This window comes from Camellia sinensis, chromosome 1, assembly GCF_055761805.1.
Source record: "Camellia sinensis isolate YWXY chromosome 1, ASM5576180v1, whole genome shotgun sequence".
Classification (NCBI taxonomy): domain Eukaryota; kingdom Viridiplantae; phylum Streptophyta; class Magnoliopsida; order Ericales; family Theaceae; genus Camellia; species Camellia sinensis.
Genome location: NC_138961.1, coordinates 27588988 through 27661076, shown reverse-complemented (window position 1 = coordinate 27661076; position 72089 = coordinate 27588988). Strand labels below are relative to the sequence as shown.

The 72089-nt window shown below is 37.8% G+C and overlaps 1 long non-coding RNA gene and 1 other non-coding gene across 2 annotated transcripts; both read right to left on the bottom strand.

Moving 5' to 3' along the window:
• Positions 1-48598: 48598 nt before the first annotated feature.
• On the bottom strand, positions 48599-55484 carry LOC114262199 (uncharacterized). Its single transcript, XR_003629279.2, has 4 exons — positions 52750-55484; positions 52233-52265; positions 49830-52129; positions 48599-49371 (listed from the first exon to the last, which is right to left on the bottom strand). It is a non-coding gene; the product is annotated as an uncharacterized LOC114262199 (long non-coding RNA).
• On the bottom strand, positions 54029-54118 carry LOC114262215 (small nucleolar RNA snoR20a). The gene has a single exon (XR_003629291.2). It is a non-coding gene; the product is annotated as a small nucleolar RNA snoR20a (small nucleolar RNA).
• Positions 55485-72089: the final 16605 nt, after the last annotated feature.

Genomic DNA, 72089 nt, shown 5'->3' with positions numbered 1-72089 from the left:
AGTTTTTCTTTGCTAATAATATATATATATATATATATTATTGATGGTATGGTGATCAAGTCAATGAAACTTGATTTGGTTCAATTCGGTTTTGGAACCATAATTTTTTAAAAGAGGTAATGATTCACAAAATTCTCACACAATATTACTTATTACTTACTTAGATGTAAACTAATATGTTAATATTTTTTAAATAAGAATGGTATAAATGATTATCTTAAAAAATGCATAATTTTGTGGGATCTAACACTTGTAAAAAAACAATGTGCATAGTTAAAGATGAAGATTTAATAAGAGGTAAATTATATCATTGGTTCCTCTACTTTGAATGAAGTGTCACTTTAGTTTTCATAATTTCAATTTGAATACTTTAGTCCTTACACTTTCAGTTTTGTTGCAATTTTTAATCCCTCTATCATATGTTGTTAACAATTTAAAAATTATAGGGACCAAAGTGAACTTTATAAATAAAAAAAATAAAAAAAAAAGGGTTGTATGGACATCGGTGTAATGAATACATCATATCAATAGTCTCTATAATTTGTTTTAAATTTTACTTTGATTCCTCTAATTTTGCTTTTCATTCCAAATTTTAATGAAAAGTAATGAAAGGACTGAATTGTAACAAAATTGAAAGTGTAGATGCTAAATAATTCAAATTGAACTATGAAAATGAAAGTGACAGTTCACTCAAACTAGAAGGACAAATGGTATAATTTACCCTTTAATAAACTTAACATTCAATATTGTTTCTAAAATAACTAAGTGTGTTGAGAACAAATAGTAGAATCATGGCCCTACACACAGATTTTGTTAAATACCAGAAAAATTATTGGTTGGTTTAAGGGTATTATTGGACCATATCCCTCAGCAATCATAATTCATCATACTTTCTCATATTTTTCAATCATCCAATATAAATTTATAGGCCTCACCCCCTCTACCAATGACAACACTGTCACAACCTGCTCCATATACCCAAGGGGTTAAGCATCATGATGGCTAGTAACGGAAGTTACCTCCGGCCAATTCTTGAACAAATAAATAAATGCGAGCAGAAGTAATATTTAAGTGAGGGTATCAAAATAATCATCAGAGCTTCCATTTTTATTACAAAATTTATTGACCAAAAAAGTCGATATTTACATATAAACATATCATAAAAGTGTTGTGTGTCCATTCCGCAGCCCCACATCTAAGACTTTTCAAAAATTATTTCTGAATTGGCATTGTTTCCTGAAAATTGGTAAACTACTATAAACACATGGCAGAGTGAGAAATATTATACCAAGAGTATAAGGAACACAAAATAACCATGGATAGTTATGTAACTGAAATATCTAAAATAACTTAATCTGAACAAATAAACATTAACGTAGCAAAACTGAGATTATGTAAATAAATAACCATAATCACGGTACCGAACAGAACAGAACAGAGGTCACGAGAGTGACAGTCAGAACAGAGGTACGGATTCAAGAGGTGGCTCGTACAGATTATAGAGGTGGCTCCCAGAATAGTGTAGCATTTATCTCCGCACAGTACTTTGCTCCGCACAAAACAGAGGTCAATAAATCCGTGACAATAGAGAGCCACAAAGTGACCAAACAGAAGCCAATGGTTATTTAAGTCCCCCAAGGCGTGGGACTCCCGTGTTGTTACTTACAAAATATAATTGTTTATAAGATTATAGTCAAATATTCTTTAAAATATAAACAAACATATCCATGGGTTTCATTTTAACAAATAGAGTTCAAAAATTAATCCACGTAACTGAAATATTTATAAAGCATAACTTGTATTAATATAACTAATAAAATACAACTGGTATAAAATAAATTATGGTAAGTCAAAATATACGTAAAATATATTATGGTAACTCAAGGTATAATATAACTCACCTTAATTTTAATACATCACTCATTCTTTCCACTATCAAAGACCTTTTCAGCTTCTATTATTTTTTTCCTTCCTTTCTTTCTTTCTTTCTTCCTTCCTTTTCCACTGAACACCTCCTCCCTATTTATAAGAAGGTATGAGCATACATGGCCCACGTATCTTCCCTGGATTTGATTCATAAATTATATAAATTTATACTTATCTTTAATAAATATTTAAAATACTTACACTTTGGCTCAGTTTTCTAATATAACTATATAAATAAATTAATCTCTAATTAAATTACACTCTATCGTATACCAACAGTAAATTAATTATTTATTTTACTACCACATCCATTATTATTATTATTATTATTATTATTTACTCTTACTTTTATATTTCTTTATTTATTATCTTTAACTTTAATTTGACCCAACTAGTATTATAATTTCATATTTCTATTAATTTGGCCCCAAATAATAATTCCTAATTAATTCCATATTTGATAATCTAATACCAAATTAGATTCTGTGTTTATTATTATTTATTTAATAATATATTATCACATACAACCATAATACTAGTAGAAAATTTAAGGGACAACTTAAAGTTTCGAGTTGTTACAATCTTCCTTCCTTTTAAAAATTTCGTCCGCGAAATTTGTCATATGTGTAAGCTATCTGCTGCGCACTCTAATAAATATATATTAAATGATTAATCTGATAGAAAATATTACCTCAAAAAAAAATTACCAAAAACAACTCGTTGTTTATTTGCCAAAAATTGTTTTGGGCCAAAATGAGAAACAGTGAGTGACTTTAAAAACTTTTCATTAGGTTTCTTTCAAAAATAAATAAATAAATAAAATGAGAACACAATTAAACAAGCGACTGGAAGTGAAATGACAAAATCATATGCTGGAATTGAAGGAATTTGAGATAAACTCCCATTTCTTTTATCCGTGAACCTTCCACTGATGAAAAATAGTTCCAAAATTAGTATCCTTATAATTTGAACCCACTTTTAAAAAGTCGAAATAAATTTTTTTTTTTTGAATACTAAACTAAAAATTATATGCATTTAATTATATTATAATTTTGGTAGGTGCTTGAGCCCGACATCCTTTATTTCTTTTCCCTCTTTTGCTATAACAAATATAAATTATATCTATTATGCTTCACAAATTATGCATACAAAAAAAAAAAATAATATATATATATATATAAAATCATATAAAATTATAATATAATTAAATCGACTAACAAAATATAATACGTAGGTACTAATTACCTGCTATCCTACTTCTTAAATGTGTGTGTGTCCTATGCTCCAATGATGATTTATTTATTTATTTATTTTTATAAACCATTGCTCTAATACCATTTGTCACGACCCGCTCCCCGTACCCAAGGGTTAAGCATCGTGATGGCCAGTAACTGAAGTTACCTCCGGTCAATTCTTGAACAAATAAATAAATGCGAGCGGAAGTAATATTTAAGTGAGGGTACCAAAATAATCATCGAAGTTTCTATTTTTATTACAAAATTTATTGACCAAAAAGGCCGATATTTACATATAAACATATCATAAAAGTGTTGTGCGTGTCTATTCCGCAGTCCCGCGTCTAAGACTTTCCAAAAGTTATTTCTAAATTAGCATTGTTTTCTGAAAATTGGTAAACTGCTATAAGCACATGACAAAGTGAGAAATATTATACCAAGAGTATGAGGGACATAAAATAACCATAGATAGTTATGTAACTGAAATATTTAAAACAATCTAAACAAATAATAATTTAAGTAGCAAAACTGAGATTATGTAAATAAATAATCATAATCACGGTACCGAACAAAACAGAATAGAGATCATAGAAGTGACAGTCAGAACAGAGGTACGGATTTAAGAGGTGGCTCGTACGGATTATAAAGGTGGCTCCCACAATAGTGTAACACTTATCTCCGTACAGTATTTTGCTCCGCACAGAACAGAGGTCAATGGATCCATGACAGACAGAGGGCCACAAAGTAACCAAACAGAGGCTAAAGGTTATTTAAATCTCCAAATGCGTGGGACTTCTGTGGTAGTACTTACAAAATATAATTGTTTATAAGGTCATAGTCAAATATTCTTTAAAATATAAACAAACATATCCATGGGTTTCATTTTAACAAATAGGGGTCAGGAAATAATCCACGCAATCGAAATATTAATGTAATTTATAATAATTTATAAAACATAACTTGTATAAAATAAACACGGTAAGTCAAAACATACGTAAAATATATTATGGTAACTCAAGGTATAATATAACTCACCTTAACTTTAATACCTCGCTCTTTTTTTCCACTATTAAAGACCTTCTCGACTTCCATTATTTTTTTCCTTCCTTTTCTTCCTTTCTTTCCCTTCTCCGTCCTCCCTTTTTTATCCTTTCTTTCTTTCTTTCTTTCTTTTCCACAGAACACCTCCTCCTTATAAATAAGGAGGTAAGAGCATACGTGGCCCACGTATCTTTCCCAAATTTGATTCATAAATTATATAGATTTATACTTATTTTTAATAAATGTTTAAGATAATTACACTTTGGTCCAGTTTTCTCATATAAATATATAAATAAATTAATCCCTAATTAAATTACACTCTATCATACATCAACAGTAAATTAATTATTTATTTTACTATCACACCCATTATTATTATTATTATTATTATTATTATTATTATTATTATTATTATTATTATTATTATTATTATTTATTTACTCTTACTTTTATATTTATTTATTTACTATCTTTAACTTTAATTTAACCCAACTAGTATTAGAATTCCATATTCCTATTAATTTGGCCCCAAATAATAATTCTTAATTAATCTCATATTTGATAATCCATTGCCAAATTAGATTATGTGTTTATTATTATTTATTTAATAATATATTATCACATACAACCATAATACTAGTATAAAATTTAAGAAATAACTTAAATTTTCAGATTGTTACAAACGCCGTTGGAATACCACTTGATAGTGTCCCAAGACCAACTAATAATTTTATTTTTTTTTTGGTAAATAACCAACCAATAACTTCTCCTTGAACCATACGCGATACCACATACAATTATTCAACATCAACAAGTAACTAGTAAAAATTAGAAAATGTTTGAGACTCTTATAAATCTTTCATAATTCCTAATAATTTTTTTTTTTGGTGAATAACCAACCAATAACTTCTCCTTGAACCATACACGAAACCACATAGAATTATTCCCCATCAACAAGTAACTAGTAAAAAATGAAAAATGTTTAAGACTCTCATGAATCTTTCACAATTCAATCCACAATGATACAATCTGACAAGTGTCTGTTTTTTTTTTTTTTTTTTTGGATTAATTAAACACTCAATGATATGAGACCTACCACCCTTGTCACATCATTGTGGATGCATTTGTGAGTGCAAAATATGAGTCTCTAATATTGTTGGTAAAAAATAAAAAAATAAAAAAAGTGCTATAAAATAGTTTGTTCCCAAACGAGGTTATTGTCTCATTGAACAATATAAGATTGTTAGCAAATGTGTTAATATCCATAATATATTTCTTATTCATAAAGGATCCATTTAAAAAATTCAACTAGAACCCGAAAAAATTCAAGATTGGCCCTACGCCTCCCCCTCACCACTACCAAACAACCTCCTGGCCCATCCCACCCAACCCGACCCGACCCCACTTCACTTTTATGACCCTATTTGGTACATATTATAAATTACTTATAATTTCTTCTTTTTATTCTTTTTTTTTAAAATTTATACCAAAGTGTTTAGTGCCGTTTTATTTTTAATTTATAGAGCAAAAACTTTTTTTTTTAAAATATTATTGAGAAGTTGCTAAAAATGTGTTTTTAACCTATGTTTCCTATAATTATTAATTTTCTGATGTGTATAAGCTCATAAAGGCCATGAATCACTATGAACAACCCAAGCCCATCACTTGGAGCCCAATACATAACCCAGCTGGTGAGGTCCAGGACAGTTGGAATCCAACATGGCATAAAGAGCCACTGACATTCAGACACATGGCAAGTGAAGGACGAGCCACATCAGCAGACAAAGATCTGCAAAGTTATTGCCACTGCACATCACCATTAATGCAGCCCATCACAGCATTTATTACGACAACACCTCTCCGTCGAAACAGGACCCCCTTACCCTGAACAAGATAAGCTACAGCATAGACTTTCGGCGAGGAGGTTAGGTCGGAAGGGACAGCGAAATGATTACCAAAGGATATAAGCAAACGTTGAAGATAATAAGAAGGTTAAGCTTTTCTATCTCTAATCTCTCCCTCTACACTCTACTTCTCTTCCTAACTTGCTCGTCGGAGGGTTCACTGGGGGACTATCCCGTTTCCCGTTGAACTTGTTTGCAGGTTATCCGGTGGGCTTGATCATTTGGACCTGGGCTTGAGGAGTTTGGACCAGTCCAACCCATTCACTGGGACAAACTGTATCATCAGTTGGCGCCATCTGTGGGAATGCTTTGCTCCTCGCGCCAGTTGTGTTTACTGTCGCCGGAGACCCCGTTCCAACAACCTTTTCCTCCTACTCGTCAAAGTGTATGGTCACGACTAGATCCATGGCTTCTCACAATAATGCTGCCGACCATCAGGCCGACCCCCCCAATCCAAACAACCCACCGCAGTATTTTATCAAGCTTACCAACAGCATTAACCGCATGGCCGAGCAAAACCAGGCCCTGATAAATGCTTTACTCCAAAGAAACCTTCTGACGCCTCCTCCACCACCTCCAGATATTCCACCTAACCAAGAAAGAGACTCGAGCCATACTGTTCCACAACCCCATCCACCCAACTTGGAAGGTTTGCAACCTCCTCCCCCACATATAAATCTACCACCTCCACCCCCACACCCGTCAGTCGTGGCACCAGCCCCAGAAGGGGAAGCCAGCAGCGTCCAGCCCCCATTGACTGACCATGGTGACCACGTTGCCCTCTGGGACGCTGAACTCCGAGCAATAAAGCTCCAACTCCAAGAGGTCATGCAGAACATTCAGCATAAACCCTCGACCACGGCAAATTCACCATTTGTTGCCTCCATTCGTGACAAACCTTTGTCCGCCAAGTTCAAGATGCCCACCATTGACTCTTTTGGTGGTACGACGGACCCAGTTGACCATCTGGAGACCTACCGTACCCTCATGATCCTCCATGCCTTCCCTAACGAGATCATGTGTCGGGCTTTCCCCGTGACACTGAAGGGGTCAGCTCGACTGTGGTTCAGCCAGTTACCAGCAGACTCTGTCTCCACTTTCCAGCATCTCAGCGACTCCTTCCTTAGCCATTTCATTGGAGCCCAGCGCCAACGCCGCCCGGCAACCCAACTCCTCAACATCTGTTAGACCAAGGGGGAGTCGCTGCGCAGTTTCGTTACCCGCTTCAACACCGAAGCCCTGCAAGTAGCGAAAAATGATGACAAGGGCATCCTCACGGCTTTCATGGCCGGGCTACGATCATCCGATTTTCTCTTCTCCCTCTCCAAAAACCTCCCGACCTCCATGGCAGCCCTACTCTCCAAAGCCCAAAAATACATGAATGCTGAAAATTCACTATCCGCCCGGCAGGATCCAATAGCTAAAAACCCGACCCTCAGAGAAAAGAGAAAAGACTTAGAACCCAGAAACACCCAGTATAATAGCCAAACACCCCACTATACAGACCGACCCCCCCACGCTGACCGATCGGCACCAGCCCGACCGCCCGGTCGGTTCGAGCGGTACACCCCCCTTAATTCTCCCATGGAACAAGTTCTCAACCAGATCCAATGGGACTACCCCCTCAAATGGCCCCTACCTTCACAGACCCCTTCCAATCGGAAAGACCAGTCCAAATATTGTCGTTTCCACCAGGACCATGGCCATAACACTGATGACTGCATCAACCTCAAGGATCAGGTCGAGACCCTGATACGTCAAGGGCGTCTCAGCCGGTTCACGGACACCCGTCCACAGCAGAAGCAAAGAACCGAGCCCCTCAGAAACAACAGCCGGTGCACCCCACCCCGACAGCCAGCACAACCTAACCAAGGCTGTGATTACCCTCCACAATAGCCTCGGCCGCCAGGTAATCCCCCTCTGCCAGTTGGTGAAATCCGAGTCATTTCAGGTGGCCTTGCTTGTGGGGGACCATCCCGCTCGGCTCAGAGGGCAGAGCTCAGAAAGATAAGGCAAGGCTCAAATAAAGCAGTTGCCACGGTAGACCGACCCTCCAAACAGCCCAAGCAGTGAACAGAGCCCATCACCTTCAAGGACGCCGACTGTACAGGCATCCGTTATCCTCATGATGACCCTCTCGTCATCTCTGCCCTCCTATCCAACTATAAGGTCAAACGGGTTCTCATCGACAACAGCAGTTCTTCAGACATCATATTTCTCAACTGCTTCCACCAGCTCAAAATTGGAGAGGAAAGTCTGTCTCCCCTCCAAACGCCTTTGGTCGGTTTCACTGGCGACCGGATGACCTCTATCGGCTCCATTAATCTCCCCATCACCATCGGCGAATACGCACGACAGACTACCAAGTTGCTCACTTTCCTTATGGTCGACTGTCCCTCTGCCTACAACATCATCCTTGGCCGCACCGCCCTCAACGCTCTCCAGGCTATCACTTCAACCTACCACCTCGCCATAAAGTTCCCTACCGACCTGGGCGTCGGGACAGTAAGGGGAGAGCAGACCATAGCCAAGGAATGTTATGTCGCATCCCTCAAGGAAGTCAAGCTGAAAGAGGCCATGATCATTGAAGGACTTGACGTCCGAGATGAGGACAAGCTGGTCAGAGAAAAACCGGTAGAGGAGCTCGGTGAGATTCCCATCGATCCCACCAACCCGCTGAAAACTGCCAAGATCGGCAGCCAACTATCCCCCCAAGCTAAGGCCGACCTTGCCGCCCTTCTGATTGAGCACAACGATGTATTTGCCTGGACCCATTCAGACATGCCGGGCATTGACCCCTCTTTCATAACTCACTGCCTCAGCATCGAACCCATTTCTGACCTTACCGCCAGAAGCAGCGCATCTTCTATCCAGAGCGTAATACTCTTATAGCCGCCGAGGTTGACAAGCTCCTTGAGGCCCAATTCATCAAAAACGTAGATTACCCTAAATGGTTGTCGAACATGGTCCTAGTCTGCAAGAACAATGGCAAATGGCGACTCTGTGTCGATCACTCTAACCTAAACCGAGCTTGACCCAAAGACAGCTATCCTCTTCCCCGCATAGATCTGCTGGTCAACGCCACGGCCGGTCATCAAATGCTCAGCTTCATGGATGCTTTCTCTGGTTACAACCAAATCCTGATGCACCCGTCTGATCGGGAACATACATCCTTCATTACCGACCGGGGTACCTACCACTACCGTGTGATGCCATTCGGGTTGAAGAACGCTGGGGCCACCTACCAACGATTGGTTAATGCCGCCTTCCATCACCAGATAGGTCGGAATATGGAAGTACATGTCAACGACATGCTAGTCAAAAGCAAACTCTCCACTGATCATCTGATCGACCTGTGAGAGACCTTCGCCACCCTGCGCAAGTACTAAATGAAGCTCAACCCAGAGAAGTGCACCTTCGGCGTAGGATCTGGGAAGTTTCTGGGTTTTATGGTCAGTCAGCAGGGCATTGAAGCTAACCTTGAAAAGATCAAGGCCTTAATTGGGATGTAGTCACCCAGAACGGTCAAAGAGGTTCAACGGCTCACTGGCCGAGTTGCGGCCCTCAACCGCTTCATTTCCCGCGCAATAGATAAGTGCCTACCATTCTTCAAAGTTCTTCGGCAAACCTTTGAATGGACAACTGAATCTGAAGAGGCTTTTCAGCAATTGAAGCAGTGCATGGCCAATCCCCCTCTCCTTTCACAAGCAATTACGGGTGAGCCCCTCTTCCTCTATTTAGCAGTCTCAAGCACCGCAGTCAATGCAGCTCTTATCAGGGAAGACGACTCTGTCCAACGACCAGTCTACTACATCAGTCGGGCTCTAAAGGGAGCAGAGCAGAATTACCCGCTGTTAGAAAAATTGTCCTTGGCCTTGGTCACCGCCTCCAGACGGCTCTGTCCTTACTTCCAGGCGCATTCCATAGTGGTTCTCACCGACCAACCCATGAAGAAGGTCATGCAACAACCAGAACTTTCCGGCAGACTCATGCAGTGGTCAGTGGAACTCAGTCAGTTCGACATCTCCTACCGACCTTGAACAGCAATTAAGGGACAGGCTGTTACGGATTTCATACTAGAATTCACTAATCCTATACCAACCACTGCCCCCTTACCCCCACCAACCCCTACCGAGCCAAAAGACCCGCATTCTTGGACTCTCAACGTCGATGGATCATCCCGCAGGGAAGGTAGTGGGGCTGGCCTCATTCTCACCGCCCCTGAGGGTGGCTATTTCAAATATGCTCTTCATTTCTTGTTTAATGCCAGTAACATTGAGGCTGAATATGAGGCATTGATAGCAAGACTCCGCCTCGCCAAGGACATTGGAGTCAGCCACATCCGGGTGTTCAGCGACTCCCAGGTCAATGTCGGCCAGATTACGGGGGAATTCGATGCTAAGGAGGACACAATGCGAGCTTACAGGGATATGGCACTCCCCTTTGTTCGCCTCTTCAATACTTTCCACATCAAGCACATACCTCGGGCGAAAAACTCCAAGGCAGATGAGATGGCTCAGTTGGCCTCTGTAGACCAGTCAGACCTCAGCCACTGTGTCCGCCTCAAATACCTAGCCCACCCGGCCATCTCACCCGACCTACAAGAAGTGTAGTTCCTCCAAAACGAACCCATCCCTTGGGCCTCCGACATCTTCCTATTTTTGACAACGGGAGAACTCCTAGATGACCAGCAGCAGGCCGCCAAAGTCAGGGCCCAGTCGTCCAATTACATCCTGGTCAGTGGCGTCTTGTACAAACGTGGTTTTTCACGACCATACCTGCGATGCCTCAATTTGGCTCAAGCAACCTATGTAATGCAGGAAATCCATGAGGGAATTTGTGGTAATCATTTGGGCGACAGGTCTCTAGCCCACAAAATACTCCGTACTGGTTATTTCTAGCCAACTCTCAATCATGATGCGACAGATTTCGTGCTCAAATGTGATAAGTGTCAACATTTTGCCAACATCCCCCATGCTCCTCCTATAGAGTTGATCACACTTTGCAGCCCTTATCCGTTCGCCAAATGGGGGATCGACTTGGTCGGTCCGCTTCTCACCGGCAGAGGCCAGACCAAGTTCGCGATCGTCGCCATTGATTACTTCAGCAAGTGGGTAGAGGCAGAACCCCTTGCCACCATTACCGAGCGGAACACAACCAAGTTCATCTGACAGTCGATCGTTTGCAGGCTTAGCATTCCTCAGGCCATCGTCTCCGACAACGGCAAACAATTTGACAACGCCATGTACAGGAAGTTCTGTGCCGACCTCCAGATTCAACCATGTTTCTCTTCCCCCGGTCATCCCCAGGACAATGGCCAAGTTGAGGTCACCAACCATTCTCTCCTGAAGATCATCAAAACTAACCTAGAAGCTGCTAAGGGACTTTGGGCTGAGGAACTACCGAATGTACTCTGGTCTTACCGAACTACAGCTCGGACTCCCACTAGGGAAACCCCTTTCCGCTTAACATACGGCGCTGAGGCGGTTATTCCAGTAGAAGTCGATCTGTCTACTCCCAGGGTTTTACATCCAGATCCAGCACTCACCGAAAAGCTCAGCCGGGCAGACCTAGACCTAATTGAAGAACTCGGAGAGACCACCGCTATCAGACTGGCCTCATACCAACAGAAAATGAGAACACACTACAACCGCAAAGTCCGACCAAGGGAGTTCGCTGTAGGGGACCTTGTCTTGAGAGAAGCAACTCTTGCCACCAAAAATCTGACTGAGGGTAAACTAGCAGCCAAATGGGAGGGACCTTACGTTGTGAAAGCCCGACCACGCCGGGCACCTACCGACTTCAGGACATGGAAGGTCGAGACCTCCCCCACCCTTGGAATGCTGAACACTTGAAGCGCTACTTTCAATGAGTGCTTACTGTTGTATTGCTCAGTTGTTGTATTTTCTTTTTGATGCATAAATGTAAGCTTTGATCGACTGGACTACACCATCCAGGACAACAATCCTATATCTTAGCTATCTGTGTGTTGTCTCAATAACGTTCTCATTTGCAGCACTTGTTAAAAGCCTCAGCCAGACTAAGCATTAAAAGCCTCAGCCAGACTGAGCATCAGAAGCCTCGGCCAGTCCGACCGTCAACAGCCTCAGCCAGACTGAGCACCAGAAGCCTCGGCCAATTCGACCGTCAACAGCCTCAGCCTGACTGAGCACTAAAAGCCTCATCCAGACTGAGCGTGAAGCACTCGGCCAGACCAAGCCTCAGCCAGCCTAAGCATAACAAGTCTCAGCCAGACCGAGCGCCACAATTTCAGGTTCAGACTGAGTTACTTACAACGTCAGTGAATCATAACTTACCCCCAACTGACCACGCGTGCAGGGCTCGGTCAAAACCATCTATTCAAACTTCATGCTTGTGGAATTAGTAGACACACTTAGTCACAATTCCAGGTCCAAGTCTTCACACCACTCTTTGCTTAGTCAAATTCCAAAGACGTTCTTACGTGTTTTCTTTACAAGTCAGGTTATTTTCTTCTCAATCGAACTCTTACAACTTAGCCCGTTTTCTTACAAGCCAAGCCTCACTCCAATAAACCACTAATCTACTTCAGTAGTGTGGCAAACACAGACTTATAATTTCACTCAGCATTGAGGAGTTCTTAACTTTACTCTGTATTGAGTTTTTATTACAAGTTCAATTTCACTCTGCATTGAGGAGTTCTTAACTTTACTCTGCATTGAGTTTTTATTACAACTTCAATTTCACTCTACACTGAGGAGTTCTTAAATTTAGTTCTTATTACAAGTTTAACTTCACTTTGCACTTCACAATGAGTTATACACACGCTTCGCCCACGCCTCATTCATTTCAGCTGCACAAGCACAGACAATCAAACGAAAACATAATTGCAATTTTATTTATTCAAAGATTTATACATGAGTTCATTACAGCCATTCAAAACAAAAAAAAAAAAAAAAAAAAAAAAAAAAAAAACTCTCTTAAGTACAAACTTTCTTCACTCCACGCATTCCTCCTCGCTGGAGACAAGGCCTTCTTCTTCAATACCCTCATCCAGGGGGGTCTAGGCCACATCATCTTCACCAATTGTTACACTACTGAGGTCTAAGTCTAGGAACAGTTCTTCAACCCTGCGTTTGAACATTTTCCAGCTACTGTCCCAGAACTCAGCCATTTCGTGTTTATAGAAGTCTGACTGCTGGAAGCTCTCGATCACTTCCGCTTCAGTTCTACCCCCAGTGGTCATTCTCGATGGGCCTGACCCCCCAGACTCCTTCCTCGCCAAACTACTGGCGACCGCAGCATCCACGGCCATCTGAAATTCAGCAGACCCCTTGAATTGATCCACTGCTGCCACATACAGATCGGGGTAAACTGCCCTTTCAGAGGCTGCCTTCACCCTCTCTTCGTCCAGCTCCTTCTGTAGGGTCGCCGTTTCAGAGGCTGCGTTAGCCCTCTCTTCCTCCCGCTCCTTCTTCAGGGACGCCCTTTCAACAGTTGCCTTGGCCTTCTCTGCCTCCAACTCCTTCTTCAAGATCTCCCTCTCAGCAGTCGCCTTGGCTCTCTCTGCCTCCAACTCCTTCTGAAGGCTCTCTCTCTCTTCCAGTGCCTTTGCACGCTCGCCCTCCAGCTCCTTCTGTAGACTACTAATCTTCACGTCTGCCTCATCCTTCTGCCTGACCAGCTCTTCATTACTGCTCATTGCCTCTTATGTCGTTTGACCGTGACCGCATAGGCTTTTTGGGTCTCATCCAACCTCTTCTGCTCGCCAGCCAATTGGAACTCGAGCGACACAACCTAGCGGCGTGTGTTCTCCAGCTCCACCTTGACCGCTTGCAGATCAGCGTGGGCACTCTCCTAACTGGCACTCTTCTCCTTCAACTTTGTAAGCTAAGTCTTGGCCTCATCTGCCTTGAGCTTTACAGCACCCGCCTTCCTCAGCAGAACCCCTGCTAAGGTGGTTACCTCCATTTGAGCGGAGCATAACCCCCTCAGTAGTTCAACCTCATTGAATCTGGCTACTGAGCACAAGGCTGCCTCTTCTACTATCCCCACAAGGCGTTCTGCCCCTACCCTGGCTGGGCCTTCTTCTCCCTCCAGCCGCCCAGCCACTGCACGAGCGTGGTAGATCGCAGTAGTCAGACTGACTCCCCCTCCTTGGGGTGCAGGACCCCCCTGGGGCTGTTCTCCCCTCCTTGGCTCAGGGCCAGTTGCTCCACCTTCTACTTACATTTCAGGGGCGACCCTCGCGACCCCTGCGGCGATCGCCGCCACTACTGGAACGACTTCCATACCCTCTGAGGCAATGTCCACCACTTCTAGGGCAATTACTCTTCCTAGGGTCTCCTTCACTTCCCCCTCCCCCCTCTGCCTCCTTTGCCATACTGGTCTCTTCTGCCCTCACTTCCCTCTTTTTCTTCTGGGCAGGCTCTTCTTCACTCCTCCTCACTCTCCTCTTCTTCTTCACTACGCCTAACACCTGCATCTCCTTCAACGACCTCTCCATCAAAGGATCTATTGGGGGCGGTCGTGGCACAAATTCACCTAAGTCTTTTTTCCCCAAGGGTTTGGGTCGCGGTCGGACCCTCTCCCTTGCAACCGGCTTTGGTAGTCGATCTGCCTGAGACTCTTTGAATTTTTGGGCTTTTGCAAGGATGGTCTGATCCTCTACCTCTTGATCCTTCCTCCTTGCCTCCAACTCCGTTCAGTCGAGGTCCCCACCACTCGGCTGTGGACCCAACCCTGCCTCAAACAAAGCTGACGGCTGAACGAGCTCGTCCCACCTGGCCCCTTCCTTCTCCCTCCATTCCTTTACCCTTTTTACCCTCTCCTCTGCTGCTGCTCCCAGCTTTGGCTCCACAGACTTGGTGGGCACTTTCCAAATGGTACGCACTCCAACCCCTCCACTGGCAGATACATAGAACCACCGTGGTCTCCACCCCTTGATCGACAACGGCAGCCCCGCCAGCAGCCCTTTCCCTACCGTTGCCTGCAGAGTGACCCAAGTCTCTTGCTGCCCTGAGGCCTTGTAACATGCGAAGAATTCGTCTACTGTCATGGCCGCCCCTTCGTTTGCCTTCAGCCACGCACTTGCACAGGCCAGTAAGATCTTCCACGCATTGGGCATTAGTTGGCCCGGCGCTACCTCCAAACGATTCAGGACATCTACCACCACTTGCGGCAGGGGCAGCCTCAGTCTTCCTTTCAATGCTTCCTCATAAAAGGCAAACTCCCCTGGCCTGGCGTCGGATGGCCTCTCCATCAACATCGGTAACAACAACTCTATTTCAGCAGGCACCTGGTATTTTTCGTGAATGGCCTCCAAATCCGCTACAGTAACCATTGATCTATCTGCCTTTGTATGCCAGTGATCTGGTTCTGCCTGGCTGATTGGCTTTGGAGCTGCTATCATAGTGGAACCATGGGATCGTACCACCGACTCCCCCACCCTCTCCATCCTATATTGCTATGCTAACTCCACTGCATCATCATCACCAAGTGGATCCACCCTGACATTCGCAGTTTCTTCTTGGGCCATTTCTATGGTATGCCTGCGAATCGCTTCAAATGCAGGTGCAAGGAAGTTGAAAAGGTGTTACAGAGGTGTATCGCGAGAAACAAAGGAATTCACACTTTGAATATTTTGATTTTTCGTAAACAAGTAGATGAATCGAATAATGCCAAAAGCCCACGGTTTGCCCGTATTCCAAGGATCCCAATTAATTTTCGCCAGCTTGAAAACTTTTCAAATCATCCGCCAAAATTGTCTTTTCAACACCCATAATAACCTATCGTTTCACTTCTGATCTAACGCCTAATCTCCCCCCCCCCCGCGGGATGTTGCCACGTGTATGACCACGATCCACTGTCTCTTCCCCTTACCCTGTCTTTTCCACTTCAAATCACCACGTGACACGCCGCCTCTCGAGCCCCACGGCCCTCTACCTCACCCTTCGCGGTCGACCCTCCTCGTGGTCGACCCTCCCACTCGGTCACCCTTCGTGGTCGGCCCTCCTCATGGTCGACCCTCCCACTTGGCCAACCTCCGTAATCGGCCTCCCTTCGCTGTCGGCCTCCTCATGGTCGACCCTCCCACTCAGCCAACCTCTGCGGTCGGCCCCCCTTCGCGGTCGGCCCTCCTTGTGGTCGACCCTCCCACTCGGCCAACCTTTGCGGTCGACCCTCCTCGTGGTCGGCCCTTCCACTCGGTCACCCTGCACGGTCGGACCACCTCCCGGTCGGCTCCCCCTCTCGGTCACCCCTAACACCCTCATCTTCTTCATTTGTATTCCCTTCGTTGGATTAAAGCTGCACTCGGGAATGGGGGACTACTGACGTGTATAAGCCCATAAAGGCCATGAATCACTATGAACAATCCAAGCCCATCACTTGAAGCCCAATACATAACCCAGCTGGTGAGGTCCAGGACAGCTGGAATCCAACATGGCATAAAGAGCCACTGACATTCAGACACATGGCAAATGAAGGACGAGCCACATCAGCAGACAAAGATCTGCAAAATTATTGCCACTGCACATCACCATTAATACAGCCCATCACAGCATTTATTACGACAACACCTCTCCGTCGGAACAGGACCCCCTTACCTTGAACAAGGTAAGCTACAGCATAGACTTTTGGCGAGGAGGTCAGGTCGGAAGGGACAGCGAAATAATTACCAAAGGATATAAGCAAACGTTGAAGACAAAAAGAAGGTTAAGCTTTTCTATCTCTGATCTCTCCCTCTACACTCTACTTCTTTTCCTAACTTGCTCGCCGGAGAGTTCACTGGGGGACTACCCCATTCCCTGTTGAACTTGTTTGCAGGTTATCCGATGGGCTTGATCATTTGGACCTGGGCTTGAGGAGTTTGGACCAGTCCGACCCATTCACTAGGACAAACTGCATCATCATTTTCAATTTGCAAAAACTACAATCATCTGATCTTACCACAACCACAGCAATCAATACTATTAATACAATTACTAATATATTAATTTTAAAGTCACAATCAAAATCACCAAAACATTTTTTGAAAAAAACAAAAAATTCCGTGGAAACAAAAGGGAGCATTAAGTGTTCATTTCTTATTTTGAACACAAAACAATTGTTCAAAACTTTCACCACCATCATAGCACCCCCAAATGCACACCAAAATTCGATGCCATGCCATGATCTCTTTGCGAGGTCGACCCATCCAAACCAGGCTCCAAACAACCCCTAAACACAAACGGCGGCGTCGTATCGGTCCGGCAAACAGGACAAGTCGAATGGGAGTAGAGCCACATATCAATACAAGGCACGTGAAAAGAGTGCATGCACTCAGGCAACGTACGTAGCTCTTCACCCTCCTCGTACTCGCACAAACAAACCGCACAAGTCCTATCTTCTCTCACCAATTCCGTTTCCTTTTGATACTTGTGGGCCGGTATGAGGCCCGCCACCGAGGCCTCGATGCTGATCGTTAACTCTTCTTGTCGGATCACCGGTGGTGTTTGGTGGCGGCGCTGGAAGGTGCGGCGGTTGTACCAACAGACGGTGATGATGCAGTGGTAGATGATGATCACGAGAGCGGCGGTTGAGGCGGTGATTAGGAGGATGGTTAGGTGGCGGAGGAAGGAGTTTTGGTCGTCGTTGGCCATGGCGGTGGTGGAGAGATTAGGATGAGTTGAATTTGGTGGAAGAGGCCATGTCAAAAACTACATAGGGAGAGGAGAGGAGAGTGAGAGTGAACTGACGGTCATTACGAGATGAAACCATTGTCTCTTGTGAAGCTTATAGTTTTTGTTTTTTTTTTTCGTTTTTGTTGTGTGGCAGTGGGTGGGGAGGTGTAGTGTCTAGTGTGTCATTAATAGTCAAAATTACATGTTTGTTGACATATGACAATCTGGGTGGTTGCTTTAGGAATATGTACGATTAACTGTGATATAATAGATGTCAATTTTTAATTTATTATATACACAATGATATAAGATTTTACTTTCTTACCGCATCATTATTGATAAATTTATGTCTAAAATTAAGGATGTCTTGCCCTTTATTTTATACCAGATCCATACTCACTTTTGTTACATGATTTGATTTTAATATAAAGGATGATCCAGTTCACATATGTTAAGATTTCTCACCAATCGAGAATATTATGTATATAATACAACATGTTATTTTAGGAATATCTAATAATTTTTCACAATTTTAGTAAGAAGTTTCACTAAAAAAATATATGAAAAAAAAAAAGATAAATTATATATTTTACCTCTATAGTTTAATTTAGATTTTAGTCTCAATTTTTTAAATTTAAATAATTTAGCTCCTACACTCAAAGTTTAGTTTCAAATTGATCCTTTATCTCTAAATTTTTGTTAATTTATTTTTACGTATACATAAGAATGATAAGTGTCTCAAAATTAATATAATTTTAACTTTAATTTAAACTAAAATAACAAATTGAACTAATCCAGGGATTGGATTAGTAACCCTACAAGTCCCACAAAAATTGTGATTGATTGGAACGAAAGTCTTAGGACCAATAGCCCCCCCTCAAGAAGGGGATTAACAAACAATCCCATAAGGAAGGTGGGACTGTTATTCTACTCCCATAGAATTGAAGAATTGGAGGGGGAAAAATAATTATGCCCTCTATTTTACAATGATAACAAAATTATAGTTTACGTAACAAGATTTTTTATATATTTAATCCTAACTAACCAATACAATCGCTTTAGAACTCAATTTATTTTATACATTCAACATAATACCACCATACTAGTAATCCCTTCATCCAATCTAATCTGACAAACAAACAGAACCAAAGTATAAGGCTAAATTGTTTACTTAAAACCATAAGGACCAAAAACAAAATGTGAATCAAATTATAAAAATTAAATGTGTAATTTACCTCCCAAAAAAGTAAATATTTAGCAAGATGGAGTGCATTAATCAAATTTCTTGATATATAACTTATATGTAACACCAAACCAAGAAACCAATCTGACAACAACTCCGATCACCGAAACTCACCAAACCTTGAGAAATCCACGGAAGAGGAAGATCACTTGACAAGAAGTACCAAGAAGATTAAGAGCACAAACGAAACAAACGACCAAGAGATGAACAAGCAATGATCATGGAAATTGAAGTTTTGAAGGACAAGTCCAATTGTCACGACCCAAACCCGCCCCTATAGGTTTAGCATCATAACCGGCCAGTAATCCTTAGATTACCGAAGGCCTCTATATAGTATAACATATGATTAAGGGGCTAGTGAAAGCAATTATACAAAATATAATGTCCATAGAGCTGTACAGACATACATGGAACAGAAATTTAAAACTTTATATACCCACATGTGACGTCATATTTACATTAGTCTTACGTCACTCACATATACAGATAAACCAAAATGGGACTTAGCCCAATATACAGATAAGCAGAAACTCGTTCAAATTTCACAAATGAAAACAAAGTCTTAAACTTAGTTCACAAAACACGACCACATGACTTTTTCCAGAACCTCCTCAGGAGCCACAAAGGTTGGCTAACAGAACAGAATTCCAAGCAATCATCACTGAGTTTGGTCACACACCTGATCACCTACATACATAAATAATAGAATGAGCTGAAGCTCAGTGAATAATAACAGAGTAAAGGGTTTAATGAATGCTGTCCATAACAGGTACAGAAAATAGAATTCAGTTTACATTAGAAATGAATTCATATTCATAATCAGAAATGGAATCAGAATCATATTCATAATCAAAATTTATAGTTCATCGTACGTGGTACATCCATTAGCACTAACAGAAACAGTTGACCCATAAAGAACAACCATGAAGGCATACAGTTGACTCACGTGCACGGAGACGATACAGTTGGCTCATAAGACGTACAGTTAGCTCATAAGTGGGATGTATACAGAAGGATCCATAATAGTTGGTTCGTGAGACGTATAGTTGGCCCATAATTGGGACATAAGCTAGCAATGCCACGAATACATCTCAAAAACATTGGACAGCCATTCATTCATACAGAAAATAATATTTCAGAAAAACAGATCATCTTGTATCATTCAAAAAATATTCATACTTGAACATAGCTTTACTTTACATAGTTATTACTCACTGTTGGCTCCAATAGCAAACAGACAGAGCAGATAAAGCAGACAAATAGAGCATATAACCGGGTAGCCTACGACACATGACCTACACAAACACAGATACATTGAAACACACGCTCGGAATTCATTTAATTCATTTCTTTCTTGTTTGGGTGAGTTTCTAATCTTTATCCTCACTACTATGTCTTAATTAGGGCTTAAGAATGCATAAGATGTAATAAGGATGCCAAAATATGCCTTAGAACACTTAGTCAAATTTTCAAAAACAAGGCAGTCCGCTAGAGTACAACTTTTGTCGCTCAAGCAATCTACAAAGTCTACAAAAGTACTAGTTGCATTATTTTTATGCTCGACAGTCACTTGAGCCAAAGACTGAGTAAATAGGGTCTCAGCTCGAGCGCAACTTCGGTCGCTCGAACGGTCTGCAAAACTCTGTAAAACTTCTTAGAGCATGAATTTTAAACTCGAGCTTAGACTTCTTCGCTCGAGCAGAGGTACAAATATATAGGCGGACGCTCGAGCGCAGGTTCTGCTGCTCAAGCTAACCCCCAAACTCTGCAAAAGTACTGAAAGCTCGAATTCTTCGCTCGAGCGTAGACTCCACCGCTTGAACGTAGAGTGCAATTTTGGGAATTTCCATATTTGCTTCCCAGGTTCAAACTTAAGTTCAAAGCTTCAAAACACATCCTTTGGGCCAAAAACTTAAGAAACATGTTTAAACTTGTAAAACATTAAGAATTGAAGATCATTTCACAAAATCAAAGCCCAAAGGTAAGTGAATTATCCAAAAACAAACTTGAATTGTATGTCTAAATAACATGTATGTATTACTTCATGTTCTACACTTTGAAAACATGATCAATTAAAGTCAAAAGAAGTGAAATGAAAGCAATCTTCAAAACCATGCTAGAATGAACACATGCATGTAAGAATTCCTTGGCAATAACCTTAAAACATGTTGAAATGAGCATGCATGCATGAATCATGTTCAATTCTACCATCTAAACTTAATTCTCTTCGAATCATGTGTAAAATAACTTAAATTCATAGAGTGTGAGTTAATTTCTTACCTAAAGTCCACAATTCCCTTAAATTCTAGCTAGGCTTGAATAGCTATCACCATCACTAATTCTTTCCAATTCTTGATCAATCTATAGCAATTCTCCCTTTATCTTCTTGAATTAATCTCTTTTCTTGGTCTCTTTCCCTCTCTTATGTTTCCTAGCTCAAGGGATGAAGGTGAAGTAGTGTATGAGAAAGTTCTAGAGTTGTATTGGCCTTATATAGGCTACTTAGTGAACTTAATTATGCTAAGCTTAGCACTAATCAAATGGGCATTATTTTATTCTAATTATTTGACTCCGAATCGAATTTCAATTAAATCTACCATAAAATTCTAAAAATTCTAAATAACACGTAATCTCTGTCAATTTCATATTTTGTGGCTAATAAGGCTTTCAATTCGCAAAACAGAACAAAAGCACATACAGATATTTATACGGCAGACAGATACAAACACAAATAACACAATTCACATGCAGTTAACTCAGAATTTCCTCTTAATTACTTAGTAGGCATTTTTAATCAAAGATTAAGGTAAATCACAGGTCAAGGTTGTTACACCAATACACAGAAAACCCTTTCTGTGGAACCTCTCATTCCTCTATCCTTCAAGGAAGCTTTAACTAAGGTGAGAAGCAGGGACTATATTTTTGATGATGCAGCTGAAAACCTATCATCAGATGAGGAGGATGACGAGTAAAGGTGCATATCCACAACTACAATTGCCCACTTTGATCACATAGACCTCTCCAAGATCTCTTTACCAAATAAACTCCTGGAAAAGATTAGGAAACCATGGGAAAATACTCTAATTATAAGATTATTGAGGAAAAGCACAGGCTATCGAATGCTATGCATGAAGATAAGAAACATTTGGGGACTTTAAGGGGAGTTCAACGCAATCGATTTGCGAAGTAACTGCTTCCTCTTTAAATTCACAGACAAGAAAGACTATATTAAGGTCTACACAGGAGGACCATGGATCATCATGGACCATTACCTAATTGTAAGGTGCTGGGAACCAAATTTCAAACCATCAGAAGCATTGGAAACCACAATCACCGTCTGGGTTTGATTTTCAGAGCTTCTGATCAAGTACTACCAGGATAAAATGCTATTTGCAATTGCAAAATCCATTGGTAAGCCTCTCAAGATTGATTGGACAACAGCAATGGCTACTATAGGAAAGTTTGCTTAGATATGCATTGAACTTGATCTCACAAAACCATTGAAGCCCAAATTTATCTTGGAAGGTGTAGACGTGCCCTCGGGCCTCATGCTACAGTTCGGACTCAATTGGTGTCACGGTCCTGTATCTAATCTCGCAGAGTACAATGCAAGACCGATGAATCATCAAAGAGTCCAGATCTGGCAAATCATTTTTGAAAACAGATTTGTAGAAAAGAAGTGCCAAACATGGACTGCTTTGCCAAATACAGAGTCGCCACCTAAATATTTTTATGGGGAAATTTAGGAAACCCTAACTCGGTGCCAAAGGCCACGTGTCCGTCATCACCAAGGTTGCCTCGGCTCGGGAGCTTGGGTACGATTGAGGAAGGTCAGCTATGAGCACCCCCTCTCGCCCGATCCGAAGATCGGCCTCTACTAACCGTGATATCCATTTTCAAAAACGTTATGTGTTCTTATTCCGGTTATTAGCCTAGAATTACTACGTTATGCGCACAGCAAACAAGTATAGACCAAATCGCCTAAATTGGAACAAAACATATCATGTTTGTTTTGAAAATGGCTTGCTACTCGTAAGTAGGCTAAAATGCAGGTTTTGCCACCCTCAAGTGGACTTTAGAAAAGATGGTTTTGCCACTATTTAGTGGGCTTAAAACTCACAGTTTTAATACATTATTCCAATTTAGGTAATTCAACCTCCACCCACAGGCACTCAAGCAGTTATATCACATAAGCAGCTAGCCTCATGGTAATCATGTTATTATGGCAACACTCACACGCATGTGGTATGCTAAAGCATAAATGCTTACCTAGTACTCCAAGCCAAAACAAAAGCTAGTTAGTAATCAATACATGATCCTACCTCATGTTAAGATGGCTAATGCAACACATACAAGATGCAACTACGATAGGCTCGGCTATTCTAAGATGGCAAGTGATGATGCTACAACTAACATGTATTCAACTTTGGAATTGAAATACAAATGCAGTTAGTATGATGCGCCGAGCCCAGTGCATGTAAGACAAATGTATGGATGCACGCATGCTATCATACTGTATGCTAATTGAAACATGCCCTAGGCTAACCATCGAAAGCTAGTAAATAAAAGGGAAGAAAGACGTGGAGTTGGGAGACATACACACACTCACCCACACTTATTACAAGTTAGCCCTCACTCGGAGGGTCCCAATAAATATTACAATCTGAATAAATAATACTAAATTAATTATTACAGAATTTCTAATTAATTAACAAATTAAATGCAGAAAGAAGGTGGCCACAGCCCCGTCTCGGGATACGTGAATGATGCATGCTTAACTCATCTCGCCTGGAAACTCGCTGCCATAGCACTGTTGCCTCTGTTTATGCTGCCCTGCTCCTTTGAGGACTGTAAAAATCCTAGGGATGCCTCTGGATTGCTCCCTGATCCTTGTGAGATGCCACCGGCCAAGGCACAAAATCACCGGCCATTGAAATGGGATTATCGGCCAAATCTTATGCTCTCGGCCAAACATGTTTTGCCGATCGGCACCCAACACTGCTGGCCGGCCAATTCTTCCTGCTGAAACCTGCAACTGATAGCAGCAGAGGGCAAGCAGTGTATGGCATGGAATTTTCAAACAAATGTGTGCATGGCTACACTCCCTATCATGCAATGAACTCAAGGGAGCGTGGTCCTCGACCCTCGGGCCGTCAATTGTGCATCTCGATGCATGATGGCCTAAGAGGCAAAGTTAGCAACTTAATGTAAATGCATGCAAACAAAACACATGAATGCTAACACCCTATCACATTGAGGTCAAGGGGGTCGGCGACCGAGGATCGAGGCGCGTTACGTCACTTTGAGTACAAACGCATCTTAATTCTCATGTTTGGTTTGACACCCCAAACCAAACAATGCAATATATGTATGCAAATGTGGCTCAACTATGCAACATGAGGCTAAGTTACAAGGTATGCCAAATGCAAGGTAACCTAAACATGCAAATGTAATGTACTAAGCATGCGAGATGCAATGCAATGCAACCCAAAATGTAATGTAAACATGGCACAATGCAAGCATGCAACTAAAGGTAACAAGTCAAGCATGCAACCATATACAAGAGTGGACTTAGGCTGAAATGGAAGGCCCCAGCCACACCCCAAAACAGTGGCCAAAGATGCCAAAATGATGGGCAACAAGCATACCAAACAAGCAAATCAAAGGGGCCTAAAGCTAAGGCATGGAGGGCTATTCTCAAGAGCACCCAAAGGTGAGGTACATGGATACCAAACACTCATGTTAGACTCTAAAATGCATGCAAAAGATGGCACCAAAACATGCTAGGAAATGGATACAAAAGAGGAAGCATTCAAGGCCACTAAAGAAAGTATCCTACTACAACCACCCCAACCACTCATGGCATGCACTTTTCAATACAAATCAGAGTTTCAATATGTAAAATGAGCCCCCAAAATTCACTGGTATGGCAGCCTAAGTGACTTAAACAAAATGCATGCACCAAAACTCATTTCTAGGCATAAAAGGACACATCCTCAAAACATGAAAGAGGTGATGAATGCAAGAATACAAGCATGGTTTGAGGACTGAAATGACATATAAAATGACTCCAAATTACTGAAGTAGACTCAACAAAACATGCTCATGCCTCACACACTTAAAGCTCATAATGTCAAGATGCAAGGAGGTCATACCAAACATGGCAAACATGATTAAATCAGTACCCCACAGACCTTAAACATGGCAAAATATGACCAAGGACTTCACAAAGCAAGGCCAAAATATGAGAGCACGGTGGTCTAATGGTATGATGCACTTTTAGACAACATAGAGGAATGTAAAGCAAGTATAATATGCATGCAATGGGTCATTAATCCGACCAAGAGAGAGGCAACATATGACCTAAACAACACCCAAAACATCTGATATGGAACCAAAAACAAACCAAACATGCATGTTACCCTTATGAGCCAAAACATGAGGGCAAAAAAGAGATAAAGGGAGAGGGGTGTCCCTCCCCTATGCAAGACCTCAGAACCTCTTCTTTACCACTGAAAATCCACTAGATTTCAGTGGTGAGAAGGCTAATACTCAAGGGTAACCAAAGCTTAGCAAAGAGAGCACCAAAAGGGCCAAACAAGGCCTAAGAGGGGGAGATCGACCCCCAACACCAAAACAACCTTAATGAAGTATCTTAAGCATGCAAATACAAGACTTTTTCCAGTTATACACAAAGTCTAAAACAATGAGAAAGATAGGCAAAAGTCTAGTGCAAGATTGGAGAATCTAAAGTAAAAGAGTTACCCTTGAAGAACCCTTGATGAACAGCAAGTGCAGCCTTCTTCTTTTGATCAAAAGCAGTCCAAAACCTCAAGAACAAACCCTCAAAGTCTCTCAAAGTCGAAGTAAGGTGTAATGCTATGTGTTTTAGTGCAAAACTAAGAACAAACACACACTTTAGGCCTTCAAACACACACAAAATGAAGAGAGAGAGGGAGATATAGAGAAAGAGGATGATATATATCATATATATGTATATAGCTCTGGTTTTTTGCTCAACCCCCAACAATGGAGGAGGGGGACTCTATATATAGACAAAACAAAGGTTTGAAGCTTCTCAAAGAAGCTAAACAAAAAAGAGTCAAAGGGGGCAAGGCTTCCTGAGGAAGCTAGGACAGCTGGCAAGCTTCTTGAGAAAGCCTTGACAAAGGGTCAAGCTTCCTCAAGAAGCTTTGACCAAAAGGGTGCAAAAAGGGCAAAACAACCACATGTATGCCCCGGGGCAGGTTTGGTGCATTCCAGCTGGCACAGCTGGCATGCACCATGCCTGAAAAAGGTAAAAAGATGCCATTGGCCAGAAAAGGAGGTCACCGGCCAAATAGATGGCCGGCCGGCCATACTGAGTACCGACCGGCCAAATAGATGGCCGGCCGGCCATACTGAGTACCGACCGGCCAATGGTATAATTCACCAATGGCCGGTAGCCTCAAAACATGGCCGGTGGCCTCAAACCAAGGCCGGTGGGTGTCAGGAGTAGCTAACAAGCAACTTTCTACCCTCAGAAGCAAAAAACACAAGTTTTTGGTGCAAAACCAAACACAGAGCAGTCGAGTTAAGAGATCCTGAGGCAAGGCGCGTAGCCGAGACCTCTGGGAACTCAAAATGAAACACAAACATGAGTAATCACCGAGTGTTCGAGCGGTGACGTCCAAGTCTTGAGGACGGTCAAAAATGGGGTGTCTACAGTTGCCCCTCTTTGACAGAACTCGAAAGTCATAACAATGACGGGAGTGAATGTCAAAGCCCAGAGACGACCCATTTTTGACAAGACCGAAGACTTAGACAAAGCATACAAGCTACAGACAAAGATATGCGCCCAAGGGCAGGGGCGAAATGCAAGAACAATGCACAGAGCCGAGCATAACTTATGATCATGCAAACAAAGCTGTAACGAATCATAACAATGCAACAGTTTTAAGCAAGTAGAAACCAAGCTACATTACAATGTAGAAAAGGTGTAAGAGAATTACTGCAATTCTCACTGCGAATACAGTGTGCATGTGTAATAGATACACAAAGCGGATATAGTGTGATGGATACACAAAGCGAGCATGTGTGGTAGATACACAGAGCGGATGTAGTATGATGGATACACAAACAAGGTGAACACAAAGTGTGACAGATGCACTAAGTGAACAAGGTATGATAGATACACAAAGCGAGAGTGTGTGATTGATACACAAAGCGAATGTGGTGAGCATAGTGTGATGGACACAAAAAGCGAATGTGTAATAGATACACAAAGTGAGCGTGTGATAGATACACTATATGAAGCAAAATGTGATAGATACAGTAGCTGAGCGCGTGATAGATACACTAAGCGAGTGTGGTGAGCACAGTGTGATGGACACAAAAAGTGAATGTGTAATAGATACACAAAGTGGGCATGTGATAGATACACTAAGTGAACAAAGTGTGATGGATACACAAAAGGTGAACACAGAGTGTGATAGATGCACTTAGTGAACCAGGTGTGGTGGATACACAAAGGTGAACACAAAGTGTGATAGATGCACTAAGTGAACAAGTGTGATGGATACACTAAAAGTGAACACAAAGTGTGATAGATGCACTTAGTGAACAAAGTATGATTGATATACTAAAGGTGAACACAAAGTGTGATAGATGCACTTAGTGAACGAGTATGATGGATATACTAAAAGTGAACACAAAGTGTGATAGATGCACTTAGTGAACAAAGTATGATTGATATACTAAAGGTGAACACAAAGTGTGATAGATGCACTTAGTGAACAAGTATGATGGATATGCTAAAAGTGAACACAAAGTGTGATAGATGCACTTAGTGAACAAAGTATGATTGATATACTAAAGGTGAATACGAAGTGTGATAGATGCACTTAGTGAACAAGTATGATTGATATACTAAAGGTGAACACAAAGTGTGATAGATGCACTTAGTGAACAAAGTATGATTGATATACTAAAGGTGAACACGAAGTGTGATAGATGCACTTAGTGAACAAGTATGACTGATATACTAAAGGTGAACACAAAGTGTGATAGATGAACTTAGTGAACAAAGTATGATTGATATACTAAAGGTGAACACGAATTATGATAGATGCACTTAGTGAACAGAGTATGATGGGTATACAAAATAAATAAAGTGTGATTGATACACTAAATGAATGAAGTGTGATTGATACACTAAATGAGTGAGAGTGTAATAGATACACAAAGGTGAAGTAAGAAAGTGTGATAGATACACTAAGGGTGAATGAGGTGTGATTGATACACTAAATAAATGAAGTGTGATTGATACACTAACTGAATGGAGTGTGACTGATACACTAAATAAATGATCTCAAACGGAACTTCTTTGAATGAACCGTATGTACAATATCGTGCATGAATGAGAAAGAAACTTGATAGGTACAATGCATGATGCTTAAGGAAAGCAATAAATGGACAAAGCAGCGCTTTAGAAAGCACCTCATGAGGTGAGTGGCGGTGAACCGCTCTTCTCCGATAGGGATCTCCCCTTGTGCTCTTCGAACACTTTACCTTCAAATCACAGTACAAAGGTTCTGAAATGCTAACAAGGGTTCTTCACGTAGAACACTTTGGATGCTGCCTTTCTTCCTGATCATATTCACAACTTTCCCTATTCTCCAACGGAATGACAGACTAGGTTGGTTCAGTATCCAGAATTGAGGTGCATACACGCTATCTCAACCTATGGGGCTTCCATATAGATTTCAAGCCAGGGATACACCCCTGGGTATTTTAAACCAGACTTTAGTCCCGGAAATCCCGAACCTCTACGTTCTAGGCATCAGCCATTCGAACTCTAGTTTCCACCATCGCAGTTGGTCTCCTAGGAACTCATTGCAGACACGGCCAAGATGTCCCTGGCACGAAACGGTACTCGAGGAGAGCACTTTTGATTGCCATTCTGGCTTGAAGCAGACTTGATCTTGAGCTTGAGGTAGAGGCACACTCATACTTCGGAGCACTGGCAGGACTTGAAGAGGTACACACGGAATGTAGTCTCGGAACTTACTGAAGTTGAAACAAACTCAAATACCCGACATTTTCCCTCTTTTCTTTTGCTTTGTAGTCTGGAACCCATATAGCTTCAAATAGGTCCTGGTTTTACTGTTCTGACATGACCTAGGTTGAACCCTGCGGTTTTATGAAAGAACAAATACTATTTTGCACAAATGTAGAGAATGGCACAGCATTCTGAGCACAAAACGATTTTATTTTGAAATCGAAATTGAAAATGAATTCTTAACTGGGTATTGAGTCTACAAATGGATACAGCGCATCACGACTCAACAAAGGAAAACAAAAGTAAACACCCTAAACACATCGAGACACGCTCGGAACGACTCAAAGCAAGAATCGAGACGAACAAAACAAAAGACATGACACACAGACGTATTACAAAGACGAGAGACCTCTCAGTGCACGAGGAGCCAGTTTCTCTGGGTATTATTTCCTACCCTTTCTAATTTGTGATTCTCACATCACTCGGCCCTCAGGTTCTGTTTTTCTGAAAAAGCTATTTTCTCACTTTTTCTCTCAACTCACATCTCTCTATTCTTCAATCTCTCATTTTTTCATCCCTCCGCTAGGTGGTTGATGGATAAGTTGGAAATTGTGGGCTCTTGCCCCTGGTATTCTACTAGATTCTCAATCTTGTTCACAACAGTGAGTTTCTCCCACAGAGGGGCTGCGCTACAACTAGGTGTGTAGCAAATCTACAGCTAGCATCAGTTGACGATGCTTTGCTGGGGAGTTTGGACGTGATCAGATCTGTCCAGATGAGGGAGTGGAATATCTTGGTCCATTCTAGTTCGTGCTTCACACTTGACTTGATACCTCGTTGCTTGGAGGATGAGAGAGCTTTCAGCCCTTTGTTCCCTCTTCTGGCAGGTAGAGTGCCCTTCTTGGCGAGTATGTTGAAAATGGGGGAAAGACAGGAAGCCTGACTCAACTGTGCCCCTAGTTCATCATTTTGACCAATTTTTTTGTTTTGGTTTTCTACTAAAACAATTTTGACCGACATGAGAGTTAGATGAACATGCTTGTTCAATTTTCTGATTTAAAATCATGCAAGTTAGGTTATGAGCACTGAAAATTTTCCTGTTTTAGGTCCAAGAAATGGTTCAGTTTTGGAAAAATGGAATAATTTTTTAAAGAATTAGTCAACCTCAGTAAAAAATTCTCAAAAACTATTTTCGCAAACGACCACTGCTCAACGAGCATGGAACCTACTCTTGAGATGCACAACCTTAGATCTGAAGGAAAATTGCCCCTTGTTTGGAGGACACTGCATGGCAACGGAAAGTTGCCCCTTGTTTGGACGGCACCATAGCGCATTGAATGGCAACGGAAAGTTGCCCCTTGTTTGAATGGCACCACAGCACATTGTAGTCAGTCCTCAAAGTGACGAACACAACCAAATTCTCGGATACAGAGAAGATAATGATAGTCAAAACCATTACATGGACATGGTCGAATTCGAAGTGTTTGTGGCTGGACTTCAAGATGAAGTTGCCTACGTATCCCAATCATGGGAATCAAGCCTTACGTAGTTCGGGTTAAGGTACACTCGGGTATTTTAACCTTCACCTTTTAGGCTCTAACTTTTGCCAAGGCGCCCGATGCGGGTTTTGGACCTTGCGAGCTTTTCTTTCCTTTTTCTTTCTTTCCTTTCTTTTTTTTGTATATTTTTCTTCTTCTTTTTTTTTGTATATATTTTCTTTTGCTCTAACTTTTGTCTGGGTTGCCCTTCCGGGTTTTCGGCCCACGAGCCGTTCAAAGGGTAAAAGTGTAACAAGTCTATGCCAAATGGTTTTAGGGTTTTGAAGCCATCCGTATCCAGGAGAGTGGCTATTGCATTGACTTACTGAAGGACCCATCTTCGGCTCTTCGAGTAAATCGGACATTTTTGCCCCTAGTTTGGAGGGGTGCTTCTGTTCTAGCTTTACAGGCTTCTTCTGATGAGATTTGATCTTCTTGATCTGACTTTGGTGCCTCTTGTTCGAGGGCTGCTTCCAATCTGGCCACACAGGCCTCTCTTGATGGTTGATTGTTAAACACTCCGAATTGTGGTTCAAGGCTTTAAAACAAGGGCTCGAGTCTTGAGGCTGAGAGTGATCCTAAGCTGCGCAATCTCAAGAGTGATCCCACACAGGTCTTCGCAGGACCACGCAAAACATTTTGTTTTTGAAAGTTTTTAAAGAAGCGACAAATCCCTCATGCTAAAGATAGTGTGGAACCAGTCTGGATCAAGCCAGGGTCCTTCTCAGTACTCGCGCTGACAAGCATGATTTCAATAATTAAGGGCTTAGCATGCCTCTCTTTCTCTCAATTGATCAAATTTTTGCAAAACCCGAGGAATTCCTTCCTCTTTGTTTTCACCGCAGTGTTCAAAAAGTTTTGAAAAACTTAGGCCAATGCAATGATTTCAAGGCACAAAAGAGCAGGTGAAAAGCACTGCCGTTTCATTCAAAATTTCTAGCACAACTAGCGCAAGGCAAAAGCAAACACAAGAGTGTGAAAATCACTGCTGTTTCATTCAGATCTATTGGCATAACTGGCTCCAAGGCAGAAACAGACTCAAAAAAAAAAAAAAAAAAAGCAAAAAGACAAACACAAAACAAGCAAATGATGTCCGAGGTAACACCCCCCGAAATCACCCGACTCTAACAAAACAGGACTGACTCGATACAACAAGATAGACCCGACTGACTCAGTATGAAAAGACTGACTCAATACAAAATGACAAGACTGACCCAATACCCAAGTCAGAAAGTACAAAACTAGCATTCGCAAATGCTCAAAACAGTGCGTGCCAAACGCCACATCTGGAGTAAACTGAGTGCCGCCCGCAGGTGGTTCATCCCCTGATCACATATTCGTACTATCCCCCAAGTTCACTGATCCAGTGGTGATAGACTTTGTTGAGCTGGTGCAGCAATGACCTTGTTGTCAAACAAATCTTGTACATCATGGCGCAGACGAAAGCAGCTATCGGTCTCATGACCGGTTTGTTGATGGAAGGCACAATACTTAGTCCGGTCATGCTTTGGAGGGAGAGGATCGGGTAGAGGTCGTTGTTCCAACAGTTTCAGATGTCCTTTCCGGATTAAGACCTCTAGAGCCTTTGACAAAGGCATATAAAGTGGGGTGAAAACCCTCTTGACTCGGGGTGGATATTTGGCCGTCTGTGAGCTACTTCCGGACGCACCGATGAATGGAGTAGTTGTTTTTGATGTGGTGGTGGTGACCATGCCCACTTCAGAAGATCTTGCGGCCGCATCACCACTAGTGGTCGCATTCGAATTGCAGGAAAATGCCCGCCTAGGCTGCTCCTTCTCCTAGTCAATAAGGCCCTGCTTCATGGCATCCTCGATCTGTACTCCCATCTCATGCAAATCTGAAAAGGTAGGGAAGGGGAGCACGATCATTTTCTGTATTAGTTTGGGCTGGAGGTTACGCACAACCATCCGTATTTGATCCTTGTCTGTAGGCCTTAAGGTCATCATCGAAGCCTTGGCCCTCCATCTGGTCACGAATTCTGAGAAACTCTCTTTAGGCTCTTGCCTTGTTGTCTCGAGATCACAGGTTGTAATCTCGATTTGTGTATTATATGAGTATTGCGTAATGAAGGCCTTAGCCATCTCGTCCCAGTTTCTCTTGACATCATCTTCTAATTTGGCATACCATATGGCCGCCACACCCGACAGGATTCGGCCGAACAGAGACAGCTTCTGAAGTCTGCTGAGGCCCATTGGCCTTAAGATGTCTAAAAACAGTCTCAGGTGCACCATGGGGTCCCCGGACCCATCAAATCGATCAATGTGTGGCATTTTGAATCTGCCAGGCAGCGTCACAGCTGCGTCGGTATATCCATCTTCGATGTTAGGGATGGTCTTGACTCCTTGGGATCTCTTGAACAGCTTTTCGAGCTTGCTCAACTTCAATGCTGTGGGGTCTGTCTCGAACTCAAAGGGAGAATCCGGGAGGTTGATCGGTGCTTTAGATAGCTGGGGTAGGATCGGGGGCGGAGGTGGCCCTGTCGGAATGTCCGTATCTTCCTGGACATTAGCTGTCTCCCCGAGTGTTGGAACTCTGGGTGGGGGAGGAACCTGATGTGAAGCAGATGTGATGCTCCTGTTTGCTGCTGCAGTCGGGCAATTAAGTCTGCCTGTTGAGCCATGATCTCAGCCTGCTGTTTGGCAAATTCTACTTGACGAACAGCATCCTACTGCATGGTTTTCATGCTCTCTTGGAGTTGACGCATCATTTCCTCCATTCCTGCCATGTTCTGTTATTCCGACTGACTGACTGGTATATCTATCTCTGTGATAAACTGAGGCCTCAGCCTGACTGTTCACTGGTGGGGTGGATAAGGGCCACTGATCTGGGAACTGCTGAACTGGTGATCTGTGCCTGACTGACCCTTTTACGCTGCCTCTGGCAAAGGAACACTGATTGCCCTTGAATTGAATCTCTGACCCAACAAAGTCTATCAACACAAGTCCGATGAACCTCGGGAGATATCAGAGCCTTCTGAAGCTATAGTTCCAGGACTACCTAGCAAAAGAGAAAACAGATAGCACCTCAGCCTGATTTCACCAAAACAGATATGAGCATACTAGGATGACTGTGCCCTCTACTGAATTCTGTCCCAAAATTTTGCCTGTAAACTAATACCCTCAGGTAAAACTGATTCTCCAAATACTGATCCTGATGCCCACAGGGCTGATACTCGAACTTGCAAACTGATACATGCAATCCTGTAGAGGCCAACTCTAAAGAACATAGCAGATAAGTGAGAGTCAAAACACCCCTATGTTGGGGTAGGGTTTCCCTGTCCTATTTTGTCAGGAGCTAGGGTTTCACTACGCACACAGCGGTTTCAAACAACCTAATATCGGGTAAGCAGCTTGTCCTAGTTTGGAATAGTCACTATGGATTTCGATATGCACTAGGTCGAATGGTCGAAAAGGGTGCCCCGGAAAAACCGGGGTTTGTGTTCCCATACTGTCAGAGCCCACAACCGGTCAGCCTTATGGCATGCTTTGACAAAGTCAAGCCTCCGGCAAACCGTTCAGGAATGGCAGATGGCAAACACGGTGTCCTAGGCGCACCAATGCACATGCAATGATAAGAGACACATAAATGAAATCAAAACAGGATATCACGAGTTCGAGTCAAGCTCTCTAAAATCCCCAGCAGAGTCGCCAGAAACTGTAGACGCGCCCTCAGACCTTATGCTACAGTTCGAACTCAATTGGTGTCACGGTCTTGTATCTAATCTCGCAGAGTGCAATGCAAGACCGATGAATCATCAAAGAGTCCAGATCTGGCAAATCATTTTTGAAAACAGATTTGTAGAAAAGAAGTGCCAAACATGGACTGCTTTGCCAGATACAGAGTCGCCACCTAAATATTTTTTATGGGGGAATTTAGGAAACCCTGACTCGGTGCCAAAGGCCACGTGTCTGTCATCACCAAGGTTGCCTCAGCTCGGGAGCTTAGGTACGATTGGGGAAGGTCAGCTATGAGCACCCCCTCTCGCCCGATCCGTAGATCGGCCTCTACTAACCGTGATATCCATTTTTGAAAACGTTATGTGTTCTTATTCCGGTTATTAGCCTAGAATTACTACGTTATGCGCACAGCAAACAAGTATAGATGAAATCGCCTAAATTGGAACAAAACATTTCATGCTTGTTTTGAAAATGGCTTGCTACTCGTAAGTAGGCTAAAATGCAGGTTTTGCCACCCTCAAGTGAGCTTTAGAAAAGATGGTTTTGCCACTATCTAGTGGGCTTAAAACTCACAGTTTTAATGCATTATTCCAATTTAGGTAATTCAACCTCCACCCACAGACACTCAAGCAATTATATCACATAAGCAGCTAGCCTCATGGTAATCATGCTATTATGGCAACACTCACATGCGGTATGCTAAAGCATAAATGCTTACCTAGTACTCCAAGCCAAAACAAAAGCTAGTTAGTAATCAATGCATGATCCTAGCTCATGTTAAGATGGCTAATGCAACACATACAAGATGCAACTACGATAGGCTTGGCTATTCTAAGATGGCATGTAATGATGCTACAACTAACATGTATTCAACTTTGGAATTAAAATACAAATGCAGTTAGTATGATGCGCCGAGCCCGGTGCATGTAAGGCAAATGTATGGATGCACGCATGCTATCATACTGTATGCTAATTGAAACATGCCCTAGGCTAACCATCGAAAGCTAGTAAATAAAAGGGAAGAAAGACGTGGGGTTGGGAGACATACACACACTCACCCACACTTATTACAAGTTAGCCCTCACTCGGAGGGTCCAAATAAATATTACAGTCCGAATAAATAATACTAAATTAATTATTATAGAATTTCTAATTAATTAACAAATTAAATGCAGAAAGAAGGTAGCCACAGCCTCGCCTCGGGATGCGTGAATAATGCATGCTTGACTCGTCTCGCCCGGAAACTCACTGCCATATCACTGTTGCCTCAGTTTACGCTGCCCTGCTCCTTTGAGGACTGTAAAAATCCTAGGGATGCCTCTGGATTGCTCCCTGATCCTTGTGAGATGCCACCGGCCAAGGCACAAAATCACCGGCCATTGAAATGGGATTATCGGCCAAATCTTATGCTCTCGGCCAAACATGTTTTGCCAATCGGCACCCAACACTGCCGGCCGACCAATTCTTCCTGCTGAAACCTGCAGCGGACAGCAGCACAGGGCAAGCAGTGTATGGCATGGAATTTTCAAACAAATGTGTGCATGGCTACACTCCCTATCATGCAATGAACTCAAAGGAGCGTGGTCCTCGACCCTCGGGCCGTCAATTGTGCATCTCGATGCATGATGGCCTAAGAGGCAAAGTTAGCAACTTAATGTAAATGCATGCAAACAAAACACATGAATGCCAACACCCTATCACGTTGAGGTCAAGGGGGTCGGTGACCGAGGATCGAGGCACGTTACGTCACTTTGAGTACAAACGCATCTTAATTCTCATGTTTGGTTTGACACCCCAAACCAAACAATGCAATATATGTATGCAAATGTGGCTCAACTATGCAACATGAGGCTAAGTTACAAGGTATGCCAAATGCAAGGTAACCTAAACATGCAAATGTAATGTACTAAGCATGCGAGATGCAATGCAATGCAACCCAAAATGTAATGTAAACATGGCACAATGCAAGCATGCAACTAAAGGTAACAAGTCAAGCATGCAACCATATACAAGAGTGGACTTAGGCTGAAATGGAAGGCCCCAGCCACACCCCAAAACAGTGGCCAAAGATGCCAAAATGATGGGCAACAAGCATACCAAACAAGCAAATCAAAGGGGCCTAAAGCTAAGGCATGGAGGGCTATTCTCAAGAGCACCCAAAGGTGAGGTACATGGATACCAAACACTCATGTTAGACTCTAAAATGCATGCAAAAGATGGCACCAAAACATGCTAGGAAATGGATACAAAAGAGGAAGCATTCAAGGCCACTAAAGAAAGTATCCTACTACAACCACCCCAACCACTCATGGCATGCACTTTTCAATACAAATCAGAGTTTCAATATGTAAAATGAGCCCCCAAAATCCACTGGTATGGCAGCCTAAGTGACTTAAACAAAATGCATGCACCAAAGCTCATTTCTAGGCATAAAAGGACACATCCTCAAAACATGAAAGAGGTGATGAATACAAGCATACAAGCATAGTTTGAGGACTGAAATGACATATAAAATGACTCCAAATTACTGAAGTAGACTCAACAAATCATGGCAAAATATGACCAAGGACTTCACAAAGCAAGGCCAAAATATGAGAGCATTGTGGTCTAATGGTATGATGCACTTTTAGACAACATGAAGGAATGTAAAGCAAGTATAATATGCATGCAATGGGTCATTAATCCGACCAAGACAGAGGCAACATATGACCTAAACAACACCCAAAACATCTGATATGGAACCAAAAACAAACCAAACATGCATGTTACCCTTATGAGCCAAAACATGAGAGCAAAAGGGAGATAAAGGGAGAGGGGTGTCCCTCCCCTATGCAAGACCTCAAAACCTCTTCTTTACCACTGAAAATCTACTGGATTTCAGTGGTGAGAAGGCTAATACTCAAGGGTAACCAAAGCTTAGCAAAGAGAGCACCAAAAGGGCCAAACAAGGCCTAAGAGGGGGAGATTGACCCCCAACACCAAAACAACCTTAATGAAGTATCTTAAGCATTCAAGTACAAGACTTTTTTCAGTTATACACAAAGTCTAAAACAATGAGAAAGATAGGCAAAAGTCTAGTGCAAGATTGGAGAATCTAAAGTAAAAGAGTTACCCTTGAAGAACCCTTGATGAACAGCAAGTGCAGCCTTCTTCTTTTGATCAAAACCAGTCCAAAACCTCAAGACCAAACCTTCAAAGTCTCTCAAAGTTGAAGTAAGGTGTAATGCTATGTGTTTTAGTGCAAAACTAAGAACAAACACACACTTTAGGCCTTCAAACACACACAAAATAAAGAGAGAGAAGGAGATATAGAGAGAGACGATGATATATATCAGATATATATGTGTATAGCTCTGGTTTTTTGCTCAACCCCCAACAATGGTGGAGGGGGGCTCTATATATAGACAAAACAAAGGTTTGAAGCTTCTCAAAGAAGCTAAACAAAAAAGAGTCAAATGGGGCAAGGCTTCCTGAGGAAGCTAGGACAGCTGGCAAACTTCTTGAGGAAGCTTTGACAAAGGGTCAAGCTTCCTCTAGAAGCTTTGACCAAAAGGGTGCAAAAAGGGCAAAACAGCCACATGTATGCCCCGGGGCAGGTTTGGTGCATTCCAACTGGCACAGCTGGCATGTACCATGCCTGAAAAAGGTAAAAAGATGCCATCGGCCAGAAAAGGAGGTCACCGGCCAAACAGATGGCCAGCCGGCCATACTGAGTACCGACCGACCAATGGTATAATTCACTAATGGCCGGTAGCCTCAAAACAAGGCCGATGGCCTCAAACCAAGGCCGGTGAGTGTCAGGGGTAGCTAACAAGCTACTTTCTACCCTCAGAAGCAAAAAAACACAAGTTTTTGGTGCAAAACCAAACACAGAGCAGTCGAGTTGAGAGATCCTGAGGCAAGGCGCGTAGCCGAGACCTCCGGGAACTCAAAACGAAACACAAACATGAGTAATCACCGAGTGTTCGAGCGATGACGTCCAAGTCTTGAGGACGGTCAAAAATGGGGTGTGTACAGAAGGTAAGTGCTATAACATTGAATATGAATCCTTCCATTCATTTTGTTTCCTGTGTGGAATAATAGATCATCGCAAGGAAGCATATAGATTTAAAGAGCCAAACACCCGACCGCCGGCAAAGAATCTAGCTGTTTTCAACAAACAATGTTCAACCACAAGTAACTCTACGAACAACAGTCAGCTGTAACATGTGCAGAAGGAGAAAGAGATATTTAGGCCGTGGATGTTAGTGACCAAGCAAGGAAGAAGACCAATCCAAAGTAAGAAGGCCCAAAAAGCATCAGGCCCAACCCAAAAGCAAAACAAATTCAAATATTTAGAAGAGGACCAAAATGGACAGGGGAAAAGCTCTAAAGGAAAAAAAAGTCACACGAGTTGGAAATGAAAAGGCCTAAGGAGAATCCAAAATACAAGTTAGCCCAAACCAAGCCAAAAATCCTAAAGGCAAATCCAAAGTTGGCCAAGCCTAAAATAAATCAACACAACCAGATCTCCAACCACAAGTGCAACCAAGTTCACATCTAATGGAAGTAAGATCAACATATCTGCATAGAGATAATATGTTAGATTCACCAGTCTATGAACAAGCAAGAATCCCCAGGTGCACCAATGGCCTCCAACCACAATTACAAACATCTGACATAGATTGTGCATTGGTAATATCCCCATGCCAAATTGACCTTACCATGGTTGAACCACCCATATACCAACCCAAAGCAGCAATACCAACAAACATTACACATACAATTACTAACCTAAAAGATCACGGAAGAACAAATCCAACACTACCAAACCTTGGTGAGTTGAGAGATGGAGAGGCAAGAACACATGAACCCAAATATCCAAATCCTAGAAGTGCAAGAACACTTGAGCCAGATCAGTGCAATGACTCTATTATTAGAACCGGGAAATGAAACACTTCATCACGTCGCTTGACAGAGCAAATTCACTTGATAATAGAGCCAAGTTGGGAGAGCAATCCACTAAGTCCACTACATTCGATTCAAATAGCCTCTATGAGATTAGTGAAGGACAATCATCGGAGGATTCGTAGTATTATTAAAGAGTTGAAGACAGATCCACCTACCTTCCCTTCTATGAATTTGCTCAAATTGTTGTTTTGGAATTTTCACGAAGCCAACAATAAAACATTCAAGCGGATTCTTGTAGAGATTGTTCATATCCATAAACCTGAAATAGTGATCCTTATGGAGACCAAAGTGGCTTTTAGCAAAATGGGTAATTTCTTTAATCGTTTGGGTTTTACAGCATCTACTATTGTTGACCCAGTTGGCAGAGTTGGTGGGATCTTGATAGTCTAGGACACTAATCATGTAAATGTGAGAGACTCATTTGTTGGCCCTCAAGCTATTCATGCTACCATTCACAAGGAAAACTATGAAGAGTGGGTGCTAGCTACGATATATGCTAGCCCAAATCCTATTTTAAGATAGGACTTACGAAACAAACTAGAAGAGGTGGCAAAGAACATGGAGAAACCATGGCTAGTGGCATAGGACTTCAATGATTATGCCAACCAAAGTGAAAGAAGGAGCTTCTCAACTAATAAGAGTTCAACTAGGTCCCAAAAGTTTCTTAAAAGAATTAATAACTCCAATCTAATAAACTTGAAAAGCTCAGGACCCAGACTTGGACAAACAACAAACAAGGTCTAGCTAATACTATAGGTTGGACAGGTCAATATGCAATGAGGATTGGAGAACTATGTTCCCTGAAGAAACTGTGAGAGTGCTCCTAAGAACTTACTCGGACCACTCACCACTTGTTGTTTATATCCAAGGTATGCACTCTCTCAACCCTATAAATAGACCATTTAGATTTGAGGTTGCTTGTATGTCTCACTCTGGCCTTGCTGATGTTATTACCTTTTCTTGGTTTGATATAAACAATAACCTTCAAGATTTCACTGTTGGATTCACTAATAGAGTCGGGAAGTGGAATAGAGAAGTTTTTGAAAACATTTTTAAAAGAAAAAGGCATTTACTAGCCAGAATTGAGGGCATCCAAAGAGCTTTGGCAGATAATTTTACTCATAGTTTGCTCACCTTAGAAAAAGAGCTCATCAAACAATATAATGATGTTCTTTTCCAAGAAGAAACGTTATGGTTTCAAAAATTCAGATCTAGAAACATTACCCTTGGTGATAGAAATACCAGATACTTCCACATTTCTATTATCAGTAAGACGAGAAAACTCAAGATAAATGCTATTAAAGATGAAGATGGAAACTGGGTTACTGACAAGGATGGGATTAAGAAGAATATCCTTAATTATTTTAATAACCTTTTCAAAAAAGATAATACTCAGCATTTGGATCATTGGAATAATATAACTTCAACTTACTTTACTCTAGAGGATAATGATTTTATGTTAAGGGCCTTAACTAACTCTGAAATTTTGAGAGTTGTCAAAAAGTATTGGTGCCTTCAAAGCTCCAGGCAAATGTGGGATTCAAGCCTTATTCTATCAGAAGTACTGGAATAATGTGGGCCAATCTATGTGTGAGTTTGCTAAAAGTTGTTTCCAAGCCAGTAGAGGTCCTAATGATGTCAATGAAACCCTTATTGTCTTGATTCCAAATATTGAAAATCCTGATAATATCAAACAGTTCAAACCCATAAGCCTTTGTAATATAACTTACAAGATCATCACTAAGCTTATTATGGGAAGATTTAGACCTCTTCTGGACACCCTTATTAGCCCAAATCAGAGCAGCATCATTCCTGCACTACAACATATAAGACTTTTTGTGACAAAAATAAATTTGTCACCAAAAATGTCGCTAAAACTGCATCCAGAAAAGTCAAAATTTACTTTTAGCGACGAATTTTCAAAAGTGTTGCTAAAAATAACAATTAGCAACAAAACTTATATGGTCCCGAAATATTTGATTTTGCAGAACTAAACATTTGGTCACTAATACTTCGTCACAAAATGTCCCAATTTGGTCACAAAAAACAAAATAATGACATTTTCAACAACAATTATATTTGGTCGCTAAAAATCAAATTACTTTCTCTACTACATATTTTCGTCGCTAAAAGTCAGTTTGAAAAAAAAAAAAAAAAAATTGGCATCCACTCATCAAAGCTCTCAATTCCCAAAAACCATAATGATTATAGAAAGCAAAATTTTACAAAATAAAAAATAAAATAAAACTCACAGATGGTAAATAAGATAAACAACCTCTAATGTGATCAGAGTAAAAATTAGAAAAAAGCAAAAAACCAAAGATGGCGCTAAAAAGAATTGTTCAGGAGATTGATCAGCACCATAGCTACCCCGTAAAACCATAAAAAACATACTTCAGTACAAGTATCCATCAATCAAAAAAGATATATATAAACCCTTCAATTACAATAAAAACTTAATCAACATATTGCAGTGAGTATTTGATGTTCATACAGTTAAAATTAACTTCAAAATTATATATATATATATATATTATGTTTTTAATTACCTCTTTTCAAAAATAATAGCCACATAAACATAATTTAATCTATTACCAAAAATTACCTCCAAAGAATATGTAAAGCTAAAAATATTATAAATAACTATAATTAAATAATACCTTTGTGAGTATGACATCGAGGAGTCTGTTCCTGCTTTTTATTCACGCAACTCCAATTGATGACTATTTATGAAACAACTACGATTAATAAAAATTGTGTTTCTAAATCAAAGTACCAAGATAACAGAGAAATGCATGGGATTAAAAACAAAAACAAAAACAAAAACAAAAAAACATGTTAAGAAAATGGGGCATTAACTTCATTTTCTACCTGATTGCACTCATCCTTCATTGGATCTTTCCAGTCAACTGCCATAAAAAAAATTAAAAAAATAAAAATAAATGAAAAAAATCCTAATTGAATGTAAAAAATATGAAAGAATGAAAGGATACCACAATGTAGCAGAAATCTTTGAAGACCTTTATGGCAATGAAATGAGAAGAACCCATATTCAAACTTCAAGTTGATAAACAAAGTAACAGAAATCTGCAAAAAAAAAAAAAAAATGAAGAAGATGATGATGAAGAATCAAACTACAGAAAAACTCAATAAAACTTGAAGGGTCAAGAAATACCTTGATAGAGAGTGAATAGTGGCCAAATATCAAAATAACAAAAACAAAAACAGGATTAATATCAAGACTATATCAACTTCATGTTCCCAAGTAGCAAAGAACAATCCGAACTGAGGCAATCAACTTCTGAAGGAGTTGTTATTTCCTATTTGGATACAAAAGGAATTTAAATTAGCAGAGTGTACATTTTATTTTGAAAAAGACGAGCCTCGTTCTAGTGATTTTATTGTTTAAGCCTCAAAATGGAATTTAGAAAAGAAAAAAAAAATACTTTCTACTATTATCATCCTCATATTATCACAGTTCTATAGATGTGCAAGTAAAGTAATTATGAAAATACGAAAAACATTTTTTTCCAAAATAAATAGAGCCCAAGTTAGGTTATTAATTATACATAATTATAGATAGAACAATTTAGCAAAACAGGGAATATCTTAATAAAACAAAACAGAGCAATTATAGAATAAATTTCAAGCAAACAATCCCTATTCTAAAACAAGAAACATCAAATCAAAAACATAAAAAAAAAAAATATAGTAAAATCTCACAAAGTATCAGAGGGTGTATGACATATTATCAGATTCAGACTATGCTAAATATGAAAAACTGAACCACAGTATCAGAGGATTGTTTTTCCTTTTGCAAAACAGTGTGTTTCCAAAAGCAGAAAATAGAAAGAGAAAGAACAATTGTTTTAGGAGTTGTTTGGTTCACTTATATGATCTGATTATCAGTCCAGAGAATACAAAATCTAACAAGCTATCACTGATTTAACCAAATTCAAAATAGCAAATCTTGATGATGCTGGAGTAGAGAACACAAGGACCTTGCAGCTTCTACTTCATTGTTGAAAAACCCAAGATACATATACCTGCAAGCAAACATCATAACCTCATAGATAAAAGGGGTCCCTAAGCATTTCTACTTTGAAACTACCATCCTAGATTTTTATCCAGCATAAGTAAAAGCACAATGGCAAGTTCTCAAAAGCCAAATCAGAGTTCCTAACACCATCTACTAGGTTTGTAACTTCTAGTATTTACATCTAACAATAGGATCATCTAATTAATTAGTAACAGTTTTGAGTTTAAGGGCTACTCACTTCTTCCCAAGGAACTATCCCATTTGAGCCTCCCATAAACCACATTTGTGCAAGGTCACTCCTCTATATTTTGAGCTCCCCTGAGAGAATCTGGTGTTTCAGCGACGAAGAATGTGCACAAATTCCTCTTTAGTCAGGTTTGTCATCTGCTCATTAATTTAAAGACATTTAGCTTGCAACAAATTAATTATACTTAATATAAAGACAAAAAGCAAAAAATACAAAAGTGAACAATATCTTGACGTCTATTGCCTACCTATTTCATATCAACTTCGTAATCACAAACTAAAATTGATACTCCAAATCACTCTAAAACATTAAATTTAGACATTAGCCAACTACAACAATTGGGGGGGGGAAAAGATAATGACAACAAGAACACAGGGGAGATATATTACCTCTTCAAATCATTGTTTTCTAGCCACAACCTACAACATCATTAGCTATTTCTAGTAATGAAGCAAACCAAGAGATGGGAGGGAAAGACGGAATTTTGCAGCAACAGAGGCTGTTTTAGGAGGGTTTTTAACCTTTGTTTTGATCCTCAACATCAAACAATCAACAAAGGAGCAAGGGGAAATGATGATGTGGGTGTATATGCGCTTAAACTTGTGTCTTTCATTGATAAAAATAAAACCACAGATCCAAAAGCTTAAACACTACAAAATTAATTTCATGACAACATTATTTTGCCTAATATAATATAGCTCTCACTTATACAATTTGTACCTAATTACGCAATCACTCTTAATTACGTGATATGAAGTACCAAGCAATAGCAAAGTATAGATTGATAGAAACCATGGAGGAGTGAAATAAAACTTTACCTCTAGATCCAAATCAGTCAAATCCAAATTGAACTAAAAGAAATCCAAAAGCCTATACATTGATAAACATCAAAATCCAATCATTTCTGGAATGGACTTGTATACAAAACAATCAAGTACAAATCAAATCAATTCTGAAGTTGAATTAAAACACAAACTATTGAAAACAAATACAAATCCAAATTGCTACAATTTAGCTAGGGAAAAAAAAAACACCTTACCTAGATTATTTGAAAAACTTTTTTTTAAAAAAAATCTGACACATAAATTTCCAGTCCCAAAGCATAAAAAAAAATATAGAACAAGTGCCTTGAATTTGGCATTCGATTAGTTGAATAGGTATTTTGTGCTCTTCAGATTCTCAAATCACTCAAATGAAGAGAGATGATCAGATCGAATAGACAAAGAAGAAGAACAAGAGATTGAGATGTAGAAAGTGAAAAAAAAACCCTAGATTTTATACAAGATGATAATGAGAGCTCCATCGATAATAATATGTAGTATATAGCAATTTTAATCTATCCAATCAAATAATACGCAAACTACTTATTGTGTTCCTCATAGATCTACAAATATATATACATATATATATATATATATGTATGTATGTATAAGTAGTGAGAGATTGAGAGAGACTCACCAAATTTGCAACAAATTTGAAGGAAATAGATTTACTATGGATTAAAGCTTGTAGATCTCAAATTTGACTTGGAGTGAAGATCTGTGATAGAGAGAGCGAAGAGAGAGAAGATCTGTGATTGATAGAGTGAAGATCTGCAATCGAGCTCGAGAAAGAGAGAGAAGCTGTTTCACATCATGGATTTGTAAAAGTGAATGGAGCGTGAACAACGTGTGTATTTGATCTAGTGGAGTTTTGCAAATTTTTCATTATTTTTGGTCCCTAAAGATGTTAATAATGTATTAGCAACCAAATTTATTGGTCTGAAAAAGTTATGTAAATATTAAGTGAGAATATTAACAATCATTTTTACAATCTTATAAGTAAATTATCATATGTTTAAATTTGTTCCTAAAAGATTATTTTTAGCGACCAAATTCAACTAATCCCTAAATATTAGTCTTTTAAGTGCTGGAAGAAATACCACTAATAATAACATAATCACCTAAGAAATCCTTCATTCTTTGAGATACAAAAAAAGGGGTTGTATGATTTTCAAAATTAATCTTTAGAAAGCATATGATAGGATATCCTAGGATTTTATCAGAGATACATTGCATGAATTTAAGCTTAATGATAGTTGGGTTAAACTAATCATGAATTGTGTTACAAACAACTAGTCCTCTATACTTTGGCATGGGGAAATTATTGAAGGAATCCACAATAAAAGAGGCCTTAGACAAGGAGACCCCCTTCCCCCCTATCTTTTTGTTTTGTGTATGGAGAGATTATCTAATACGATCATATCTAAAGTGAAATAGCAAACTTGGAAAGGAATAAAAGCTTCTAGAAATAGCCCAGAGTTATCCCACTTGTTTTTTATTAATGATCTTATCCTTTTTGCCAAAGCTGATCAATCCAACTGTGAAACCATCATAGAGGTACTTTATGAGTTTTGTGAGATATCTGGACAGAAGATCAACTACCTGAAATCTAAACTTTTTGCATCCAAAAACATTTCTTGTAGCCAAGCTAAAGCCTTATCTTTTAAAGTGGCATACCCCTCACCCAAGATCTTAGTAAATATTTAGGATCCCCTCTTCTCCATAAAAGGGTGAACAAGAACATGTTCAATGAGATCCTTGAGAAACTTAGAACCAAACTCTCAGGATGGAAGACAAGAAATTTTTCTTTAGCTAGTAAAACCACCCATACAATCCGTTACCTCTGTCATGCCCAAGTATAACATGCAAACCATGGAGCTTCCTAGGAATCTATGTGATGAGATCAACAGAATTAACAGGAACTTTTTGTGGGGTGAGACTGACAACAACAGGAAAGTTCACCTAGTCAGTTGGGAAAATGTGTGCAGAACTAAGGAAGATGGTGGACTTGGCATTAGAAAAGCCAGGGATCCAAATGCTACTCTTCTTACTAAACTTGGATAGAGAATTTTGAGTGATAATGATAAACTCTGGTGCAAGGTGCTCAAGGCCAAGTACCTAAAGAAGAATACCCTATACAGTTGGCCTCTGAAAAAGAGAGCATCTCACACAAGTATATGCAAGAATAGGGACATCCTAAGAAAGGGTGTCAAATGGAATGTGGGAAATGGGGAAACCATATCTCTATGGCGTGACTGGTAGTGTGACCAAGAACCTCTAGACCAAACCTATGGCACATCACAAGTTAATGATGAAGATAAGGTTAGTTTATTCTTGGATGATAAAGGGCACTAGAACATTGAAGTCACAGCTAACATTATTAGCCAACAAGACCTCCAAGAAATTCTGAAGGTGCATAGACCCAGCTTTGTGACTTATACTGATGCTCCCACTTGGATAGGGTCCTCTGGGGGTAACTTTTCTACAACTTCGGCCTATAAACTCATTATTAATCATGAAATGGATAAAAGTGACTAGAAGTGGATTTGGAAGGTTAAAACGGCCCAAAAGCTTAAAGGTTTTATGTGGCTTATTTTGAAGGATAGATTACTAACCAACCAAATGAGGCTGATGAGGAATACGGAAACTATTGATCTTTGCCCTAGATGTGGACTATCCAGTGAAGATATGAGCCGTCTCCTTAGAGAATGCACCAAAGCAAAAGATATCTGGATTGACATTAAAAATCACAAATAGTGGGAAAAGGGTTATAGGCTGCCTCTTCATGAATGGGTGTCTCTAACATGAAAAATAAAAATGTTTCTTGAAAAAAAAAATGGTGTCTTTTCTTCATTGCCACCCTCTGGCAAATTTGGAAAGATCGAAATCAAATTGTTTTTGAAAATATTGACACCCCCATTCAAGCTAGTCTCAAAATCATTAAAATTATGTTCATGAGATTGATGAGGCATTCCAATCCCTTCTCCAGCCTAATCCATCTTCACCTATACTAATTAAATAGTGTTCTCCTACTGTAGGTAAGCTCAAGTTGAACACTGATGGCTGTTCAAAAGGAGACCCTGGACAAGCTAGGTATGGAGGACTCTTGAGGGATGAAGCTGGCACATGGATATGGGGATATTATGGCAAGTTGGGACATTGTTCAAGTGTGGAAACCATGGGCCATCTACACGGGGCTCACAATTCTCTTTCAAAAAAGAAAAATGGATATGGAGATAGAAACGGATGCTACACAGGCCATCAAGCTAATTCAAAATGAACCAAGCCATAATTCTTCTTACAAGGCCTCATTGAGGATACAAAATTTCTAATGAAAAGATGCAACTGCTCAATTGGACATACTCTAAGAGAAGGAAACTGAGTTTCAAACAATTTAGCCAACATGAAGGTGGGTGAAGATGAACATTTAGTGATACTCAACCGCCGAAGAAGTGAGAGCCTTGGTCATAGATGATATGACTGAGGTTAATATGGAAAGGGATTAACCCTCCAATTTATTGTACTGATACTCTAAACTCTTTATTTTCTTATGTTTCTTACTTTTCAGTTGAATTAAAAAAAAAAAGTTTAAATATACATGGTACTTTCTTGCTATTTTTTTATGGATTTGTTGCTTTTGTTCGTCTGTTACTTGGCTCGTGTATGGGTCAAATTTGAGCCCAATTGTAAGCTCTAAAAAATAGGTACTTAAAAAAATAATTTAAATATGTAATATGTTTGATGAGATTTTAAGAGTAGTTGACATCACATTAAATTTGAATTTATATTATTTATTTTAGTTTCTAGCACTACTAAAAAACGTATTTTTTGCGATCGCTAGAATCTGTCACAAATAATAAAAAAACAGTCGCAAAAAACCTTTTGCAACGGCCCATACGACGGCAAATGATGGTCATAAATGTGGGAGTGGCAAATACTTTTTGCGACCGCAAAACAGCAGTTGCAAACTATTTGTGACCGCTTAATCTACTTATGGTGACTAATGTTTTGCCGTTGCAAAAAAAATTTAAAAATGCCTACAATGTATTAGCTACCATCTTGTTACCGTCGCAAAAAAAAAATTGAAAAAAAAAAAAAGCCTACAATATTTTAACAATCTATATTCTCATACACACACACACACACACACACACACACATATATATATATATATATTCAAATATCAAATATTATATATAATAAATGTAAAGTTATATTTGCAAAAATTCTAATACTCATGTATTATTTTCCATCACTTCCCTCAACAAAATTATCTTTCTTCAAAAAATTTAAAAAAAAATGGGCATACAAAATATAAATTTCTATACATGTCACAAACTCCAGCAACTTATTATAAGTTGTGCTCCTAATAATGATGATAATATTGCATTAAAAATTAAGTAAATCACACAATGTTTCCCATCGAATTTGGCTTGTCCAGCCTATTTCATCTACCCTATCATTTCAACATCTCCCTTACTAGCACTGGCAGTAGCAATTTTTGCTTCTTTCCACATCTCAGAATCGTCCACAAGGCCGTGTTTCTCCCCAGTGGCCCTCATTGTTTGGTACACTTCCAGCATTGTTGGCCTCTGCTCTGGCACCAACTGAATGCATGTGCATGCAATATTCATGAACTCAAAGATCTCACCATTGAATCCCAACCCGATCAGAGAGTCATCAACTACATCTTGCAAACTAAAAGAGGTATTTACAATATTGATGATCCATTCAACCAAATTGCCATCAGAATTTGCAGAACCAACAGTTTTTCCTTTCTTTCATAACAGAAACCAAACAAAGGTACCAAATTAATGTCTCTCAATCTACCTAGAGTCATTACCTCGGACATAAAGTGTCCTTCAGAGAATTGTGAGTCGAATAACCTCTTGATGACAATGAACGGACCATTTGGGAAAACTGCCTTGTGCATTGTCCCTGTCTATCAAAACTCGATGATGTTGTCTTCGCTACAATTGTCAGTAGCATTCACGAGTTCTGTGAAGCTTATTCTAGTAACCAACTTCTCCAATTTAAAAATCTGTGAACTAAATTATAGAAGGGAAAACAAAAAGTAATTGGCTGATTAGTCTGAAAATGAGTCCAGAAAGAAAGAACCGAGACTCTAATTTGGATATGCAAACAGTAAAAATATATTAATCCAAGTGTTTGAAATTGAGTCTAGAAGAAGATGCTATCACTCTGTTTATAAAACAATATGTTATAGACAAACACTGTTTGTTATAGACAAACATTGTTTGTTACCATAATATGATGTTATATATTATACCTATTCCAATTATAATTAAGAACATAAGATATAGCAGCTTTGGTATGTTGTAATTGCATTTTCTTTTCTTATACCACTTGAAAATGAGAAAGAGCAAAAATTCTAATAAGAGGGATAATTGACAACAAATAAGAAACAACTAAACAAGGAGAAAGGAAAAGAGGCAAAATGTATATGAGAGAGAGAGAGAGAGAGAGAGAGAGAGAGATGTTCAACCTTGGTATCCTCAACTCTATTCATTGCAGTTGGGCGCCATTGGCTTTGTTGAACCACCTCTTGGTTTCTTTTCTTCATCTTGCTACTCATAATCTTCTTTAATAGTGGATCAATGGGCAAATAAAACAAAGTCAGAGAAAAAACTACAACAGTAGAAATCGAACAACCAACCGCGAAGCCATTTAAGTAGAAAGCATGATAGTAAGCATCAGGAGCCTTGCAGCGCTTCAAAAGACGCCCACAAAGTCCTTTATTATTTGCATAGCTCTCAGCTGTAACCGGCCCCGTAACAGAGTTGTTACCAAAGTCCTTTATTGTTTTCTCTCTGAAGAAATTAATAACAAAATCTAGTTTTTCATTTTTCTATCTTTCTTATTCTTCTCTGCTTCCTGGTTTTCTATCAGTAGAAGGTGTTCTTTCACAAATTACATAAGAGATGACAGAAATTTGGATATAGAAAATACACCTTCATCATTTTCGCAGCACAAAAAAACCAATGCTTAGATCAAATTCTATAGTCTTCTACAAAGCACATCTGAAATTCACCAAAATACAACTATAAGCTAAAATGCTCCAATCTAACATAACAAAAAATAATAATAATAATAATTTGAATTCAAAACTAAAATCAAGCAAGTTCATCATTTTCGCAAAATAGTCAAAATTTACAAGCCCAAGCATACAAAGCAACACTAGCATTATGAGCAAAATAGTGAGAAAATGTTAAGCTATGAACAAAAAAGTGATTTCCAAACTCATCAAAAAGTATGCAGCAGCAAAGACTGACAAGAATGCTTATTTGTCTTATCTTTATTCATTTTCATTCTCAACTAAGTTTGATTGCATATTAGGCAAGAATTAAGGACGAAAGTTTTTCAACTGCCTCATGGAAGTTTGACGACATTAACACTTTTTCTACACTTTCCTGTTTTAAAGATATAAAGATAACAGGAAGAACATATAGAGATAACAGAAACAAAAGCAAAAACAACAATAATAATAATAATAAACTTTGCAACAAGAATAACATATAAAGATAACAAAAACAACAATAATAATAAACTTTGCAGACATGTCAAAGAAACAACACTGTAGGAAAAAGCAGCAGGCATGGGAATGGACATAAAAGTTCTCAATATAAGTTACATTGATAATATATGTTCATCATTATTCACGAATGAATCTTCTATTGTCCACACCCTATATAAGGATACATTTGTTCCAAGGGATTTCATCCATTAAGAAAATAACTGAAATTTTACATCAATTAAAGAAATAGGAAGGTTCTTTCAAAGCATCTGATAACACCCACCCCTATCATAAAGAATAATAAGCATGGTCAGCTATGAAATCAGCATATTCATAACTAAATAAAAAACTAATGCAGAAAAATGCATGAAAGATAAAGATTACATTTCATATTGATTAAGCATTGACAGTTTGTTTGGTACACATGACTGCCCATTTGACTTGCGAACAGAATTGCATGACTCCCCTTGCCTTTCTCCTATGTGATTCAAAGCACAAAAAATTAAGACCAACGGAAGATAGGAAACACAATAATCAGAGAACAAAAAAATAACCTAGATAGCCCACATTCCAATGATAACATTAATTCCAGGTATTCTTGCTTCCACAAGTGCATCAGTAGTCCCTGTTGTATTGTATTATAGTTGTCAATTCAAGGATCGTATCATGCATCAAAATCCTAATTGTGTGAATCGTGAATTGAATCGAATCAAGAATCAAAATCCAGAAGAGACTGCTTGTAGGTTTTTTTTTTCTTTTTTTTTTATCAGCAAAAAAAAAAAAGCTTTATTGATGGAAAAACATTAGAGTATGATAATGTACATCAATAAAGAGGAGGGTACAAAAAACATCACAGTGAAACATCCAGATGCCAACTAAGTTGGCACCTAGATGCCCACCAAATCATCTGCTAGCACCAACTCCAAGCTCCAAGTTGGTGAGTAACCAACATGCAGAGCAAAAACAAAAACACGCAAACAGCAGCAACCACAAGACTACAATCACCAAAGACAACATAGCACACCCTTTGAAGACAATTCAACAATAACCCCTCTGCTAGAGCATTGGTTCAGCATATCCCCACTGCAGTTAGCAGATCATTCCACTAAGGGACAGAGCAACAAGAAAATAAATACAAGAAAATTCGTCATGAAAGAGCAAGCAATTATAGATGTAATTATTGAAAATTGTGTAATGGCAAGGAGAGAGCATAGATGATACCTCTGAGAGTCGACCCACGCTCTCAAATTTTGTGATTCCAGGAGGATCATCTGTTCATAAATTTTCAAAAGCAAGAAAGAGAGAATAAGACTTCAATATCCATTATAGCAATCAATATATATATATATTGGACAAGTGTTTTAAAAAATGAACCTGGTTGGTCAACTCTTCAGTTTCCTCTTCAGTCTGCACCAAACATGAAGACAATCATAAAAACAAACCCATATAGCCATCATGACTTTATATAGAAACAATTTCAAGCAATACAAAAGTTGTAAAGACAAACCATTTGAAAGCACATTTAAGATTGAATTTATTGGACTAGAAAGTTTTTTGGTTTCTTGTTACATTGTCTTATTGTATCATAGAGGTCCATCCAAATCCAATTATCATTGGGCATATCACATATGTACCCCTTCTATTATACATTATTTGGGTAGTCAATGGTATATAGCCATAGCTAAACAATTATTGGCATATAAAAACAAAATAAAATATAGTGTTTGTGTGAGATCACAAATATGTCGGTTAAACCCCAACAATGCCCAGCTAAAGCAATTGAGCAAAGGTGCTGCAAGGTCTTCCTTATCCTTTTTCTGGTTTTTAAGCTAGTTAAGGTTATTTAGGAAGAAGATGAGAAGAGGGTGGTGAAGCATGCAGAGCATCTTACCAACATTGACTTCATGCTGCTGCTTTTTGTCTGCAACGGTGTCAAATTCAACACAAGGCTCTAAGTTCTGTATTTATCTGAAAGGAACGTATCAAGAATCATAACAGACAACATAAATAGTTAAGAACCATTAGATTATGAAATTAAAAGTAGGCCCACTCATATTCACACAAAATGCAGTAAATACCACAAAAAGACAATGAAAAAAAATTAAAGTCTCTTCGACTATCAGCTACGTACAAGTCTCATTGTATCTTCTGTTCTTGTGCCTGGTTTTCTCAACAGAAATTAAGCAATGGATACAGATCAAAGTTGTAAATACCGTTTTGTACCAGAAGGTACAACCCAGTTTATCAAATAAACCCTATACTATCAGTTTTGTTTTAAAAAATTTCCAGGCCTATCTCGGACCATTTGAGAAATACTGCAAAGTTTTGCCTTTTCTCCTGCCATATCAACCTCTGGGAGTGTTAACAGTTACAAATAAAAAGAAAAATGAGAAGCAGAATATTTCAGACTTGAACGAAGGTGAATTAACTACACAGTTGGTATTTCATTTGCCAGATTGGGAAGGCTTTTTCAGCTGCTCAATCTCTCCATCTTTAACAACTAGAGCAAAACCATCTCAACCACTGGACATTGCTCCACAACTCTTCTATCTCCATCCATGTAGAAACTGTACTTGGCCAGTGTTGAAAACAAAATTGGGATGCTTTGGAGTCTTTGAACAGGTAATGGAGAGAGACGGGTTTTGAACTTTTGGAAACATACACCAACTCTTTTAACTTCATTTATTTTTTAAATGCAAGGTGGATTTCATCTTTAATGACAAAGGTGCAAATTAGTTTTTAATTTAAAATTTACTGCAACCTTAGGAATATTGAATTCATTTAAAGAACAGTCCAATAAACTAAATAATGTCTATTCATCAAATTTTATAAACAAATGTAATATTTTGACAATTATATAATACATTGATAAATCTGAAACAGTATTTGAAATGAACCGGTATCAATTCATACTGTACCGGTAATAAAAACAATACTATAGCTGGTACAGTACTCAACACATCGATATAAATACGAATTGATTTTATTTTATTTTATTTTTTTATCACCATAGGTTGGAAATCGTAGCACTAAGATTCGAAAGTTCCTCCTTTTTTCACCATGGATTTTGATGGCAGAACAGAACATACTTGGAAATAAGAACTCCTTTTGAGTTTTACTAGCTAGCTATTTGTTTCACAACTAACATTATAATACTTAGTCATACTTCGGCCTCAGACCATCCTAGTTCAAGAATTTCAACACCACGACAGATATTAAAAACTTGCATTTCGGTCAATTTACGATTTGCCATCATTGGCTAGCAGCTTCAGATTCAAAACTTGGAAATCTGGGAACAACCTTCCAACATTATTAATATTATTCAATCAACCTTCAAAGACAGAGAGATTTATTCTATTATTATTCAATCAACCTTCCAACATTACAGATTAATCAACCATTACAGAGAGTAATTCATTTTCAATTTACACATTACAGATTAACCGATGAAGATATGTCAAACATTACAGAGAGTAAGATTCAAGCGATGAAGATGTGTCAAACGTCACAGAGAAAGACAAAGAGAAGTGTTTAGGCTTACCGATTATGAATCAATCAAAATCTTCATCAACAACAGATTGAAATCTTCAAATCTTCATCAACAGAAAATTATGAATCGATCAAATCTTCAAGCCTTCACTGTCGAGCGAGAGAGACAGTGAGATTCGAGCAAGAGAGAGTGGAGATTCAAAAGAGAGAGTCGAGCGAGATAGATTTTGATAGAGAGAGAGAGAGAGTTCAGATTTGAGAAATAAGAAAAAAAGGACACAGGTCAAGTTCTACAAATTTATTTTTTATATTTTTTTTTATTTTTTTGGGTTAAGACCACGATTGGGTCAAGTAAAATGAGATTGTAATGTAAAAAGTAATTTTTTTCGCGACAGTTAAATAATCGGTTGCAAAAAAATAAATGCAAAAAGTCATATTTTTAATAATGTAGACAGATTAATTTTTTTGCTCTCAAATATTTTGAAGGCTTTTAATTATAAGAACCATGGACCAAACGGCACACAAAAAAAAAACTGTTTTTTTTTATTAATGTTGTCATTCTTTTTTCCGTTAACACCATATTAAATTTAAATCTATATTATATATTTTATTGTCAATCTAAATAGATTTTTCTACTTTGAAATATTTTCTACGTTCTTAATTACAGGAGCCAATGACCAACCAGAACACCCAAAAAATATATATTTATTTATGTTGTTTTCCTTTTTTTCCTAAAAAGCAATACAAAAAAATAAAAGTAGTTATATTTCAATTAAACATTACGATTGATTGTACATATTTTTTTATATTTCAATTTGTTTAAGTTTCATTTTCTTATTTTCACAATAATAATATTTTCTTCTTCTTTTAATTTAAAAAGTTAATCTATAAATTGCTTTTGTGGCTTTAATAGAAATTTATTAAATATCCCATAATACTATGTAGTATACTAGTATTATCTACATAGTACTCCAAATCACTGAATAATTTCTTTTTTTTTTTTTGGTCATCAATAGGATACTTACTACAAATATCAGAACAATAATTAGAAATCAACTGTCACCAAACCCAACAATCATCACAAAAAATAATTTACATAATCAATATTTGCCATAAGTGAGGATTGACACATTAAGGCTAAGTTTGGGAAGTCCCAAATAAGCCAAAAAGTCAAAAAGTTACTCAAAAAGTTAAAAAGTTAACACTATTCACCAAAAGTCAACAATTACGGCTGCACAACTCCCAATTCAAATTTTCCTCTACAAACCAATTTTTACAATTTTTTATTACACATTTTTCCATAAAAAGTCAAAAAGTTAACCCAAACATCCATATTTTCAATCTCAATTTTTTAGTCCAAAAAGACAAAAAGTGCACTTATTTAGTCTTCCCAAACTTGGCCTAACTAACAAAATAAGATTATGTAGAAGTAGGTGTCATTTGGCATGTGGTTTTTTTAGTTAATTTTTTGATTTTTTGACTATTTTAGCTTTGGTTAAAAAGTTCGTTTAGATTATTTTTTTAGTTTTTTTAACTTTTGTGAAAGAAAAAATAAAATAATTATTATTTGGATATGACATTTTATTTTATTAACTTTTTAACTTATTTTACCTTTTTGTGACTAATTTAATTCAAAAACCAATGCCAAACGAAACCTAAGTTAACCCAATTGATTAGGATTACTCAATAATTACACAGTTCTAATTTTGACCAAACAATTGGGTGCCAAATCACTTTTTTATGTTATGACAATATACGAAAATGACACCTTTATTTTTATAAAAATCAATTATTGTCTCTTATTGAAGAGTAAAAATATTTTAAATTGCTGCAAAAGGGTAGCTTCGCCCTCACCAGCTCTCTACCCCGTTGAGATCTGGTTTGTATTATTCCTGAAAGAGAGCACAGCCATGCTAAGTTTGGTTGGAAGATTTGGTAAGAGATTTAGGCCTATTTTGAAAAGTTGGTTAAAAATCACTTCACAGCTTTTAACTTACTTCCCTCTCTCACAAAAAAATTTTAAAAAGTCAAAAAATAACTTTTAACCATTTTTCGAAAACACCCTTAAAAAGAAAAGGGAAAAAGATAAATAAAATATTAACAAAATAAACTTATATTTTATCTAATTTCACACACTTTTTTTCTTTCTCTTTTCCAATCTCCTATCCTATCTCCTAATCAAACACAAAGTCAACATTGATTGCCTACCTCTTTTCCAACAATTGTGAGTGATCATCATTTATAACAATAATTTCACTCACGTCATCACAGCAATGATGGTTAATGGTCCACTTGTTTAAATAGAAAATATATTTTAACCTAAAATTTAAACCCCACCACCCATCGTCACCACACCAGACCAGCCCCTCCCCCCTCAAACACTTCGCTACACCCTCACTATAATACAACTATTAGTATATTAGTCTTGAAGTCATAACCAAATAAAATTATTTCCAAAAGGGATAAGTTTTTGTTTTTTTGAGAAGTTGGGCTTTTTGACGTTTATCATGAGTTTCATTTTATAATTTGAACCATTCATTTTATTTGATTATGCATATAAATTATTTATGAAAAAAAGTTAGATTGTTTTGATAATCACTTCATATTTTATTATATTTTTCTGTTAAGAAAATGATGTATATGTTTAAAATTATCTTTTATGCCCATTTTTCACACACACACACACAAAAAAAAAAAAAACATATTAATAAAATATATAATTATAATTATCAAAGCAATTTAATTTTTTAATCAACAATCTACCTGCCTGTAACAAAATAAATTGTTCTAAATTATTATATTAGAGTTGTACAAGGCCTAATAACACCTTCACTAGAATATTAATTTTTTTGAAAACAAAAAAAAAAAAAAAAAAAAGGAGTCCAGACAAATGGTCAAACCTTTTCCACTATCATAAGGAAAATGAGTGAGACCTTCTTTTTTTCAGATCCTACAATCTCAAAGTGATTCATACCATTCATGTATGTGTGAAATCTACTCATGTATGTATAAGGCCCACATGAATGGTATGAATCACTTTAAGAATTGTAGGAATCTTTAAAAAATGGGTCTCTATCATTGTTACTATCAGAAAACCCCTAATTGCACACCGAAATTCGGTGCCAAGCAAAGATCTTGTTGAGAGGTCTATCCATCCAAACAAGGCTCCAAACAAACCTTAAACTCAAATGGAGACGGCGTCGCATCAGTTCGGCAAACCGGACAAGTGGAATGGGAATAGAGCCACATATCAATACAAGCCACGTGGAAAGAGTGCATGCACTCAGGCAACGTACGAAGTTCTTCACCCTCCTCGTACTCGTTCAAGCAAACCACACAAGTCCGATTTTCTCCGACCAATTTCGTTTCCTTTTCATACTTGTGGGCCGGTATGAGGCCCGGAATCTCTCCTTGTCGGAGAACCAGTGTTCGGTTGTGGCGTTGGGGGTTTCTCCGGTTGTAGCAACAAGCGTTGAAGCAGTGGTAGAGGACGATGACGATAGCGGCCGTTGAGGCAGCGATTAGGAGGATGGTGAAGTGGTTGGAGAAGGAGTTGTGGTTGTCATTGCTAGCCATGATGGTAGTCGTGGTCGTGGTCGTGGTCGTGGTCGTGGTGGGATTGGAACGAGCTGAATTTGGAAGAAGAGGCAGGCCATGGTAAACTACATAGGAAATTAGGAATGACGGTGAACAAGGGACAGTCGTTGCTATATATAAAAAAAAATTTGTCTCATGTGGAGTTAGTAGTTTTATATTTTTATGGTGTGGTGGGCGGCGAGGTATAGCAGGTGTAGTGTAGTATGGGTAAAATTATTATTTTTTAATATTTTTTTTTTTTTTGACATATGACAATCCAGCTTGGATTTACAAGAGACGTGTATAGTTGTGCGAGCGGCAACCACCTTTAATAGAATCTATTCGGTTTGGTAAATTTAAATAAATTAAATAATTTTATATTTATTATAAAAAGAATTTGTGTAAATAAATTAAATTTTATAATTCTTTTATAGTGTGCATCTTTTTTGGGATATATCATATACATTTCGACCATAAAATGTATGATTTTAGTATAAAATTTCATAATATTAACTACAAAATACGTAATCTTGTCACAAATTGGCGTAACAAAAAATATCGTGGCTAAGTTACAAACTTTTGAAATATTAACCACAAATTTTGGACATTTTGTTACGTCAATTTGTTATAAGGTTACTCATTTTGTAATTAACATTAAGAAATTTTGTGATAAAATTATACATTTTGCGATAAAGTGCATATGGTACAACATTTTCTTAGACTTTAACATATTTTAAAATTTATTAAATTGTAAAGTTAATTTTAAAAAATTTACTACTCGATTTATTTACAGTTCTAATTTCTTATATCTAAAATGTTTTCTATCACGTACCAAAAAAAAAATTTGTTGACAAAAATCAATTATTAATTTAACACTTATGGGAATTAGTCTTCCCACCCTCAATTGTCAATTAGACTAAGCCTCCTTGCTTTCTTAGTTACGCACCAGTGCCCAACTAGAAGTGGGAAATTCTAATATATATCCCCTTAGAAAGGAATGTACTATATGCATCGTTATGCCATGTTTGCTTGGCTCCATGAGTAAAGGAATTAGGCCAATAGTGAGAGAGGATCCCATAAAGAGTGTTTGGTCGTGGATGGTCGTAGTGGGACTAACACTCTAAACCCATGTTTGTTTGGGTGGACATGAGCTTGGGATTGGACTAATAATCCAATAAAATTATTAATCCGATGTTTGGTTAAACAATTGAAGTACGGACTAATTATTTTAAACTTGACTATTAGTTAAGATGGGATACATAATCCAACGAATTCGTAGTCCTAGGACTATTAGTCATGGGAATGTTAATCCAGTCCGCCCAAACAAACATAAGGGTGTGTTTGTTTTGAAAGATTAGGGGGTGGGATTGGACTATTAGTCCCACCGGATGAATAGTCCATTGTTTGTTTTATTTTTTTTGCTCCGGACTAATAATTCCCCCGGACTATTAGTCCCACAAACATGGGACTATCCTATCCCATGGGAGAGGATGGGATAGAAACTATGGGATTGGTATCTCATGGGATTATTTTGTGGAATGTCCATTTTACCCTCCATGTTATTACTTAGCAAACAATTAGAAAATGATAAAATATTCTTTTGAACATTTATAAATTATTTTTTTAGTGTTGTTAATTTAAAACTATATATTAAATAAAAAATTTTAATTATAAATTATAAATTATAAATTTCATTTAATTAAAAATAATAAATTATAAATTATGGCTTTATAAATTAAATTTTTTTAGTGTTGTTAAAAAATTAAATTTACATATTAAATTAAATTATTTTTTTAGTGTTGTTAATTTAAAATTATATATTAAATAAAAAATATAAATTATAAATTAAATTTATTTAAAAATAATAAATTATAAATTATGGCCTTATAAATTAAATTTTTTTAGTGTTGTTGAAAATTTAATTTATATATTAAATAAAATTATTTTTTATTGTCGTTAATTTAAAATTATATATTAAATAAAAAATATAAATTATAAATTTAATTTAATTGAAAATAATAAATTAAAATATTAAAATATTGGGCAAAAAATAAAATAAAACAAATTTTTATTTAATTTAGTTAAAAATAATTAAAATATTAAAGCTATGTTTGATATTGCTATTACTTAGTACATAATTGAAAAGGATAAAATAGTTATTTGAGCATTTATCCTACTCCATAATATCTCAAACAAACATTGGATAACTAAAAATAGTCCAATTCAGACATCTAATCCTATGACTAAACAAACATAGGATACAAATTTAGTCCAACCCAATAGTTCCGGGACAATATATCCCAAGACTAATAGTCCGATAAATTATAATCCCTCCTTATTCAGTCTGTCCAAACAAACGCACCTTAAGGAGACTAGCAATCCCCTCCATGATTAGACTAGCATAGAAGGAAAATACATAAGATTAGAAATTTAGTGATGAGATTAATGGTTGAAAGAACATTATACTCCTTGTCTTACATCAAATTGGATGTTAGAATGACGGTATTTATGGAATTTCATGTAGTTTTTTTTTTTTTTTTATTGATTTTTTTTTTTTTTGTTTTCAAAAGTTGCATTGGCTAGTTTATAATAAGATGAATTAAAATATTTTTAATAGTATTTTTTTTCAAATAATTTTTTTTAAAAGAAATATTTATATTTTTAATAAATACTAAATTTTTTATAGCTAGTGAAATTTTAAATAATTTTTACTCAAAATTTATATTTTTTAAGTGTCTCTAAATTACATGGATTTAAAAATTATTAAAAAATTATGATATTAAAAAAATACTAAAAATTTAAAAATATTAATTTAAGGTAATAATAACATCTATAATATTACTAATCCAATGGCGTACAAACAAACACTCTTTATCTTATATCTCCAACCTAATACCACCACATTAATAATTTCCTCATTCAATCTCACCGTATTCTTAGTCCTCTCCATCGTGTAGAGCCAAATAAACGTGACTTTAATTATGTCATTTTCTGCTTTAGTTATAACCAATTTTTTTATTTAGTTATAACATTATTTTAGTTATGAGTCATGAAATATTTGATTATGCCTCATGTAATATTTGGTTATGATTTTTGTTTTTTTTTATTTTAGCTATGACTCAAAAAATATATAATTATACTATTTTTTTCCTTTAATTATAAGGTACATATGATACACATCCAACTAGTCTTTTCTCAACTAAAATAGATAATTATTATATATTCTTGAAGTATTATGTGACATTATTAATGTAATTGTTCAAACTAATGGTGTAGAAGAAAGTTTACCAGCGGAATATGCCAACTCATTTTTGCTAGAGAGTTTAATTTTTTATTTGTCAAAAACATCACATAGATAACACCATATAATACTTACCAACTAGTATTTACTCTTTTCATTTTAAAATATTAATCTCTTATTCCATTTTTATTATCTCAAAATATTAGTCTTTTTTCAAAAATTAAGGGTTAAAATTTTATAAATTTCCTATTTTGTCCTTCAACTAAATTCATTAACATTATTTGAAGTGTGACAATTGTACTATCAAATGATAGTTTTAAAAAATTACTATTTTATTTTAAAGTATAATAATTATATTATCAAAAAAAAATTAAATTCTTCAAAAGGGATTTTTTTTTTGGGGGGGGGGGGGACGAGGGGTGGAATGGAGACCCTAAGTCAAAAACACAAGAAGAAGAAACTAAAACACCGCCCCCTAGAGGGGGCCCAATCGGCTAAGTCCCAGACCAGTAGTGATGTAGGACAAGATTTTTAGGATAAGATTTTAAGAATTTTTATATTTTTAGTTTTAATATTTTTGATAAATTATTTGATTAAGATTCTTGTAATTTAGTATAAATAATTTAGAATTATTAGGTTTCTTAATTTTATTATTTTGGAATTAGATTTTGACTAAGATTTTAAATAGTTTAGAATTCTAGTTTCCTATTCTCTTAGGTTTTCGAATTTGTTTTGATTTAAGTTTCTTAGTTTATTTTACAATTACTTTTCCTACAAGTATTAGGTTTAGTTTATTATAAATAGTTATGTAAGCCTCATGGCAAAAACAACTATATACAACTTTTATTCATTCAATCAATAATATTAAGATATTTTCTCTTCTTTGTGGATTTAAGGTTTTATTTTTCTCGTGGATTCGAGAGCCCCTTTCGTCTGCTAGAACGATATCTAGTCCCCATGTATTCTGCTGCGTCAAGTGGTATCAGAGCAAGGTTTCTCCTGGCTCGATGTCATTTATCAAAAGAGGAAGCACAAGCTCTATTGACGATGATCGTAGAGAAAGGTTTAATAGGATTCGAGTCAAGGGGCTTGCCCAAGGCCAACATGTTAGTCACAACGTTAATAGGAACCGCGCTATGGGATTTGCCTAAGGCCAGCCTATTAACCACAACGTCTTGAGACGATCTTCTTGTTATCAATATGATAATGAGGATGAATCTGAAGATGCGTTATTCGAGGATTATGGTAAATACCAGTCGGTAAGGCGACAACGAAGATTCAGTGATGTGTTCAATAGCAATAATTACATCAATCATGACTTTTCAAATTATCAAGTACCACTAGAAATTCCCTATTTTAATGCTTCTTGTCATGCCGAGGATTTTATTTATTGGTTTCGCAAAGTTGACAAATTCCTTGAGTGTATGGAAATCTCTGAAGAAAAGCAAGCCAAATATGTCGTACGTAAGTTACAAGGTTATGTTTCTATATGGTGGAAACAATTGCAGTATGATCGAAGGCGACAATACAAACAACCTATTAGAACATGGCATAAGATGAAGAAATTGATGAGTTCTAAATTCCTTCAAACAAACACGGGCAAATATTGTATCTACAATATCAAAGAAAGCTTGAATCAAAACAATTGTTCCAAGGTAATTTTGATTCACAATATTCTTCGCAATTCAATAATTATTATGGAATTGTGGATACAAATTATTTGAGGAACATGACTATGGTTCTGCCAAGTTTGGGTCAATCAAGTCTTGTAGGTCAACAAATTTGTCACGCTCAACCACACATTGAAGAAGAAAAGATTTTGAGTACCTCAATGTTTCAAAATTTTGAAGACCCAAATAGACATTCAATTGAAATAGAAAATCAAGTCCAACAATGGTGAGAACGTTGAAATTGATGAAAGAGAGGTCATTGGAATTACTTTGATCAAGAAGTCTGAAGAAGACGATGAAGAGGTAAAGCAAGAGAAAAAGGTTGAAGTTAGCCAAGAGCTTCTAATGACGAAACTATCATCTCTTGATTATTACGATAGTTATAAGATCGCAAAAGAAGAAAGTCTAGTTGAACTCAATGAAAAAGAAGAAATAAAAGATGAGGTAATAAAGTTAACATGTGCACCAGAAAAGTTGATTAAGGATGCAATTGATGTTCGAAAGATGATAATTGAATGTCCAACTAAATCTAAGACAGTGCAAAGTCTAGAGAGTATCCAACATCAACATAAAATACCCTTCGCTGATTTTCTTGGTGTTGAGAAATTTAAGTTGATTTTCAATACTTGTCTAATTAATCTTGTCAACCAGTTGAAGCATACAGAGAATAACTTTCAGAAAGTAGACTTCTCTACATATAATGTTCAGAAGAGGGACAAACAACTGAAGTATTCCAAGTATCTTTTTATTTGGGATTGACAATGGCAGATCTCTAAGATAAACTCGATGACGAGTTCTTTCAAAGAAGAGGAGTCTGATGTAGGACAAGATTTTCAGGACAAGATTTTAAGAATTTTTGTATTTTTAGTTTTAATATTTTTGATAAATTATTTTATTAGGATTCTTGTAATTTAGTATAAATAATTTAGAATTATTAGGTTTCTTAATTTTATTATTTTGGAATTAGATTTTGACTAGGATTTTAAATAGTTTAGAATTCTAGTTTCTTTTTCTCTTAGGTTTTCTAATTTGTGTTGATTTAAGTTTCCTAATTTATTTTAGAATTACTTTTCCTACAAGTATTAGGTTTAGTTTATTATAAATAGTTATGTAACTCTCATGGCAAAGACAACTATATATAACTTTTATTCATTTAATCAATAATATTAAGATATTTTCTCTTCCTTGTGGATTCAAGGTTTTATTTTTCTCATGGATTCGAAAGTCCTTTTCGTCTACTAGAACGATATCTAATCCCTGTATATTCTGCTGCGGCAAGCAAGAGTCGAACTGATAAGGGAGGGGTGTGAATAACTTACGACTCCATTGTGGCCTTCCGCCACCATTGAATCCGTACAAACGTTAGCTTCCCGACGCACAAGGAGCGGTTCCAATTCTTTGCCATGAGCCTCCTTGTTCCCAACACAACATTGTGCTCCGAATGCACTCAATTGGGGGGTTCAACCAGCTCAATGGCAACTTGGGCATTAGATTTCGCTAAGGGTAATGTTAGAAATTATGAAAAAATATTATAAAGATAATTATAAAAGATTTTTTATTTTTGAATTACATATATAATAAAATATCCAAGAATGATAAGGACTCTCCACAAAACACAATCTCTACAATTTTCAAAATGATCTGAGCCATTTATATCACTGTCAAACACAACTCTCAAAAAAAATTTAAACATATCAATGATCAATACATTAGTAAGAATCATGGGGATTCTCTTTTGTAGGGGTCCCAAACATTTTCTTAAAATACTATACACTAATCAAAAAATAAAAAATTTTTATAATTCATTTTATGATATTTTTTTCTTGATTTCTAATATTATTCTTCCACGAAAACAGCTCTAACGCCCTGTTCGTTAGCTGACCATAAGCCTTGGAATATTGCCCACAGCTCCGCTGCTACAACCAACACTCCAACCATGGTTTTGAAAAAGCCCCCAAGCCAGAGCCCATAGTAGTCCCTAATCAAGCCACCAATTCCAGCTTTATCAATTCCGCTTTTGACCGCTCCATCCACATTGACTTTTACCCAAGGGATTGTAGAGAGTACCATTTCCAACTCCCACCTGGCAACCATTCTTTGGCCAAAGAATTCTAGCGAAGTGTATACTTCCAATACCACTTGAAGAATATCTTCAATCGATTTGCTGAGCCCAGCCAATGACAGATCCTCAAAACAGTTTACTATGCCAAAACCAAATAAACTCAAGCCCATTGTCCAACCCCAACGCTAGACCAAGTCACAACACAAATTTGAGTCAATCCATTCTGGTAACGGCAAATTGAAAAAATCATCTCTGAACGTTCGTAACGCATGGAGGGTAGATTCATCACAATGCCACTATCAATAATTCTTCTTCTAATCTTCATTCTGTTCGGAAGATAGCTATTATTTCAAGCAAGCCAAAGCCAAAATTCCTATCTAAAAACGACTAATATTTTGAAACGAAATAAATAATAATTTTTAATTAAAATCAACACCTGTACCCAAAAAAAAAAAATATATATATATATATATAATACTAATAATAATACTTTACCTTCTTATCCACCTTTACTTTGTTGTATTTCAATTAAACATCAACGTTGATGACCCTTTTAATATTTGCAATGCAAAGTTCAACTTTTAGAAGTTTCATTTTTATTTTTATTTTTATTTTTATTTTTACAATAAATATATTCTTCTTTTTTAATTTAAAAATTAAGGTATTTATCTATTAATTGTTGCTGTGGGTTTAATTATAGAGTAAATTACATTAGGAGCACTTAAATTGTTTACTTTTTTCAATTAAACCCCTAAACAATATTTTCACTGAAATAAACCCTCTAACTTCTCAAATTAATTCAATTTAGGCCTTCTAATACATTCTTGGAGAGAGTAATGAAATACAAATAGAAAATTCATACAGGATTTTCATAATTAATGATGTGGCTTAATAGTGACCTTTCATTTTAAAATAAAATACCTATAAAAATAATTTATATTTACAACATCAACACTATCACAGCCTTTTGTAGTATTTTTTATGGAGAGGCTCCTTGTTAGTTAAATATCTCAATTAGAGAGTGTTGTTAAGCCTTTGGGGGTCTACCACGAAACTCACATCGATGATCCGAACCGTCAATATGTAAGGCTTGTCGAGTACTCCATCTCTGTAAAAAATTATATTAATCAGGTATCGATAGTCATTTGATCAAATCCAATTTGTATAAATAATTTATTTTAAAAATCATACTTACGCTATGATCTGATCAAGTGACTAACACATTAAATAGTTCAGATTATCAATGCGGATTCCTTGGTGAGTTTACAAAAGCTCAACAATACCTTCCAATCTAATTTGGACCCGAAAGAAAGTGTGCACCTATTTTTTATATAAACTTTATATATGAATGAAGTCTACCATATATATATGAAAGATTTATCTACTGATTGAAACTTGAAAGGTATGGATGACCAAATCATCACACTTAATATAAGGATAAAAGATCTATCTCGCTATAAATTTATAATATTTCACATGTATTTATGTATTTGTATATATATATACATATATTTGTATTATTGGCTTCTCTACATTTGTGCCTTTCATGTTAACTAGACCCATTTTATCTACGATGGTGTTACGTGTATTAATTAGTAGATCAATTAATATATCAATATATATTATGACATTATTATTTTAAAATTATGATTTTATCCATTATACAAAATATAAATACTTATAACTTTTAAAATTATGAATATGTCATCTATTAATTACTGTTAATATACTAATTAATATAGCATTGATCTTCCATATCACATAGATTTTTGTTAACATGTGGTCATCACCAGTTAATTCCAAGGAAAAAGTTTAACTTATCAATTACAATTAATGGTCACTATCAAAAAAAATTCTAATTAATGACGACAGTAAATGCCTGAACCAAAAGCAACTGGCCAGTTAGGGGATGTCCACGACTTTTTGTACAAGATAACCCTTGGTCCAAGTAGATGAATTAATTAGTTGTTATTATCATAAGCAACAAGTAAGCATTATTTTTATAAGCAACAAGCAAACATTTCCTCCCTTGGTCCAAGTGGATGAATTTTAAATTTATTAATTAAAAAAAACTAAATTTCAATATGTTATAATTGGTGAATCGTTGATTTTATCAACTTTTCAGGTTTGAATTTAAGCACTAGCTTGTTCTTTGAATCAAACACTTAAAGTTCTTCAAGTTTTCAAGTCTAAGAAAATTGAAAAGAATGATCGAGACCTTAAAAAACTTGATCTCCAACAATTTGAAACTTATTTTAAAGGTCTGTTTGATTATAAAGAGTAAAAATAGTTGAAACAAATGCAAAAGAAAAAAACAAAACAAAATAAAACAAAACAAAACAAAATTTCTTGTAATTTTGAAAAGAAAATAGAGATAAAATAGGAATTTGAAGTATAAGTAACTATTTTTTAAAAACAAATTTAAATTTTCTTATATTTTTTCTTTTTATTTTTTGGGCAAAAAACTAAAAATTTAGTTATCATACTATCATAAATTGTACAAAAAAATTAACTTCTTCTAATTTCTATCACTTTCATGCTAAACAAAGTCAAATTTTTTTATGAATAATGTTAGAGACCCCAAAAATTCTATCAAATGTCTCACATAGATGTGGGATGTGTAGGTCCCACACCCATGTGAGACACTTGATAGAATTTTTAAAATCTCTAACATTTTTTGTTTTTTTTTTATTTCCCTCACTTTCATCCTCACCAAACTTAATCTAAGAGGAGATTAAACTTGTATTCTCAATAACAGTTCTTTATAAAAAAAAAATGATATAAATGCAATCATATTTGCAAGAAAATCTCTTCGTCTTCTTTAAAAATTTCTAACCTGAACCATAAAATGTCATAACCTTTTTTTAGTACAAAATATAACTTTTTATTCATCATCCCAAAAAAAAAAACTAACAATAATTATAATATTCATAGCATAATTATAAAACAAATCGTAGTCCTTAAATTTTATCCTAAAAAAATCGTAATTTTCTTTATGACAAGGGTGTGCTAGTAAGAGAAATTATTCATTACTCTTAGAGCAATGGTCTATTTCATTATTTAATTGACATATTTCACATCATCTCTAACTGTCCAACAACAATAAGGTGATATTGTTGGCTTTTTTGGCTTTCGAAGGTTACTTTCGTAATTATGAGCGTGCCAGTAAGGATCAATCAGTCCTTACAGAATTGCCAAACAATTATTCAGACGATTGTGTTATGGTTCTTTCGGCCTCAATAAAGAGGACTTTTACTGGTGGCTTACTGGTAATTTAACTTCAGAAAATTTGAACATAAGAACAGTTAACTAAACTGGAGTATTTCATTAGTATAAAAAGAACTTACAATGATCTCAGTTCCGTAGAGAATTACAGCGGCAATATACTCGACAACTACTTCTACAAATGAAGTGCAGCGCAGAAACTAAAAATACAGGAATATAAAGGACAGGAAATAACACTGGAATATGTAAAGTGATTCTTTAGATTTTTCTCCCTCCCTTCTCTGAAGTCCTTCCTGCTATTTATACTCTCCGAAGATAACCATCGAATTGTACTTCAAACCGTCGAACTGCTCCTCCGTAGTTGCTGATCATGCTTCCTTATAAGTAGTTCCACTACGCCTTCACTTGCAGTTAGGCTTCCCCCTTATATTCGAATTTGAAATGTGAGCAACCGTTGAAGCCACGTCACTGTACGTCTCTTTGTTGATCTGCTACTACTCAGATCTTATAACAACCAATATTAATTGCCACGTGTATGATCAGGATCGAAGACCTACCTGGTCTCCCCATATTACCCTCACTTCGCCACGCGTCGGATTGTCACTGGCTTAGTACAAAATGTGTAGCCAACATTACCCCCCACACTAATATACCCAAGACTTGGTGATATTAGTGGATCAGAGTCCCTTTTCCCACGTCTTAGAACGTGCATGGGTTTTGCATCTTCCCAGAAATGCAACTGTCACACACCATCTGTATTAATACTCTCGTCTTGATCCTTAAGTACTTTCACTGTCTTATTATTCGAACAGACTGATACATTTCATGGCCAAATTAATTCTTTCTTCCAATGATGAAGCATACGAAGAGTCATATGTCGATGTTATTCCTCGTCGAAAGCATGCATTTATTAGCCACCTTTACCCACCTTTCTATATTCAGGTCATAGACGCCTTTGCAAATTACCGACCTTTGGATTACGAACACATTGCTCTTAATCCTTTGATTCAGAAGGCTAAAATCAAAGACATAAAAAATTTCCCTTCTGACCTACCTTTACAGTTCGAACAATCTGCTCTCAAACCTCTGATTCGTAAAATTACAAATATGGATTTGAGCAACTCTTCTTCGCAAATTTCTGTATGGGATAAAGCTGCAGCTGCTTCCTCTTCTGGCTCTTCTGGAAGTTCTAACTGGACAAACTGGTCAGTACCTGAGACTCCTGATTTAAGGGAGCGAATCAACCACCATTTTGTTGAGTTCACTGACCCTTTAGAGTTTCCCTCCTATGCTCGAAGTTCAGTTGTTTATCCTTATGTGCCCATTGACCATCGGCGTAGTCTGGAGGAGAATCTTCTTGTAGCATGGTATACATCTTCCATGCCTACAAAGATAGTGCACACTGCCCCACGCCCAGAAGAAGCCCAAGGGTATAACCCATCATTCTTAGCCCAGAAGGCGAAGCTCTGTTCTTCTGACTGGCTTGATTATATTAATGCCTTTGTTCCTTCTGCCCCCGTATCATCCCCGGAAACAGAAGCGTCCACATCTTCTTCTTTGTCCCCCGAAGTTGAAGTATGCACACCTTCTCCCCCACCAATTCTTTCCTGGACAGAGAAACTAAAGATTGCTCTATCCATGGAGAAAGTCTTTCCCCCTTATAAACCTCCACCTCCTCCTACCTCAGCTGAGCGGAAACAGGCTCTACTCCTGCTTGCAACCTTTTCTCACTTGCCTTTCAATGTACTCGAGGATGAAGTCCCTCTCACAAACCTTCAATGGGCTTGTGATATTCTGACTAGGGGTCATGTCCTTAATCCCCTTGCTCAGGCAGAACTTCACATGTTTCTAGACCAACTTCCATTACTCCTTCACTGGCATCGCAATTCTATGGCTATTACACAATCGTTAAACCAGCTTTCATCCCTTCGAATTCATACTTAATACGAAGCAGAGAACTTTATGGAAGAATTCAATGATTTCAAGAATAAAGACTCTGCCTATTGGGATGATTTAGACATTGATGAATTGGAACAAGGGTTAAGAGAAGTGGCCTTCGAAATAAAGGCTGAAGAGCTCTACTATAAAGTGAGAGCACATCAACTCATGCAGCCAATGGTAGAAAATTTAGAAGATAGAATAAGGAAAGAACAAAAGTTCATTGATCATTGTTGGACCAAATTTCATGATCTTGTTATTTATTCCATTCCTTATTTTTATGAGCTCGAGTTCATACCGAGATAGGGTCAGCTAATGTAATCACTCTAATCTTAATATAAACAAAATTTGTCTCTGTTTGACTCTGTCTTCACTTGTATTTTTTACTTGTGTTTTAAAAGTCAACTCAGAGCTTTCGAACAATTTCATCCTTTAAATTTGGACTTAATTGTTTTAAATAAAACACTAAATGAGCCAATTGTAACCTTTCCAATTTGTGGAGTTGAGTTTTGGCTGATTTTCAATTGGAAACAATGCTTCGAATCTAACAATCTTACATTCAAAACCTGTTTTGACCATAGTCAACATCTAGTCATTGTCATTATTGCTTTTGATGTTTCGAACACCAAATCCCATCCTTAAAGAAACTCAAGTTTTGCTTCGAAGGACATTACCTTTATTAAAGAAACTCAAGAAACAGGTCTTTAAGCCCTTTTCAAAATAAATACTCGAGTATTTTTATTTCTTGGGTAGGGCAACCCATTTCGAAGCTGGCTTCTCTGTTTTCGAAGCCGTTTGACTCAGCTTCGAAGCAAAATATCTTACTTCGAAGCTAGCCTTAACAACCGGGCTTTGTTTTTCCCTCCAAAAGCATCATCGTTTAAGGAAGCTTTTGTACTCGTACTTTTAATATTTAACAGCTCATGTAATATATTTTCAAATACGAGGGCTTTAAAAACCCTTTTGTTTCGTGTTCTGAAATCACCTGCTCTTCTAATCGCACAAACCCCTTTTATTATCAATCGTCGGCTTCTCTTTACTTCCTTTCCCGAAGAAAAACATACCGTCAATGGCTTCTCCTTCAGTATCAGTCGTAGAGCGTATGAGCCCATATGTGGCCCTGAAGAGAATTATTGACGCGGAATGCGAAAAGTACAAAGCTGGGGAGAAGAGCGCTATTGATGGACGCATCTTTGTCCCTCGTCGCCATGTGCAGTCAGACTATGTGCTCAGGCCCATATTCAAAGAAGTCTTCACTGAGCTTCCAGCCCTGTACCCCCGATTGGAAAACCAATGTCTTCTCTATGAAGGTGGTCTTGACTGGAGGAACTGGAGAATGAATCGCCCCCACCGATGCTGGCCCACGGTGAGACTAGAGTGGCAAGAGTGGTATGATCGGGTTATTCCTGCTAGGACCCTGGACCTTCAAGAACTCTGCCTTCTCGATGCTCTCAGACTGTCTAGGGTAACTATTTTAGAAGACCCTTTCCTTGTTCCCGCTGCTCTATGTTTTTGCAATCCTGTCTTTAACTTTTTCCAATTTAGATGTGGGATGATGGCCCCTACTGTTCTTGATATTTGCCATTTACTGGGACTATCTCCTATTGGCACCCCTTTTGGACCAGATTATCCTGATTTAGCGGTCCCCTTCTCTCTCCCCTCCCTTAACTCATCTTATAGTGATTTTGCTAGGGCTGAGAATAAAAGACAGGGCCCTGTGACTGATAGGGAATTTTTTTCTTTCTTATTGTATTGGCTTTGTAAATTCCTTTTTTGCACTTCTTCTCAGAGAATTATGCCTGAATTTGCCCCTCTTGCCAAAGCCTTTGTTTTACAGAAAAAGGTGGCCTTAGCCCCACATGTTCTAGGGCATGTATATAGAGTTTGCTCCCTTTTTTGTGAGAAACCCTTAGATGCTAATCAAGGGGGGCCATTCTGGATCCTTCAGTTTTGGCTTTTCGCCTATTTTACTGAATTACAATCCAAATGCCTTAAATTTTCCGAGCCAAACCCTCTTACTCATGGCATAA